Genomic DNA, 52,725 nt, shown 5'->3' with positions numbered 1-52,725 from the left:
CAGACTGGCCTGTCACCCGGGTTCCTGCCAGACCCTGGCGCTTGTGCAACAACGCTTTTGGTGGCCCACTATGGTTCCTGACGTCTCCGCATTCGTCTCCGCTTACACAGTGTATGCTCAGAACAAGACTCCTCGGCAAGCTCCGGCTAGCCTTCTGCAAACTCTGCCTGTCCCTCACCGTCCCTGGTCCCACATATCCCTGGATTTCGTCACGGGACTCCCCCCATCTGAGGGCAACACTGCCATCCTGACGGTGGTTGACCGGTTTTCCAAGGCTGCCCACTTCATTCCTCTCCCCAAACTACCCTCGGCCAAGGAGACATCCCAGCTCATGGTGCAGCACGTCTTCCAGATCCATGGACTGCCCGTGGACGTGGTGTCCGACCGGAGCCCTCAGTTCTTGTCCCGGTTCTGGAAGGCATTTTGCACCCTCCTTGGGTCGTCAGCCAGCCTGTCCTCTGGGTTCTACCTCCAGTCCAATGGCCAGTCGGAGCGAGCCAACCAGGATCTTGAGACAACTCTGCGCTGCCTGGTCTCTGCCAACCCCACCACCTGGAGCCAGCACCTTGTGTGGGTGGAATACGCACGCAACACTCTTCCCTACTTTCATGGGCCTATCACCCTTTGAATGTTCTCTGGGGTATCAGCCCCCGCTCTTCCCCGAGCAGGAGGAAGAGGTCGGCGTACCTTCTGCCCAGATGTTTGTCCGCCGCTGACGTCGTACCCGGAGGAGAGCCGGTCAGCCCTCCTCAAGACCACCTCCAGGTATCGATGACAAGCAGATCGCCATCAGACCCCGGCTCCCCGGTATCGTCTCTGGCAGAAGGTATGGCTATCCACCCGGGATCTGCCGCTCTGGGTGGAATCCCGCAAGCTCTCCCATCTCTAAAATTATTAGTCCCTCTGCTGTTCGTCATCTGTTGCCCCGTACCCTTTGTATACACCACACCTTTCATGTGTCCTGAGTTAAACCCATGTCTCACAGCCCTTTGTTTCCTGTTTTGTCAAGTCAACCAGTGTTTTTTGTATCAGCTCCTGCTTTTCCCCAGTCTCTCTTTTCTCGTCCTCCTGGTTTTGATCCTTGCCTGTCCTGACCCCGAGCCCGCCCACCCGCAGACCACTCTGCCTGCCCCTGACCCTGAGCCTGCCTGCCGTCCTGTACCTTTGCCCCACCTCTGGATTACCAACCTCTGCCTGACCTGACCTTGAGCCTGCCTGCACGTCCTGTACCTTTGCCCCACCTCTGGATTACCAACCTCTGCCTGACCTGACCTTGAGCCTGCCTGCATGTCCTGTACCTTTGCCCCTGTTGCTGTAATAAACATTGTTACTTCGACACGGTCTGCATCTGGGTCTTACCTTGAATCCTGATACAATCATTTGGGATTTTTTGGGCTTGGGTTTATTAAATGTTGTTAACGTAGGACTCATGTAATGTATTTAATATGGGGCTCATCAGGTTTGAATTTTCATGCTATTCAAAGCTCTCAAATCCAGACATTTATATGCATTATAATGCTTTTGAATGACTTGTGATTTATTCTCGGCATGGAACATTTGTAAAATACCGGGGAAATATTCAACCCTAGCCAATGGGGACTTTAAAACAGTTACAGAGTTTAATGGCTGTATTAGGAGAAAACTGAGGATGGATCAGCAACATTGTAGTTACTCCACAATAATAACTGAATTGACACAGTGAAAAAAAAGATATTCTAAAAACATGCATCCCGTTTTCAACAAGGCACTTAAGTAATACTATATTCAGAACATTTTGTCCTGAATATAAAGTATTATGTTTGAGTCAAAATACTAGAGGAAAACCTGTTTTTCTACTTTGCACCAAACACTGGGAGATGAATTCACCTTTGAGCAGGATAATAACCTAAAAAAGGCCATATCTACACTGGAGTTGATTACCAAGAAGACAATGACTGTTCCTGAGTGGCCGAGTTAGTTTTGACTTAAATCTACTTGAAAACATATGACAAGACCTGATTATGGTTGTCTAGCAATGATCAACAACCAATTTGACAGAACTTGAAGAATTTTGAAAATAATAAATGGGGAAATGTTGCACAATCCAGGTGTGGAAAGCTCTTAGAGACTCACAGCTGTAATCACTTCCAAAGGTGCTTCTATAAAATGTTGACTCAGGGGTGTGAATACTTATGTAAATTTGATATTTCTGTATTTTATTTTCATTTTCAATAAACCTGCAAACTTTTCTGAAAACATGTTTTCAAATTGTCATTCCGGGGGATTGTGTGTAGATGGGTGAAAAATAAATATTGAATCAATTTTGAATTCAGCCTGTAACTCTACATGTGGAATAAGTCAAGGGGTATGAAGACTTTCTGATGGCACTGTATACAGTATATACTGTATATAATACTATGGTAGTCTATTGATGCTAAGGAAAATGTCAGGGCTGCAGCTGTCCATAACTTCGGTTGGGAATTCCTGACCTCTACATTCTGACGCAGTTGCTGAATAAACACCTTTAATTCAGCATCCTCAACAGAGGATATATGATAGTGATTACATGGAGCCAACAGTGATTATTTCAGTGCAAAGTCCTAGACCCTGGCAGACAGGCAGTTGCTGCTCTCATTACTCCATATTTATTCTCCTGGAACCCGGTCTGCAGCTCAGTCAGACGATTTAGAATTTTTTGATCATATTTAGATATACATTTTTTTCATTTCAAAAGTTGCTGCCCTTATTAATTAAGAGCTTCTTCACTCTCCTTATGTCCACATAGTGCTATGTCCTGTTTACTTTGGCATGATCACGATTCCTTTCTACAAATGAATAGTCCATGGCCTCGCGGTTAAGTTGATTTAAAAGTTGATTTACTCCTGGTTTGATTGCGATGATTTGCACTGTAGCCTTCAAATTGATCCAGTACAAAGGAGTGGGGTTGGCTAGCCTGGTGCTTGAAGCATGCCTTGCGAAGGTACTTCCAATCCTTATATCTGTCTCAAACAAATTAGCCTTCCATAGTGGCCTCTGGGAAATGTCTACACATTTTACAGAAAACAGCATCCCTTTTCAAACTGCAAATAAAACTGTCCATACCACTTCCATGAGGAACACTGCACTTTCCATCGATCACTGTAGTGGGGAACACTCGCATGTCATGGACTCGTGATGACATGCTCACCGTGACGAGGTGGGGCCAGGTGATGGTGAGCTTGCTTGGCTGTGGAAGTCGAAGTAGTAGCCATGCTAGTCTCCTCATGGGCTGCCATTGACATTAGCAAATAATTGCAGAGGGTCAAAACAAGTTATCCAGCTAGTAGGCATGTTTGATCAACCAATTAGATCCCAGGAACCTATTGCCTTTTCAAAAAAAGTTAATAGTCAGGAGACAATACAACACATCAAATTTGCCTCTGATGCTTACCAGGTATTGAAAAACTTTGGTCTGAAGTCTTGGTTGATCTTTGCCATGCGCAATTCAGTCATCGTGCACGTTTGAAGGCTATTCCATTCCAAATGTTGACTGAAAAGTCTACCTGTCAGAATGATATCATGATGATTTGTATCCACCGTGAGGGCATTTGCTTTGAATTTTTTTAACATTCTTCGACGGACAGGCTGTTTTGATATTTTTTTGGCATAATTAGAGTACTGTATACCCACTTCTCCAGGCACCACTACACCACTGTGCATGCCAGATAATGACAAAACACCTGATGCCACTAATCATACTAATTTGAAAAACCTACTACAAGCTACATGACTAAACAGATTATGTTTGCCTCACACAGTGTCTGTCTCAAACTGTAATTAGGCCGACATTAATCCAAACACAAATTTTACACTGTGCACATGGACATAAAATTACATTTTATTCATCCGTCCTGAGAAGCGATAGTCCGGCGTTCCCTTGTGACATAGTTAAGCGGCTCTGAGAGCACCATCCCCAGGGGACACACAGACGGACGAGCACCTCCCTACAATTCCCAACCAACATGTCTCTGGTACATATCCTCAATTCATTTGAATCTGGTGACAGTTGGAGAAATTGCTTGAGCTGCGCTGAGAATTAGAAAAATATGAAATCTAATGGTCCAATATTCTAGAACGCTGCTGTGTGTACACGCTTGGTACTCTGATAGAAATTTTAGGCTTATCCAGAATCTGTCAATGATCTTTCTGTCTCTGACTTGGGGAATCCCCTTAGGCCTCATAATCACTCTCAAATGTCCATCCAACCAAAATGTATTGTCTTTGTTCCCACTATTATATTAGACATAGAAACATTCCATGCACTATAGCTTAGCCTGTAGGCTTATGCATGAGTTAATTCTCTCTGAGCAGGATACATTTCTGAAGGCAATGAACTGTAGCTTATTCTAGTAATAACCTGGCTGGTTTTTACAGAAGTATCACACAAACTGAGTAATGTATTCACTGGAATAGAGAGCTACTGGTGCATGACATGTCAGTGACACAGAGATGCTGCCAGCACAGGCCCAGGTGTCACTGCGTGTGGGGAGAGAGAGAGTTACAGTTGGTGGTGGTGGGTGATATAAATAGCCTGGCATCTTAAGGTGATTGATGTTTGCTCTCTGTAGCAGCAGTGTCATGGCAGGATTGTAAGGTTCTGGGTGTAGTGGGTGCGAAGTCAGGTGCAGGAAGCAGAGAGTACAGGGTAGTGCTTTATTGCACAAACGGCGAACATAAGCCACCCCACTAATATACAGGGCGCACACAAAACAAAATTCCCCAAACACTGGGGACTGAAACAGTCCGGAGAAAACCCACGACCGAAACACCTGAGACACGAGCGTGCACAGATGCAACACACAAACAATCCCGCACACAGAGCAGGCGGGCCTACTGGCTAAAATAACCCAACTAATCAGCCCAACACAAAACAGGTGACACCAATAAACAGAAAGGGGAAAAAAGGGAATCAGTGGCAGCTAGTAGGCCGGTGACGACGACCGCCGAGCACCACCCGAGCAGGAAGGGAAGCTACCTTCGGTAGGAGTCGTGACAAGGATAGATTAAATTCATTGAGTGCATTGCTTCCATCATCACTGGAGCTATACATTAGGCTACATAGACAGTGGTAAAATTGCGAGGAGTACGAACAGGCAGGAAACATTGCAGTCAGTGATACAAATCTATGTGATATCATTCTTCTTTGTCACAGATATATTTTCTTATTCTGTATCTTGAACTGAAACCAGTCTCTCGAGTGCCATAAGCCAGCCAGCAACTATTAGTTTGGTTCCCAATTTCATGATAGATGGTAAATACCACAAAACATTGTTTCTTCACAGCAGTTTAAATGTGTTTCAATGTATTAGAAAACAAAGATTTGCACACCTTGTCTTGTATTAGACACAATGTTTCTATAATAAATATTGTTACATAATTATTATTTTCAGGTATCCATATTGTCTTTCGCCACAGCCCATCACACATCACTTTTGGAGTTTGCTACTATAACAGCCTCCACTCTTCTGGGAAGGCAGTCCACTTGATGTTGGAACATTGTTGCGGAGACTTGCATCCATTCAGCCACAAGAGCATTAGTGAGGTTGGGCACTGATGTGGGCGATTAGGCTTGGCTTGCAGTCGGCGTACCAATTCATCCCAAAGGTGTTTGATGGGGTAGAGGTCAGGGCTCTGTGCAGGCCAGTCAAGTTCTTCCACACCGACCTCAACAAACCATTTCTGTATGGACTTCACTTTGTGCACAGGGGCATTGTCATGCTGAAACAGGAAAGGGCATTCCCTAAACTGTTGCCACAAAGTTGGAAGAACAGAATCGTCTAAGAATGTAATTGTATGCTGTAGCATTAACATTTCTCTTCACTGGAACTAAGGGGCCTAACCCGAACCATGATAAACAGCCCCAGACCATTATTCCTCCTCCACCAAACTTTACAGTTGGCATTATGCATTGGGGAAGGCAGAGTTCTCCTGGCATCCGCCAAATCCAGATTGGTCCATAGAACTGCCAGATGGTTAAGCATGATTCATCACCCCAGACAAGGCGTTTCTACTGCTCCAGAGTCCAATGGCGGCCAGCTTTACACCACTCGCTTGGCATTGCACATGGTGATCTTAGGCTTGTGTGCGGCTGCTCGGCCATGGAAACCCATTTCATGAAGCTCCCGACGAACAGTTCTTGTGCTGATGTTGCTTCCAGAGGCAGTTTGGAACTCGGTAGTGAGTGTTGCAACCTAGGACAGATGTTTTTTATGCGATACGCGCTTCAGCACTCGGCGGTCCCGTTCTGTGAGCTTGTGTGGCCTACCACTTCAAGGCTGAGCTGTTGTTGCTCATAGACGTTTCCACTTCACAATAATAGCACTTACAGTTGACTGGGGCAGCTCTAGCAGGGCAGAAATGTGACAAACTGACTTGTTGGAAATGTGGCATCCTATGACGGTGCCGCATTGAAAATAACAGAGCACTTCAGTAAGGTCATTCTACTGCCAATGTTTTGTCTATGGAGAGTGCAAGGCTCTCTGCTCAATTTGATATACATGTCAGCAACGGGTGTGGCTGAAATAGCCTAATGCATTCATTTGAAGGAGTGTCCACATACTTTTGTATATATAGTGTATTTATTAACAGCTGCAAGAAATAAGTCATGGATAATCAGGTAGTATATCACGAACTGTAGTTGCTCAATAAATTCATCAACATTTTGTTGATTATCTGAAGTAGCCTAGTGTCAGGGATCCCTCTGGAACTTTCATTGCGCACACCTGGCCCCTATTCCCACTGATTAGTACTTGTATAAGTGTACCCTTTGGTTTCTGTAGTCTGTTGATTATTGTTGCAATGTTCGTTGGTGCGTGTGAGTACCTGTTGTCACGCCCTGACAATAGAGATCCTTATTATTCTCTATGTTTGGTTAGGTCAGGGTGTGACTCGGGTGGGGAAGTCTATGTTTTTTGTTTCTTTGTTTTTGGGCCAGTGTGTTTCCCAATCAAAGGCAGCTGTCTATCGTTGTCTCTGATTGGGGATCATATTTAGGCAGCTTTTTCCCACTGGGTTTTTGTGGGATCTTGTTTTTGTTAGGTACTGTTTAGCCTGCAGAACTTTATGTTTGTTTTATTTGTATTTTGTTGTTTTGACGGTGTTCATTTTTAATAAAGAGAAAATGTTCGCCTACCACGCTGCACCTTGGTCTCCTTCTTACGATGAACGTGACACCTGTGCTGTGTTTTGGGCATTCGTGTCCTTGTGGATTGTGCAGATGATTACAGGTCTCGTCCCGTGTGATAATCATTGTGTGCGTGTGTATTTATTTGAGGTACTCCTCGCTCTTATGTTTGGGTTTCAACCCTGTGTTTTGTGTACGTGTTTGTTTGGTCTTTGTTTGGTTTTTACACGGCACGCCGTAATTTGGGGCTTAATAAAAAAAACTATTACGCATTCCTGCGTCTTTCTCCCGATCCTTCATACCTAGTTAGTAACTGTGGCTCAATAGTTTATATGAAAGCATGTGATCCATATGTGATATACACTTCTTTAGAAGATGCCCCCTACCTGCTTCAAATAATGGACAAAACAATAAGCTATCAACTCTCTCCACATGAACATGCTTTGAAAACCTCAGTCCCCTTTTCCATGTTCGGAAAGATTTCCCCACCCAAACATGGGAGTAGAATTTAAGGAAGCTTGGCGCTCCCAAAAGCCAAACAAAAACATCCAACTAGTGTGTGTTTTCTATGAAGTATAGGTGAAGTTTTAAGTGAAAGCCAAGAAAAATAAATGAGCTTTTCACTGCTGTAGTATGTATAGTTACAACAAAAGGCTGTGTGTATTTTAAACTGGACCAAGAGAGAAAAATACCATGAAACGTTCAAGATAAGCACCTTCTTTGATGGGAAAACACCATCATAATATACAGTAATCTAGTCGCCATGGTGCATGCAATCAGAAAATAAACAGAAAGTGAAATTCACTGAACAAACATGTAAACGCAACACGCAATAATTTCAACGATTTTACTGAGTTACAGTTCAAATAAGAAAACTAAGTAAATGCATTAGGCCCTAACCTAAGTAGGGGTGTGGATCAGAAAACCAGTCAGTATCTGGTGTGACCACCATTTGCCTCATGCAGCGCAACACATCTTCTTTGCATAGAGTTGATCAAGCCATTGTTGATTGTGGCCTGTGAAATGTTGCCCCACTCCTCTTCAATGGCCGTCCGAAGTTGTTGTATATTGTCTGGATTTGGAACATGCTGTCGTACACGTCGATCCAGAGTATCCCAAACATGCTCATTGGGTGACATGTCTGGTGAGAACTCTGACATTTTCAGCTTCCAGTAATTGTGTACAGATTCTTGCAACATGGGGCCGTGCATTATCATGCTGAAACATGAGGTGATGGTGGTGAATGAATGGCAGGACAATGGGCTTCAAGATCTTGTCACGGTATCTCTGTGCAATTAAATTGCCATCGATAAAATGCAATTGTGTTTGTTGTCCGTAGCTTATGGCTGCCCATGCCATAACCCTGCTGTCAGCATGCCAATTGCACACTCCCTCAAAATTGTCCATAAGCTTTTGTGCTTATGGAACATTTCTGGGATCTTTTATTTCAGCTCAAGAAATGTGGTATCAACACTTTTTACGTGTTACGTTTATATTTTTGTTCAGTATATATTCAAAGAGAGTGTGAAAATAGACTAAAGGCTGACTGAGTTGAATTATTTAAATAATCAATATTGGCTAATCTATATAATAGTATGCATCGCCATGGGCACTGTTGCCATGGGCACTGTTCTTTGTATGGCTGACGCCAACTGATCACCACCAGGAGGCAATATTGTCAATGAATATGTGTGTTGCCCAGCACATGACGGGACAGCTTGATGTGTAGTAAATGCTGGAATACAATGTTGTTACTAGTAATAACCATGTAATAACAAATGTATAAGAGTACATTATAGTAAGTTACCAACTTGGGTTCTGTGCTAACTGAAGACCTATTATTAAAGGAGTAGGATTTGTGAGAAGGTCAACATGTAATTTGTGAGTTTTATTGCGTTGGTTGTATTTATATTGGTTTTGGTCCGTAGAATTCATAATATATATCCATATTCATACTCTTCTCTTGTAGTTTTTCTGTCTTGAGGTTTCCAAACCAAGATGTTTTTGTAAGTTGGTCTGTGCTGCTTTTTAGAAAATTGATTGCTGAACCACAGTGCTTTCTGTGCTAAGCACATACCCCTGAAGAAAATTCTTAATGGCTGTGCTTCATGTTGACTGTAGGTAACTTCTCTTTTTACTTACCCAATCCATTCTATCTTTCGATCTACTAATCAGTTCATTCTTCAGTATTTCAGATTGCAGTGTTAGATAATATTGCTCTTGGTTGATTCCATGGTAGCGCACTACTGTCCTAAGGCTTTCAAGTCTCCGTCATGTCAATTCATCTCTAACTTCTGCCCCTAGAGGTCACTAGTCACTAGAAACATCCCATTGGGGCTTCAACTAACCAGGAAGAAAATCAAGATCCCAATGAAATCAAATTTTATTGGTCGCATACACATATTTAGCAGATGTTATTGCGGGTGAAGCAAAATGCTTGTAAAAAATATAACACACACAAAAAAATGTAATACTGCAAAGTTCCCAGGGAGCTAGAAGCAGAGCTGCCATGTCTATCTGCATCATCTTCTGTTCAATTGTTGCTGACAACTTTACTGGGTATTAAAGCAACTGTGCTACTCATGACAAATGTTCTCATCCTGTACCTTCTACTGTATCAACTCGAAATATGCAAGCCTGCTAGAGTACTGCTTAAGTGCACTGTACTTCTAATTCAAGCTTTATTTAGACACCATTTGATTCAGTGACTGATAAAACCACCATAGGAAGCGGTTCTCTCAACACCTTAGTGTTTACTTCTGCTGTCACGTTGTTTCCACAAAGGCAGGCGTACCTGTGTAAAAGACCTTGGGTGTTTTGAGAAGTTGCAGCTGGGGGTAGAATAGTGTTGATATGTGGAATGGAGATATGGAGGGCTTCCCCCTTCCCCCATTCTCACCTTACCGCCTCCCCCTGTAACATGGTGGGGAGAGAGAGGAGACAACCAGCAGCTGTATTCTACCAAGCCCTCTGACCAGGGCCTTTCCATGCTTTCACAGTACACACACAGAAACTGGCAGGCACACACACTTTCATGCACACATACACACACAAACAGTGTATGTCCTTCTACGGACAAACTTCAATATATTTCCCATTTGCTAAAGTTCCTTGTACCTCACACAAAGAGTTGTGCAGTTGCTACTGAGCTATCCCACGCTGCCCCTGAATAAACAACACCAGCCTTGGACGGTCGGCCTGCAAACAAAAGCACAGGATGGAGGGAGGGATAGGGGAGGTAGGACGAGAGGAGGGGGAGGAAGGTGCATAATCAGCACTCCACAGGGAACCATATAGGTGCTGTCGCTGTGGAGTTCACCCCCTCTCCCCTTGCTTTCCAGAGGTGGTAAGGCCTTTGGCTTTTTCCCTGCCACCAATTCACCAAGTTCCCTGCATCTTCTTTGTATTCGACCTACACAGGGAACTGACGCTGTGAAACGAGTTCTCATTGTTATTTATCCCTTTCCATTTAATGATGTATTGTAATTGATAACACATTCCTGATGTGTCACCTTGTGATTCACAGGAAATGCATCAGCTAGGCCTATTGTAGGTCCTCTTGCAAATTAGAAATCAGTTACATGTTATTAACTCTACATTGTTTTCCTTGACATCCCTTAACACTGCTGATCACCCTTAACAATGCTGACCTGAGTGTTAGGGGGTTGCATGCCTGTTTTCAAGTCTTTGAAATGCAAATTCAACTAAAGAGCGAATATCTAACTCATTTTGTCTCGAAAACCTGGAGATAGTATCAAATTTACCAGGGTGATATATTTTGAAAAAACCTTAGAGACCAATTATTTGGAAGAACGTTCTCCAATGGTCCACCGTATAGGCAGACCTGGAATCAGTCTGGACTGAGACAGGGATGTACAGTATGTCAGGATCAACCTCTGTCATGGACTAATATCGACCTTCTCAGCAGTGACAGCTAGCTGGAGATTTGGTAGATCCATCATGGTTGTCAGGTTCCCTGAGGTACTGTACTTTACTTCACAATAAAGACTTTCTAGACCCGATGCCCTCTATAGCAGCACATGAAGAATCACATTTTCTACAGAGGCACACATCCTGTTTTGGCATGTTTGCCACATGTTTGCGCCATTGGACATAAGTGCTCACAATGGAAAATTGGATATGATTCCTCCTAGACCTACGGTATGGAACAATGCATGACTATACAGTTGGGTTAGAGCACTAAAGGGATGACTTCATGTAAATCTTTGTTGTCATGTTAATATAATCTGACTCACACAGATGCAGTTACATTATTTTCTATACTAGGTAGTGGAACAATATTCCAGAAACCTAGCATGATGGGTGGAACAGGGACCCGGATGGATGGGTTATGGCAAATCACTAGATTAGAAAGGTTTCTCAAATATCCTGTTCATTTGAATCCACCATAGCTTGAAGTTTGTGGCAGAAAGTCTTCTCCTGTTTCAGTCACGTTCACGTGGGTCAAGAAAAACACCCTAATGATACAACTCTGCCTCCCACAATGCATGTGATGGCTGCAGGGACTTGCTGTGACTATCAAAAACTGTGTGACCTTCCATCGGTTCTTGTAAAGTTCATGCAGTTGACGTGCGGCTTTTATAACCATAATGCAACGCACATTGAAAATTCACTGATCACTGGGTCATTCCACCAAATGAGTATCCTTTGGGTAGTGTAACTTCGTAAGAAAAGAAAAAAACACTTTCCATTAAGTTTGCCCTATTACTATGTAACTACACAGTAATTACTGTAATGACGACATACTAATTACATAGGTGTTACTATGTAATTACATGGTAATAAGGTTGTAGTGCTATGGGTTGTTAGACAATTGGAACAAGCACTGTGTAATTGCACATCCACTTGGTGAAGGTTATCCCGCATGTGTAATTACTGATGTTATTCCACATGTTCTTTTTCCACTATGTAATTCATGTTTTGTAATTACACATTTGAAAGTCACCTGTAAAATTATCATGTTAATAACTCAAACCAAAATCTGACCTTTGTTACATGTAACTACAAAGTGCAACTTCCTGGCAACAACAATTTTAACAAGGCACACCTTGTCATTAACTTCCAGTCATTTTCAATTAGTTTATTTCTATGTTATGACCTGGCTCAAAGGCTATACCGAGTCAAGGTGTAAAGTAAGAACAATGTAGTTACGTAGGATATAATTGTAATTATAAACTGGGTGGTTCGAGCCCTGAATGCTGATTGGCTGACAGCCATGGTATATCAGACCGTATACCAAGGACATGACAATACGTGTATTTTTACTGCTCTAATTACATTGGTAACCAGTTTATAATAGCAATAAGGCATCTCGGGGGTTTGTGGTATATGGCCAATATACCACGGCTAAAGTTTGTATCCAAGCACTCCCATAAGAACAGCCCTGAGCCGTGGAATATTGGCCATATACAACACCCCCAAGGGCCTTTTTGCTTAATTATCATGTACTTACCCAGGAGCATGTAACTTCATGTAAAGTGAAACCCATAGGGTATAACCTTTATTATTACTATGTGGTTACAATGTAACAACCTTTGCAGACAATAGGCTAACAAGGAGAAATAAGGAGAAAGGAGAACATTTTGGGGTTAAGTGGGTTAAAATAAGAAAATTTTAAAAAGTCACAGAAGGTGTACAAAGGGACATGTCAAAACACTGAATTTTAGCTCTTTAGCAAGTCTTTAGTCATATAAAAAATACATATTTGTTGAATTTTCCATGTGGTCTATATTAAAGGGCACTTAATTTAATACAACAGGCTTTAACATTCATTTAACATATCAAAGGGACGCAAAAAGTACTAATTTGGTGGAACGACCCCACTGCTGATCACTGCTGATGATGACACTGGGAAGTTTGGTAAAGTTTCCACAACAAAGCAAGGACTGACCTATTTTCCAATCAATAACAATTCCCATTTTTTCTTATTTTAGTTTCCTCCTTTCACATCCCTATATAAGAGAGAGATGAACATAATGGACTGCACAGAATCCTTGAAGACATTAAAGGGTTATTAAGTGCCTTGCTCAAGGGCAGATCATTCTCTGTTTCACGGAAACATGGCTCGCTCGGGATACGTTATCAGAGTCGGTACAGCCACCTGGCTTCTTCATGCATCGCGCTGACAGAAACAAACATCTCTCTGGTAAGAAGAAGGGCGGGGGTGTATGCCTTATGAATAACGAGTCGCGGTGTGATCATAACAACATACAGTAACTCAAGTCCTTTTGTTCACCTGACCTAGAATTCCTTACAATCAAATGCCGACCGCATTATCTACCAAGAGAATTCTCTTCGATTATAATCACAGTCGAGTATATCCAGACACCTCGACGGCCCTGAAAGAACTTCACTGGACTCTATGTAAACTGGAAACCACACATCCTGAAGCTGCATTTATTGTAGCTGGGGATTTTAACAAGGCTAATCTGAAAACAAGGCTCCCTAAATTGTATCAGCATATCGAATGTGTGACCCGGGCTGGCAAAATTCTGGATCATTGTTACTCTAACTTCTGCGACGCATACAAAGCCCTCCCTCGCCCTCCTTTCGGAAAATCTGACCACGACTCCATTTTGTTGCTCCCAGCCTATAGACAGAAAGTAAAAGAGGAAACGCCCATGCTCAGGTCTGTTCAATGCTGGTCTGACCAATCTGATTCCACGTTTCAAGATTGCTTCGATCACGTGGACTGGGATATGTTCCGGATAGCGGCGAACAACAACATTGATGTATACGCTGATTCGGTGAGCGAGTTTATTAGCAACTGCATCAGTGATGTTGTACCCACGGCGACTATTAAAACCTTCCCCAACCAGAAACCGTGGATTGATGGCAGCATTCGCGCAAAACTGAAAGCCCAAATGACTGCTTTTAATCAGGGCTAGGCGACCGGAAACATGACCGAATACAAACAGTGTAGCTATTCCCTCCGCAAGGCAATCAAACAAGCTAAGCGTCAGTATAGAGACAAAGTAGAGTCACAATTCAACGACTCAGACACGAGAGGTATGTGGCAGGGTCTACAGTCAATCACGGACTACAAAAACAAAACCAGCCCCGTCGCGGGGCCCCGATGTCTTGCTCCCAGACAAACTAAACAACTTCTTTGCTCGCTTTGAGGACAATACAGTGCCACCGACACGGCCCGCTACCAAAACCTGTGGGCTCTCCTTCACCGCAGCCAACGTGAGTAAAACATTTAAACGTGTTAACCCTCGCAAGGCTGCCAGCCCAGACGGCATCCCTAGCCGAGTCCTCAGAGCATGCGCAGACCAGCTGGCTGGTGTGTTTACGGACATATTCAATCAATCCCTATCCCAGTCTGCTGTCCCCACATGCTTCAAGAGGGCCACCATTGTTCCTGTTCCCAAGAAAGCTAAGGTAACTGAGCTAAATGACTATCGCCCCGTAGCACTCACTTCCGTCATCATGAAGTGCTTTGAGAGACTAGTCAAGGATCATATCACCTCCACCCTACCTGACACCCGAGACCCACTCCAATTTGCTTACCGCCCCAATAGGTCCACAGACGATGCAATCGCAATCACACTGCACACTGCCCTAACCCATCTGGACAAGAGGAATACCTATGTAAGAATGCTGTTCATCGACTACAGCTCAGTATTTAACACCATAGTACCCTCCAAAATCGTCATTAAGCTCGAGACCCTGGGTCTCGGCCCTGCCCTGTGCAACTGGGTCCTGGACTTTCTAACGGGACGCCCCCAGGTGGTGAGGGTAGGGAACAACATCTCCACCCCGCTGATCCTCAACACTGGGGCCCCACAAGGGTGGGTTCTCAGCCCTCTCCTGGGGTATAACAGCGCCTCCTCAACCTCAGGAGGCTGAAGAAATTTGGCTTGTCACCAAAAACACTCACAAACCTTTACAGATGCACAATCGAGAGCATCCTGTCGGGCTGTATCACCCCCTGGTGCGGCAACTGCTCCGCCCACAACCGTAAGGCTCTGAAGAGGGCTGTGAGGTCTGCACAACGCATCACCGGGGGCAAACTACCTGCCCTCCAGGACACCTACACCACCCGATGTCACAGGAAGGCCAAAAAGATCATCAAGGACAACAACCACCCGAGCCACGGCCTGTTCACCCCGCTATCATCCAGAAGGTGAGGTCAGTACAGGTGCATCAAAGCTGGGACCAAGAGACTGAAACACAGCTTCTATCTCAAGGCCATCAGACTGTTAAACAGCCATCATTACTCATCTCATATGTATATACTGTACTCTATACCATCTACTGCATCTTGCCTATGCCGTTCGGCCATCGCTCATCCATATATTTATATGTACATATTCTTATTCATTCCTTTATACTTGTGTGTAAAAGGTAGTTGTTGTGAAATTGTTAGATTACTTGTTAGATATTACTGCATGGTCGGAACTAGAAGCACAAGCATTTTGCTACACTCGCATTAAAATCTGCTAACCATGAGTATGTGACCAATCAAATTTGATTTTGATTTGATTTGATCGACACTGGCCCACACGCTACCGCTAGTCTACCTGCCACCCACTGTAAGATTGAAGGATGTTTTAGTCCTACTAATGCTTTCTCTTTGCCTCACCAGATGCCTGGAACCAGTTTGCCTGTCTGCCAGCCTGACCCCCTGCTCTTTGATCAGAGAGCTGGCTGTGCTGAAGGAGAAACTGGGAACCATGGACCAGAACCTGGGAGCTGTGGAGGAGCTGAGGAGTGTGAACAACGCTCAAAAGGAAGAACTGAAGACTTTGAAGGAGGGTTTAAAGTGTCTGGTTCTGGGCCTTTGGACCGATCTCCGCCGACATCCATTTACAGTACAGGTGAGTATTCTCCAACGTTGGCAGTGGCTACAACTCTGCTAAAGGTGTCTTCTCAGCCATGGTGAAAGGGATATATTTCTTCCGTTACACCAGCGTTTCCCAAACTCCGTCCTGGGGACCGCAAGGGGTGTACGTTTTGTTTTTTGCCCTAGCACTACACAGTTGATTTAAATAATTAACTCATCATCAAGCTTTGATTATTTGAATCAGCTGTGTAGTGCCAGGGCAAAAAACTAAACGTGCACCCCTTCGTGTCCCCAGGACCAAGTTTGGGAAACGCAGCGTTACACCATGTACAACCAAGGAAGTTAACCATCTGTCATGTCAATGATGAAGAGAGGCTACCTGCGTCTACCTGGTACAGCACCAAAGATCGTGACAATGACAGTAACACAGCAGTAGTGAAGCTGGAGGTGGAGACAGTGTTTACGTACAGCTATGGGCTACCAGGGTTGTCTTCGATGATACTGGAATCTACAATGGTAATGCAGGTTTTAATCAAATACCTATTAAACGGTCTAACTATCAAAGTTTATTTGTTTGTTACTCTTCAGCATTTAGCCAGTTGCATTTAGTTTTGGATGTCAGGAGCTTACTACCCTTCACCATATTATTTATTTTCGGTTAATTTTAGATCGTTTTTTCATGTCATACTGTTAATGTTAAAAGCATTCACTTAAATAAATGAACAATAAAATGGATAATTAAATGTGTTTTGCTTAAACAAAAAAGTAACATGAATGGGGGCTGGTGTGTTGTTTCTTAAGTCTGTCCTGAGCTGTTGAGGCTGCATTTTTATTTATTTGATTTATTTGTAAACACAAAAATACTAGCTGTCTATTTGCAATTCAAATCAACCCCCTTTTTTCATCCATGTGTGGCTCAGATCTCCAGTGGGGGTTAATCTGTGCTGTTGGAACAGCTAGTGTTTCTTTATCATTGAGTTTGACTCCACTACTGATTTCTCCTGGTAGGGGAGGGTTCCTCATGTGCGAAGGGCCCAGCAGGAGAGAGATCTTGTCTGACTTGACTGACGCCTCCTGTTTGGCCAAGTGCAGCCGCGACCAACAAACCACCACCATTTCTGGTTTATGGGTAAGCCCCTATATATTGTAAAATGCTCATAATTTCTGTAGCCATTCTTCTGTCTTTATTTGACCAACAAACAAAAAAGGGTTGGACCTTTTCACTTCATATCTGTCAGGAAACATAACAAATTACAGAAGGACAGATTTTATGGATCACCACCATTGAAGACTATTTTCTCATGGTGATGGATACATGTCTACACACTAAAAGTATTAGTCTGAAACATGATAAATGTATAGTCTCCAGCCACTGAGTGTCCCAGAAGCTATTTGTCAGAAAAACAGGCTCATTTCCTGGGACTGAAAATAATGCCTTACCCATTATTCATAAGATGGATGAACTGTCAGTGACCTGAGTCTGTATTAAAATCAATGTGATTCTATGACCCACTGTATTGTACTGGTGAGTGGGAGAGTGAAACAATTATTAACTTGGAGATAAACAACACCAAGGGAATGTAATTTAAGATAAGCTGCAAACAAAATCAGACACTCCTAGGGGGTCTTCATCCATCTAGGCTATCAATGTTCTTGTTTGAGTTGTCAACATGGAAGTTTGCTGCCTCTGGTCTGGATTTATAACAAATAAAAGTCATGACCGTCAAAAATGTTATATCATTTGGTATGTTTTATTGGAGTAATTATAGGTAATTTGAGACAATCCCTATTACTGGGTTCAGTGGTTATAAGAGGTAGGGCTGCCAGAGCATGGAGAGGTCTACAACCTTAGTCTACATGGTACTATGAAAAACAGTACTCTCATATGTGGCAGTAAACAGGACAGATGACCTCTGTGGGACATTTCACACTGACTTGTTGGGGACAGTTGTTGTTTGTGGGGACAGACAAGCCTTATGGGGAAATTCAAATGAGATACGAAACACAGCCACATCCTGCCTGACAACCGTCACACAGCCCTGACTGTCATGGTGAGGGACTCACACACAGATGGTTTTGTGATGAATGGTGCGGATGCCGAGCTCCACTGTAAACCTAGCTCTGCTCTTCCCATCTATCTGAGAAGGCATCGGCGATGTGTCATCGTTTTCCTTCAGATGATGTCGCTAGTCATCTTTTAATAACGCTGGATTCCATTCAGACGTTCAGTGTTAACATCGTTGGCAGAGGTTCAGTCAGGGTCCTTTAGCTCTTTATTCAGCTCAGCAGTTTTTCAAGAGGGAAAACTCAGCATCTGGGGAACTCATGTCTCCACTGTTCTTCTCGTTACCTTTTTGAACAATTAATAAGAACCCCAAGCCCTGTCAACAGAAAGGAATGTTATAATATCTGTACATTATAGGAACACCTGTAATTACAAAAGTAAAATGATTCATGTTTTGCTTTAGCTTGAGATTAAGAATCAGTGGTAGAGACTTTGTAAGTGCATGAAGAGGTCAACTGTACAAAAGTCAGATGTCTGTGTGTTGAAACTATACTTTCAGTTCCTGTTGATACTATATTCCAGTCTTCTGCTAGCACATGATAGCAATAGGAGGAAGAAGGATTGGGAAACTAACTGCAAATAACAATAAGCTGAACTCCGCCTAGCAGAGACATCTTTGTATTAGCAACTATTAATTATGAGCTTATATGGTATTAAAGTTAAGGGACATCACCCTGGGTGGGGTGATCCTCAGTAGGGGATAAAAAGAGAAAACACCATCTTTTGAACTGAGTGTGTTACTTGCAAATTACTGTAAGTGTATACTCCGGGTTGCAATCATTATTAAACAAACTAATCTCTTATCAAAGTTTCCTGGGGTCACTTGTGTGCACATAGGGCAGAATTCCCTTACACAACTCTCACACGTGCACACACACACACACACACACACACACACACACACACACACACACACACACACACACACACACACACACACACACACACACACACACACACAAGTAAGAGTGATTACAATGGGTTAGTTTGGACATTGCCACAGGCATTGAGTGTCGTGACCATCATATTGTGAGATGTTGAAATGTCATTAGATGTTGTCTCCCACAGTGTGAGGTATTGATTGAGGCAGGGATTAGGACAGTCTTTCACCAGCAATACTGTAGTCATAATGTGTACTCGCACCCAGTGTCTGTGATTGCCTTATATACTGCAATCCCAGTGCAGTAGTGACTACATTTGGACAATATCTACTTTTAGTACAGCTGTCCCCCATATCAAACTTCATGACTTGTGTTCACTCACTGCTGTAATAGCACCTGTTTTGGTTGTTATAAATTACTGAAATACTGCTTTAGAGGACAACTAGATAATTACATATCTATAATCAATAGTGACATGAGGCTGTAAACTTTTAGCATTGAACCATAAAACATGAATACAATGTTCCACTAGCGTTCTTTCAATGTACAGACATTAGCCAACTAGGACCCACAATTTAACAGTAGTACACTTCTTTTTAGAGTCCCAAATTGGACAGGGAGAAGGTTGTGGGAATTCTGTCCACTACAAACTTGGATCCCCTCTATGCATGCAGAGAAAGTGGTACTATGGCTTTATGGGTTATAGGGTGAGTGAGGGCTTGTTGACAAATTGCTGGGTGATCGACTGGCGACCACAGTCAATGCCCACGGCTGTCATCTCATTAATTATAAGAGGCATGTATCCCTGACCATGAAATATGCATCCGCACACTGCCCTCTTTATGCCACGTCCCAGTCAGCACAAAGTTTATTTTGTTTAGGGGTCTCCGACCTGTAATTGGCGAAGGCCACACAACTCAGACCCGAACACAGACCACTTTTGCACCCACTCAGCCACCCATCAACAGAAACCTCACACAGTCATGGGGATAGGAGGCTTGTGTGTGTAACCTTGACAGCGGCCACTCTGTTCTGACACTTTCCTGTGGTAGCGAGTCGATGAGTCGAGGAGTCTGGGAAAAGTGATGTTGTTTGTGTGTTTTGGTAGTCAAGACTTTTGAGGTGAGACGAGGTCTCATAAACCTGGTATGTGTCAAGATGTGTGTCTAGATGCTCCACATTCCAATGGCTGGTTTCACTCTCAGAAGCATGATGCATCAGTTTTCAGTTAGAATCTCATTTGCTAAAGATCCATTTTCAATGTGACACAAACATATGCAGTCACATTTTAGTCACACACATTATGAGGTGAAACTGTTACTAAAATGTTTTATTTTCCCATTACTGTTTTTAACTGTGGTTTATTATATTTCCATTGGATGCTATCAACTATTTTCCATGTCCTCCCCAACCCAAATTAAAATTTTATCAAGTGCAACGGTGTCTGACATTTTAGATGGAGTAGACTGCAGGTTTATACAGACACAGTACCTCATTCTGACTCTGGGTAAAGAAACGTGAATAAACAGTGTCTGCCTTCTGTTGCTTGTAAAGAGACCCCTCCCTCCCATGCACACACACAAACACACACACCCGTCAACCCTCCTCAATGTTTTTACTGGCCAACATTGATACCTGGAGCTAGGCATGCTGGGTAGACATGTTTTAATTCTGTTACTATTCTGAGTATAATGACTGGCACCTAGCCACTAGGAGAGAGTTATCGGGTGAAAGCAGTCCACTGCCAACCTCTGTACGTGCTTCTGAGGACTTCACCAGGTCTTCAACGCCTTTATTTTCTTACATTCCAGACACTTGTCTTATTAAACCCCACTTGATGGACCTGTAGTTCTCATGTAAGAGAAAAGTACCTCAAGCTATCCTCTGTGTGGGGTGCGGTGGATGTTCCGTGGCCAGCGAAGCATCCATCATCTAGGCGCCAAACAACTCGGCAGCCAAGAAGAGAAAATATGATTTCACCAAGTAGGGAATGCTTTAGATGGCATATGTTTTAGCTGAACGAGGGTCTGCTTCAGTGCTTCTCCAGACAGCAGAAACATGTGTGTCTTTGTTGAATGTGTCTCGAATGTTTGTTTGGGAATGTGTCACAATAAATGTCACTCGCATTACACACAGTCAGATTACAAACAAAGTTATGTCTTTGTAATGTGCTTTCTCTCTATCACTGGCAGGTGATTTTCATAAAGGTTTGTGGAGACATGCAAAGACATGTATCGGTTCGTGTTCACCCAGTGGTTTTTATGTTAAAGAGTGTGGGTTGGTTGGTTAAACAACTGCTGTTGTTGCTCTCGTCTCCATGCTCTCAGTCTGAGAGTGAGACCACTGCAGAGTGGTGAAGCATGAGGAAGCAATCAACTGATCAGGGATTGGACTTCCTAGGGCCTTTAGGGCATTTCACCCACCATCCAGGCCTGGCTGGCCTACACGCTCCCTCCCCCCCTCTTTCCCCTAATCCAGCAGGGGTCCCCAGGGACCTAATCAATCACGGCGGTCATGCAGATGCAGAGGCATGCCTTTCCACCCCCAAACTCCCCATGCATTCCCACACTGTGATTGTTCCAGGGTGCTATTACTAAGGCAGACGTTCTAGAAAATGTGCGGTTGTCTGTGGATTTAGTCCAATTCAATGTGTTGGAATGAAGTGTTGAAGACTATTTTTGCTGCTGGTAAAATAACAGATAACACATAGACACAGAGCAACAATACGTTTGCTGTCCTTATTTGAGCATTGGCTATAACAGATAAACAACTACTGGTTCTAGGCTACGAAAGACAAAGGACCGTTTTTTCCAGGTTATTTCATAATTGTTCAATACTGATCTCAAAGAAACTTTTACAGATGATTGAAACCTAGTTGAGTCTCTGATTATATGTTAAAGGGGACCATAATTTTACCTAGGTTCTAGTACAATACATTAATTATCATTGAATCATCGTTTTTATGGAACATTTGACTATTGGATTGACTGGTATGATTGGTATGCCAATACTGTCTTAGCTGTGCTTCTCACATTCTAAATTGCCAACACACCATGTTGGTGTTTTAGATGTATATCTTATCTTATTTAAGGTGCATACCTTAATAACTTGCAAAAAGATACTCACTTAAATTGCAGCATTTATTTTGTGTAATTTGACTGCAAAACATTCAGAATATAAGCACCTTACATAATGGCAACCCACACCTCTAATGTGCCTCAGACATAATTATGAATTTGGAGCACAGAGAGCTACACTTATAAAGATAATTAACAGGACAGTCCAATAAGATAGCTCCTAATTTGTTGCTGAAGTTTTAGCACAGAATAAAATAATGAAGTTGCTCTCTGGCTGTACTGGCGGCAATGAGAATTGATTATCTTGTGCCCCAGTTTGCTTGTGGTCTGATTCTAGAGGCCCAATCTCATTTTCAATTGACCAGGTGACACATTTTGAATACAAATGACAAAGCTAATTGGGGCAACTGGGCCGAAGGACAAGTCTCACACCTTGCTGTTTCAATTATTGATGCAATAAAGCAGTCAAGAGACTGCTTAAAGACAACAATAAACATGCCTCAACTAAATGACCTTCATTGTGAGTTGGAGTGGAAAAACTAATACAATGTCTGTCCAAACAAGAGGTACTTTGGGGGAAAAGGACAGATTGAGCTCGTTTGGGATAGCCAGAGGATGTGCAATTTTCAGACGAAATTGGGGTGAGTTTTTTTGTTGTTGTAATTGGACAAAATGGGGGAGGAAATAGAGTCAGTTATGCTGCAAGCAATCAGGACTTATTAGAAGCATGCATTATTCAGGTTGTTTTGCCTGAAGGATCTCACAGAGTGAACTGCAATTTATGGAAATGGTATCAGACCCTGGTCAAAGTACACCTACAGTATGTCCACAGTCACACCTAATAACACGGGAGATTGAATGATAAGACAAAGAGAAACAACAGAAAAGAGAAATAACAGGAAACTGCTCTTTCACACTCTGCCTACGGGAACGCTCGATACATTGCAATGGCCCATGAAGTGTCATGATGTGTATTTCACATGGTAATAAACAATGAGACGGGAGTTTCTTAAATTCTAATAGTAGTTCCTGTTTGGTTTTTATTCTTACTTACATTTTTTATTATATTTTCTGTTATCTATGTTATTGTCATTGTATTGTTGGAAAGAGCTCTCAAGACGAGAATTTCACTGTACTGTTTTACACCTGTTGTATTTCACATGGTAATAAGCAAAGATAGGGGAAAGTAGCCTTTATCTTGCTAATGTGTTCATTTGTCAGCGACTACACATTGTCAAGCTTTCGAGAATTTACAACCAGTAATAAGTCATAAAACAAATGACCTTTGGCCAGGGATTCTCAAAAACCTTGGTTTTATCTGTGTTAAGACTGTGTTTGACACACATTAGCAAATATTTATGTGAAACGTCTACATTAGACTACAATAAGCAGTCTGTTTGTGTCATCAACATTATGGTGTAAACAAAGTTGTGTAACATTTGAATAAAATTAAACTGGAACAGTTGTAAAATAGGCCTACTATTTACACCCCCCCCCCCGGTGCGCATCACTACAACAACCAATAGAGAGGCGCGCTGTTGGGAGCCTTGAAAGTATTAGCTGCTGCGAGTGCAAGGCAAAAACTATGCTAGTACAGGCTAAAACTTTTACGGAGGTATGGAGAAGTTTGGGTCCCGTAAAAATATTTTACATGTTCGTAGTTTCAAAGGAATACGGTCGAGGAATTGGATTTAAGGACTAACCTCTGACTAAACCGTACAACAACTTTTACTATATCGGATTTTCTCGCGCTTTTCTCTAAAACTTGGGGGGAACTTCAGTGTGGCTAAAATGTCCGCATCTATGCAGCCTCTCAACGCTGCGATGTATGCGGTCGTTTTCTTCCTGTTTTCCCGAATAGAATTTATACTTGGATATGATGAAAACACAAGGACGTGTCCGTCTCCATGCACATGTGTTGGAGACCTTTTGGACTGCAGTCGGTTGAAAAGACGTGGAATTCCTGAAAATCTTCCCGAATGGACCGTACAATTGTAAGTCAATTTAGAGAGCGTTTGTTGACTTGCCATTTAATCTTCACTGCCCATAGATACGAACAGGTATCTTAATTCCTTTTCACACCTATGTTTGAAATTAGTCGTTTGATAGATATAGGTTGTTAACATAGTTACAACAAGTGTATAAATGGAATACTTGAATAGATACATTTATGCAGAGAATTAACGTTACGTGATTTGTTACATTGTTGCCAACTTTGTTACGTTGTTGCTTACTGACGATTCGAAGAGCATGAAACCGTTTGGAAACAAAGTTTATTTCACTTCACATCAACAAGAAAGGGAAATTGGTCATAAGTCCATACTTTCTTTTCCCAAGGACTGATTTGCTGTTTGTTTAGAGAGTATTTCGCAATAACGCACGATAGGCCTCTCCATTTTACAAGGGCCAGAACGGAGTTTTTTTTTGTTGAAATTTAGTAGACTCTCTCGTCCAGAGCGACTTGATACATTTTTGCACTTTTTTTCTGTACTGGTCCCCCGTGGGAATCGAACACACAACCCTGGCGTTGCAAGCGCCATGTTCTACCAACTGAGGCATAGAGATATTTACTGAATAGAAGTTGTGTTTGTCACATTTAGAATTATATTATTGGATTTTTATTTGTATTTATTGTGATTTCAAATTCAAATTTCAAATACTCTATTGTTTACCATTCCTTATCAACGTTCGGTGTTATTTAAGATAAAGAAAATTACTCTAAACATCAAGGAAATTGAGATTTTGCACTCGAACAACACTGTAATTTAAATCAAACGTATTTCTTGCAATGTCACACTGCCTACAATTCTTCCATGTGAATACCTATAGGACATGTGAGCCATACTCCTCAGGAACAGCAGAGAAGCTCAGTCTTATGAATAATAAAGCAGGCCGTTTTAGAAGATATAACACGAATAACCTTTGCACATCAATGTCCCATTGTCAGTCTTTCTACACTAGTGAATCATTAGTTGGTCTACGTACTGCATGGAGTTTTTATATTAGGATTATTCCAATCACCCAGTAGGCCCAACAAGACATGCCAACATCAGTAGGCTAGTGAGTTGGTAGTACTGTTTGCTTTTGAGTTTATTGTCACTGCAGTGAGGTACAATCATTTTCCAACGTTATATAGTTCATGGAGACCTTTCATCAGGCTTTTGGGATTTTGGTGCTATTACAATTTCCATGAACGAAGAGCCTAAATTGCCATCATAAACAATTGATTACAATTCATTTTGACAACTTGTTGAACCTTTTTCAGCATGTAAATATCAGGTGACATCATGATAAGGAGCTAATGCAGAATACATTACACTAGGCCCTAGATGAGACCAACTGCTGAATGACAATTGTTTGCCTTTTGTTTATGAGGGGATACCATCATTGGGCCTTTCCATATTATGTGAGCTCAGTAGTTCTTCGGGCCCCAGGGCTTTTAAGACAATAAATACATAATGTCAAATGAAGTCATAGACACTCCAGGCCAATCTCCCATGGTAACGCCTCAAATAGTTGTTTAACATGTATTAATAAGCAGATGTTCATAGGTCTGCCTCCCTGGCTTCCATTCAGACTGCACCATGTTGATGTATCCTCACTACTAGCTTGTGTTTTTTCTAGTTCATATTTCACAACACAGCTAGGCTAGTTAGTCCCCTGTTAGAATGTTTGTTTGGCATTTACAAAATGTGTGCTGCCTGCTCTGGAAATTTCACGTTGCCAGAAAACACAGGCACAGCCTCATAACCAAGGCAAGCCGGCCAAAAAGGGAGAAAAAAAGTTCCACACGGGAAAAATTCTTTGCACTCCGGCATGCTAATTTATGAGTGTCTCTCCAGCACATCTTCAACGGCTCGGCCCTTTGTATTCCAGCACCCCGTTATTTCTGCTGAATTAACATCTCCAGAGCCACCGATGGTACTGATTAAGGAGCAGTTCGTACAAACTCTCTGAAAGAGATAGAAAGCGAGGGAAGGAGGGATGGATGGAGGGAGGGAGTGAATGTGGGAGGGAGGGAAGGAGGGAGAGGCATTTAGTTTGAGCTTCAAATTTCTGAGTGAGTGAGGGGTAAAGATTTTACGATTCAAATGTAGACGAGTTTTTGTTTTTCCGAGTTTTTTCGGGTTTATAGCCTGGAATGTAGCGTAATATGCATTTGAGGAGGTAAGCTCTCTCAGGAGACTCACTCAACATTGCTGTATTACCAGACCATCCCATCCACAGCCAGTTCACCTATAAAATAACTTTACGTTTTCACAGATTTACATGTGCAAGACGGGCTTCAGTGTCTACTGAAAAAAATCCAAGTTAAAGTGTGAGATCAAGCCATTATGTTATGGCACTTCAGAGATAAGGAGAGAAAGCGCTCTGGATTATAACGTGAGAGCTTTAGCTGGTGGGGAAGGGAATGCCTTTTGTCAGCATGGAAGTCAATTACCTATTTTCCCTTGTGATCTACATTAGTCCAAGTGCTTTAAGAACCACATCAAAGAACCAGCAGGTCTATCTTATCTCATTTACTAAGAGGATGGATAGCTTGGTTTCATTCACTCGTCAGACACGGATAAATGTGTGGCGCACCGTCTAATATATACAGGCCAAAGCATATATAGCTGTACTGATTTAATCTGGTCCACTTCTGGACCTGGATTTCTGAAGAAAGTGTAAGTGTCAGAAACCCTCAGGGCTTATCTGGACATTTTTGATACTACACCTCTCCCATATGGCCCGATTAGTGGAACAAATCATACAGCTGCATGTTGGGAAGGGAAAAGAGTTTCAGAGAGAGAAGTAAAACTCTTGTTGAAGAGTTGAAAAAACGATTTGCTGAAGAATAAAACCAGGGCCAGATCTAGAAAAATGCAACAGGAGTGTTTCGGCTTGGAAACTCGCTTCCCCAGCATTGTGAATAGATTACCAGTTGGTAGTTTTTTCCCCTCCCTCCTCTCAGCTCCAGTTGATGGATTCCAGATGGGGGCAAGCCAAAAAAAGGGTCTGGCACCACAATGTTGATCGTGCGCAGCAGCGTCAATAACTCCACAGCTTTATAACACTCTGGGCAAGGCAGGTTCCTCTAGGCCTGTTTTCCACCCCCTCTCAAAAAGGGAAAAAATGGAATCTCTCCCTTCCATAATTTATCTGGTTGTCTGTTTTGGCTCGGTGATTCAAGAGCGGATTGAATGCGTGAGCTTGTCTGGCTGGATTTTCTCTCAATGTTTTAAAAAAGGCTGCTATGCCAAAACTAGGCCTATAGCTGGTTAGCTTACATTTTTTTGCATACATACAGTGGTTTGTTTTGAAAATTACTCCGTTGCTTTCCCACATTACTTCAGTTGGAGCTGTATAGGCTAGGCTCACTCAGACAAGTTATGTCTCCTGTTTAAAAGCAGAAAGGCCAGTATATGATTGGTTGTGAAGTGAACGGCCCTCCATGTTGTGTAACTTTCCTCTAACAAACGTCTTTCTTTACAGGGACCTGAGCCATAATAAATTGCAGTCGCTCGACAGCACTGTGTTTAGGAAACTGCGGCACTTAAGTGAGATGTAAGTATACTCTGTGTTCTGTACTTCCTAGAGTAAACAACATCAGTCACAAACACTCTCCCTCCACCGCCCCTTCACACCACATGTGACAAACAACCTTTATGCCTGTATGTTTACAGAAAGCTAAACAACAATGAATTCGAGACGGTACCTGATTTGGGCCCTCATGCGGCAAACATCACCACCCTCATTCTGTAAGTATAATTTTTGAAACACCGCTCCCCCCTCCCCCCACCAATCCACCCATCAGAGTTGTCAGTGCTAGTTAACAGTGTAGAGCTGCTATGCCCTGATCCTCCCTCCTACCCACCAACCCACCCATCAGAGTTGTCAGTGCTAGTTAACAGTGTAGAGCTGCTATGCCCTGATCCTCCCTCCTACCCACCAACCCACCCATCAGAGTTGTCAGTGCTAGTTAACAGTGTAGAGCTGCTATGCCCTGATCCTCCCTCCTACCCACCAATCCACCCATCAGAGTTGTCAGTGCTAGTTAACAGTGTAGAGCTGCTATGCCCTGATCCTCCCTCCTACCCACCAACCCACCCATCAGAGTTGTCAGTGCTAGTTAACAGTGTAGAGCTGCTATGCCCTGATCCTCCCTCCTACCCACCAACCCACCCATCAGAGTTGTCAGTGCTAGTTAACAGTGTAGAGCTGCTAAGCCCTGATCCTCCCTCCTTGGTGGAACCCCTTTTGGCTGAGCTGGTTCCCAGACTGGGTTGTCCCAGGCATGGCAGCCAGTTTGAGACAAGTCAGTCACATGTCTGAAAATAAATGTCATTGTTAAAAATGGAATCGCCAGAGGTGGTTCCAGTGTTTCCATACGTGTTGATCCAGGATCTGTAAGATTAGAGTTCTCTGTCCGTCCATCTCATTTCCGTTATAGATAGTCTGTATCTACTTAGGTGCTTCTACACCGGCATTGCTTGCTGTTTGGGGTTTTAGGCTGGGTTTCTGTACAGCACTTTGAGATATCAGCTGATGTAAGAAGGGCTTTATAAATACATTTGATTGATTGTATGAGTAGAGTGGTATTTCATCCATCTGGAGGTTGAGTGTTTCTATACACTCCTAGTAGGATGGCCCCAGAACATGATGGAGAAATGTGGGGCTTTCATGTGTTTTCAAAGACAAATAGACCTGTCAATGTCAGAGGTTTCAAAGGCATTGATTTCGAACTTTTCCCCCGGCACAATGTCTCACAAAATCAATGGATAGGATGTTTTTTTCCCAACAAAGAATGCATCCATCTCAAAAACTAGAAGAGGCATATTCCTCATCAAGCCTGAACTTGACAAGCAGTAACACCAGAGAAAGAAGCCTAAGGGGATTCAGACGTCGGCTATTAGTCAATTTGTCTTCAGGTTTTTAGGTGTATGGCCTATAGGCCACAGATGCGGATGGCGGTGTTACCTGGAACTAAAGCAAAATACAGTACACCAGGATATGTTTGATTTCCAATAGCTCTGATGAGTTTTTGAACTTGTAAACATTATCGGTCAGACAACATACAGAGGCTTTAGGAGTTGTACAATAGTATTCCCCTCTACTCTCAATTCTCCACTCAAGATGCATATTTGGTTGATGCTTCTTATTAAAACATATAATGTATGAATAGGAGAACAATTCCAATAGATTTCACCATTGAAAGCAATGTTCCAAAGTATGTCAGCCAGCCTAGTTGTCATCCTCAATGTGCATTTGGGAATGATCAATTCATACTTTCTTACCACATCGTGTGTTCATTTTTGTCTGTGATTGCGTGCATAGTATTCCCAGTTGCATTGCTTAGTGTCTACTCGGCAACTAAAATCTCTGAGGGGGGGGATTTAAATACAAAATCCCTCTCCCCCCGCGCTCTCTTTCTTTTTGTTGCTGGTATTGGCATCATTGATGGAGAATATGTGTGTGGTATTTCCTATTAGAAAAAGAGCAGAGTTTTGAGAAGCCCTCAGATGACTTATTTTTCAGACTGGCGCCTGTAATGAGAAGCAGGGCTGCTGCGTTAGCTGGGGCGGCTCATGCACACATCAGACTCCATATTAAACACTACACCAGCATCTGACCCAAATGGCTAATAGCACAGTTAACACATCATCACGACTTTGTTCCTGTACATTGTCAGGTTGCAGTAGGACCGCACCAACCACAGTGCTCTAACTGATACATAATACACAACGTCTATCTGAAGGGAAACATGGTTGAACGATGAGAGAAAGAGTTATATTGTTGGTTTCGTACAGTGTTTCCAAACTCTGATCCTCCAGTACCCCCAACAGTACACATTTTTGTTATTGCCCTGTACAAACACACCTGATTCTTGCTAATTGAGGGCTTGATGATTAGTTGACCAGTTGAATCAGGTGTGCTTGTCCAGGGTTACAATAAAAATGTGTACTGTTGGGGGTACTTGAAGACCAGGGTTGGGAAACACTGGTTTAGTAGATATTAGGTTATTACAGTATTGAGTTACAAAGTTACAATGTTTGTTGCCAAGAGCTTTGTAAGCAAGGCATCCAAGTATATCTGTCAGCTTAGTTAGCCACAGAGCTAACCCTTTATAAGAAAGAATGAATTGGTAGATAGGCAGAATATGAAGCTCTTTCCAGTTCTAACTCAATTACCTTTTCCATACACAGAGATTCCATCAAACCGTCTTCTCCAAATACCTAATCAGCCCTGGAATCACCAGATAATTTGTAGAGCCCACCAAACTCAATGAGAGGTGGTTTCACAGAAATCTGGTTAAAGCCCCCATCCCCTACCATAAATTCCTGGGAAATTGTTCAATTAATTAAGATGATCACAACTCAATTACTACCAGCTGCAGGGTTATTGCCGTTTGTTTTTATTCTGGGCTGTTGGGTCAAAGAAGTTGACGAGAGCTGCCTCTATGTCTGCCTGGCTGTTTGAATAAGTGGCATTCGATACCCCGGGGCTTTTTTTTCTTTACTCCCCTCCCAGGCCAGAGAAATGGAGGAAGGGGAAGAAATTCTCCAGTATGTGCGAATGGAAGGAAAAAGATCAGACTGTACTAAATGGAGGAAAAAAAGGGGGTTTCAGGATTATCAAGCTTCCGTTGTTGATTCCATCTTATTGCGTTTTTAAAAAGTGAAGTGTTGCTGCCTTTGGGGTAACTTGTTTGCGTATGTGTGTATCTGTTTGACAGCTGCTTCTGCTGTTTAGCTATAATTTATGTGGATTTTTGAAATTCTTTAATTCAAAAAGGAATATTTCTGTTGCAGCGTCAGCTGTCTATAATCGTCTGACACTGTGGTCTTGTTTATATGGGTCATATTTCTTCAGATAAACACATTCGGCGTGTGAAGGCAACACAGTCCAAAAATATGGAGTAGATTAGCTCGAAAACTGACAAATTAGACACAAGTGTAATTCAAACTGAGATGTGCTGCTGTGTGGTCTTGTTTTTTTAATGTTAGCTTTTTTTGACTGATATCAATCAAATTCCTTAGAGTACACTTTAATGAGTCCGGCAGCCCATTTCAGCTGATCTAGGAGCTGATCTAGGATCAGCTCAGCATTAATGTAGGGTACACCGCCTCCTATTCAAATAGTTATTAAGTTGCCTACTATACCCAAAGGCTTGGAGTTTCCTCAAGTTGGGACACATGCATGTGCTACCTGATTCATTTAATGAATAAACAAAGCACAGTTTTATAGATGCTTTAAATTTCCCTGGTCATACGTTTCAATGTGTGTTAAAATGAGAAGCTAAAACCTGAAGAGACCCAAACGAGAATGACAGGCAGGTCTTGAAACTATTAACACAACGGTGCATAGTAACCTTATTTGCGAGAAAATTGGTTAAACAAATTTGAAGTGTGTGCCATCCGAATGGACAATGCCCCCGCTTGTTTGTCCGTGGAGTTGGTCCGTGGAGTTGGCCCGACGGGTGGAGATCGACAGATAAGCACTTGGAACTCTCCTGTACACAGCATTTAGGTTAGCCTTTCAAAAGCTGTCATTAGATCTCTGGGCAGATGTTGGGGAGTAGAGAGAGATGGAGAGAAACTGTTTTGTTGAATGGACCGTAGCCAAGTTCTCCTTCACGTCCTTCCCTGTAGGCCTCAACTGCACAGTCTCAGTGGATATCACAGTTCTCATCTGCCACAATGTTTAAGGTTAGAGTTGGCTGGGTGTTGAGATTCTGTAGTATGTTGTACTTATAGGTTAATACAACAGGATTCAATGAATTGCTCAGTGGTCTCTGAGATTCAAGCAAGTGAAGCCATAACAGTTTCTGTAGGTCCTCACCTTGCCTATCGCTCTGTCTATCTGGAGAGGGCTGGCCTCTGCTGTGTGTAGTCCATGTTTTGCCAGATGGTCTTGACCACTTCCTTCTAAATAGGGGTCCTCATGAGGGTTATAAAAGGCCGTTGACTTGTGTGGTCTTTGTACTTCCCATGACATGACTCTTGTATGGATTCTTATGCTCCGTATGGGTCATGTCAAGTTTTCAAAGCCACGGAGAGGCTCATTTGTAGCAACAATGTTTTGGTTCAAGTGGGAAGTGTGTCAGGGAGTAAGCATTAACAACATCAGCTTGGGACACCATGTTGTATTTGGGGCTTCTCCGATGGAAGGGCTGCTCGTTCTCCACAACTTAGCTGAGGGTTAGCATCACAAGCAGATAAACGAAATCCTTGATGTATCTGGCCCAGTTGTCTGGTTGTGGAGTCTAGGCTTCAGGGTGATGCTCTACAGCTGGCCAGATGTTTACTGTGGGGGGAAGGGAGAGGGTGTTGGGGTACAAAGACCAGGGACTCATCACCATCACCACCACATCACACCTCCCTCCAGCTGACAGGCCCCAGGGTCAGTCCGTCTTTTGTAGAGGAACATGGACTGAGCAGCCAGCGTTGACAGTTGCTTTCCAACTGCCCCCTACCCTCCACAAAACTGGAAATACAGGTTCTTTCTATTTTTCTCGCCAGCCTCTCTTCTCCTCTTCTCTCAGCGACCTGTCAGGGGAACATGAAAACCCAGGCCCAGGTGGTGTGTGCCCCTTTTGTTTGGGACCACAGAGGCCGTGGTGCATGGAAAGCCCTTTGCAAATCTGCACACAAAAGGCTGGCTTGTACCCTTTTTACTGCGGGTGGTGTGGTGTGCTGCACTGCACCTAGCTCAGCCTGTGGCTGTTGCCTAAACTGTGTTAAAAAATGAAATAAAACCATTTTTAGGCGGTGACTGAGTGTTTAAGAAGAAAAAAAGGGGATTTAGTTTCAGCCTCCAAGAACCTACCCTCTACCCCCACCCTCAGCCCCACACTCTACCCCCACCCTCAGCCCCACACTCTACCCCACACTCAGCCCCACACTCTACCCCCACCCTCAGCCCCACACTCTACCCCACACTCAGCCCCACACTCTACCCCCACCCTCAGCCCCACACTCTACCCCCACCCTCAGCCCCACACTCTACCCCCACCCTCAGCGTTGAGTCTTGGCCTTGCCGGAGGCTAGGCAGAGGGACGTGCTGTGGCAGGTTCTACCCCTACGTGCCCCAGACACCCCATCAGCCTCTCCTCCCTGGGCCTCTATCCATATATCCTCCTGGTACTGCCTTTGTTCCAGGTTGGACTGACTGACAGACACACTCGTCTGTTTTCCTCTGTATGTTTTGGTGGTAAGGCTGCCAAGGGGTGTCACTGTCTCAACGTGGGGAGCCTAGTCATAAGAGAGGTATGGATGGCAGATTTAAGGAAATGTGTGGAAAATGACTGCTCTGTCCAAGTCAAAGATCCCACTTTCTGAGGCTTTATGATGGACTGAGAAGCTACGTTGCCGCTGTGCTCAATTTCTCGCTTGATTGTATCTTCAGTGCTGTTTTAGTCTCGCTTTGGCCAGGCGTACAGAGGAGCTGAGCCAGTTTGAGACTTTGAGTCTGGCTCTCGACTACTGCTGGTTCAGTGTGTCCATTTCATTGTTGTTTTCTTATTGGCAGCTTCTTGAAGGGTAGTAGTGTGCACATAAACCAGTACTTCTCAGCCATGTCAATGTTCATCCATTTCTCCAGAGGGTTGGATGTTGACGTGTGCATTGCATGCATGCACAGTATAGGGAAAACGCTAACATTCACTTAGGTCAGTATAAGGAAAATGCACAAAAAAAACGTATCATAAAGAAGATAAAACTAAGAACTGATGCATTAATACAAGTTATATTTTTTGGGAGGAGGAGGGTTGTTGTTATGTTAGCCTTGCAATTAATACTGAAACGGGGCCTGCAGTCTGGTGTATTAGAGGGAATTCCTACTCTTTTCCCTCACTCTCCCTTTCCCTCGCTCTCTCTTTCTCTACCCGTCGAGGCCCATACACAAAGACGGCTCTGTACAGACACTGTTTATAACTAAGCAGTCCCTGCACTGCAATTTAGGAGGCGTGCAGCTCAGGAAATTGCCAGCCTCTGCTGAGGCATGCTTTAACTGAGGGAATGGTATTCATCAGCCAAGTAATTGGCAGGTTATTTTTTTAAATACCTTGTTAGTAATTACCTTATAAACAAAATAACACAGCACTAAACCAAACGGCTGTTTTGACCTGTTGAGATGAGTAGTGACATTGGTTAGCCTTAGTATTGCCCCGTCCTCCCCCCTTTCCTAGACAACCAGGGAACGGTGTTCTTTTTCATGGTTCAGGGAGAGACTCAATGTTCTAGGGAAAATGTCTAATAACATAATAATAATGGGAAAACGGGTAGTGAGGGTCGAAGGGAATAGTCGGGCGAGGTTGGTCATTTATTTAATACCACCCGCTAATTGACTGCTCGGAGTGTTTGTATGTCTGGAAACGTTAGACTGGTGACCCTCGTTGTTAAAATACACTGTATTTTCTATCGTTCATTGGAGCCGTTCTATTTGTGTTTTCAGAGCAAACAACAGAATCACGAAGATCTCTCTGGAGCAGCTGAGGCCCCTGCAACGCCTGGAGACCCTGGACCTCAGCAATAACAGCATAGTGGATATCAAGGCTGACTCCTTCCCTGCGCTGCCTCTCAAGAACCTGTGAGTCCGTCCGTTTGGACTTTTTAACTAAAATGCATGGTTAAACTCCGTCCAAGATACTATATAAGTGTTTGGATCAAATAGTAACATTTTGGTGGAAGTACAACATTCTTTGGTCATTTTTCCTCTTTGGAATGAATTATATGATCAATATCTCATTCTGTATTTTCTTCTCCTCTAGTATCATGAACAACAACCGCGTTTCCACCCTGGAGACGGGCTGTTTTGTCAACCTGTCCAGCACTCTGCAGATCCTCAGGCTGAACCGCAACCGCCTCTCCACCATCCCTGCCAAGATCTTCCAGCTCCCCAACCTCCAGCACCTGTAAGTCACAATTGCACTTTGAGCACTGTTAGGGTTGACCACAAACTATACTATGACCGCTCTTTGAACGTTTGTGTAACGGTCCACGACTTTTCACCACTCTTTGATGTTTCTCTGACTGCTCTGTGAACTTCCTGAAAATGCATTGTGACTGCACTCATTGACAGTGTGTTGACATCTCCAACCACTCTTTGACCACTCTTCCAACAGTCATTGACATCTTCTTGGCTTGTCTTGGATGAATTAGATTCCTTTTCAGCCTCACTTCTTGAGTTGAGTGAACTCTTATTCTTTCCCTGCATATATGATGCTGCGGTTCTCTTACGGTCTGGTTGTGGTCCAACCTTGCAGGGAGCTGAACAGGAATCGGGTGCGCAGGGTGGAGGGCCTGACGTTCCACGGTCTGCACGCGCTGCGCTCGCTGAAGATCCAGAGGAACGGTATCAGCCGCCTGATGGACGGAGCCTTCTGGGGCCTCAGTAACATGGAGGTCCTGTAAGTAACTGTCCTCTGTGACAAGAAAATGTGTCTTCCTTTACTAGTGTACATTGGTGGATTTAACAGCATATGTCTGGTTGCAAGTGTCTGCATACTATCTTTGGATACATATTTGCAGCCATATGTCTAGACAACAATAGTTGACCCGAGCCTATACAGTGTGGTATCAGTCCAGGCTAGCATACGTCTTCATCTCTGTCTGTCTGTGTGTGTCTATATGTCTATATGTTGATGACTGACCTCTGTTTGTATGTCTCTGTGTGTCCCTGCAGGCAGCTGGACTACAACAACCTGACGGAGGTGAGTAAGGGCTGGCTGTACGGCCTGCTGACTCTGCAGCAGCTCCACCTGGGCCACAATGCCATCAGCCGGATCCGGCCCGACGCCTGGGAGTTCTGCCAGAAACTCAGCGAGCTGTGAGTGACCCTTTTTTTCTTCTTCTTCTTCTCCCTCTCTTTTTCCCTCTCACTTTCTCTCCTACTCACACTGTGAACTCCAAACACCTCTCTCTTTCGCTCTTTCCTTTGCTCTCCCCCACCTTCCTCGCAGTCTCCAACTCTCCACCCCCCCACACACACACACCCTCTCTTCCTCCACCCCTAGTGCCCAGTGCCAACACCAATGCAGGGCTCCTGACAAAATATTACTCCCCCACTTCACCCCCGCCACTATAGCCCCCCTCCTTTAATGCCTCGCCACGTCTATAGGGGAGAAAGGGGGGATAAGGAGGGAGGGATTTCACAACCAGAGTGTCTGCTGCGACAAGTGGCGGCAGCAACATATTGTTTCCTTTGTTGTTAACTTTGTTTATGGCACTGGCCAATTACTAAGTCCGCCATGTTTTTTTTTTACTGGCGACTAGGTTGTTTCTGAAAGGGGAGTTGTTGTTTTTTCCTTTTCTCTCATCAAGTGAGCCTGAGCGTTAAACAAATTGGCAGTTGACTGATCTTTTTTCGCCGCTCTTTGGTAAATAGCCTTCTTTCTGGTTTGTTCGTTTTTTTTCGTCTGATGTTTGCATTTGAGGATTTCTAGTACAAAGTTAATACTTTTTATACTATCTGCATACGGTTAAACAAAGTAGACCAGCTGTGCAAGGTACAATCTAACTTTCAAAACTTAACTTAAAATAGTCTATACCGAAAGGTTTTTACCTTATTGGTAATTCATAGACTAATCTGGCTATATTTGGTGCACGTTCCTAGTGATCTGAGGCCAGTTTATCCTCTACATCAACTGTTTCTTTCTACCCCCCCTTTCCATTTGCCCTGGGGGTATGAACTGTGTGATGCTGATGCTCCTTCTCTCTCCACCCGACAGGGACATCTCGTCCAACCACTTGACAAGACTGGAGGAGTCCAGCTTTGTAGGCCTCAGCCTGCTTGACGAACTCCACATCGGGAACAACCGTGTGAGCTTCATCGCAGACGGAGCCTTCCGAGGACTCTCCCACCTACAGATGCTGTAAGTTTGAATAAGGATGACTAAACTCAATTTCAGTGAATTACTTGTCAGAGATGACAGCTCTATTGTATAATGGTGCCGAAGCATTAAATTATTATTTTCAACATCCCACTGGCAGTGAGTGCATTAGCCATGGTTAATATCACTAATCCTGGTTAGAGTTTTCCCTGATGTTGTTTGAGAAGCCTCAAGTCTCATGAGAGTTTAGGGATGAACTCGATTTAAACTCCTCAGTGACATGGTTATAACAGTCATCAGCCTACACTTAAAAATATATATATATTTTACCCTATTTTCATGATATCCAATTGGTAGTTACAGTCTTGTCCCATTGCTGCAACTCCCGTACGGACTCAGCTGCACCAATGTGTCGGAGGAAACACCGTATAGCTGGAAACCGAACTCAGCATGCATGTGCCATGCCTGCCACAAGGAGTCGCTAGAGCGCAATGGGACAAGGACATCCCGGCCGGTCAAACCCTCATGACGCTGGGCCAATTGTGCACTGCCTCATGGGCCTCCCGGTCGCGGCCAGCTGCAACACAGCCTGGGATCAAACCCAGGTCTGTAGTGATGTCTCTGGCGCTGCGATGCAGTGCCTTAGACTACTGCGCCACTCTGGAGGCCCCATCAGCCTACACGTTATCATTGCTTTGTGTTCTATAAGAGAAGCCCTATCTCACATCTATGAGAGTACATTAGCAGCTAGCTAACTTCTCAGATGCTGCCTGCTTGCGGCATTTCGCTCCCTGTCCCTCTCCATACTCGTCGAGGCGTGAGTGGAAATATTCCGCCTTGTTTGTTTTCCGTATGTGGAATAGATGAACGTACTACCTGTGGTTTCTCCACAGACATAACCTCAACAAGTCAGCAGAGTGAGACTGAGTCCACCGCTCCATCCCCCCCATCTCCACACCGGCTCCATAACATTGCCCTGGTCCCTCTCTTAAATGGAACCAAATGTTAACTGTGCGTGAAAGGTCAGCAGAGGGCAGGTATGTAGGTAGGTGGACGGGGAGTTGGGTGGCTTAGAGGGCTTTACCCCCCAGCCTCTCTCCACAACCTGCTCCTCTACCCCCTCCACCCCTCCTCAACTCCAATAATTTGTAACCAGGCATGCAGAGGAGGAAACTAGCTGTTTGAAAGTATTTAGAGACTTGAGAGAGAAGGAGCGGGGGAAGGGCGAAGACGTCCAGCAAATCTCTTTAGCAGACATGATGTACTGCTGTGTGCACATGACATTCAGTTAGGTTAAAAGATATTTAGGATTTTTCAAAACCCTTTGATATATAGTTAAAATGTTATTTACCCCAGCCATAAAACCCATGACTAAAAACGTATAATTTTTCACTAAATTAAGAAGAACCAACGTGTGGGTTTGAGTTCCTCCCTGCTAAACACGCTGCATTGCATGTGAAGCAGTGTTACGCTGCGAGACACGGAGAAACCATCGCAAACATTTAAAAAGCCCCAAAGTTAGCGAGAAACATCCTCCAGTGATGGGACCACTTTGAATACAAATGTAAAGCCTTTGACTTCTTTCTCGTCCTTCAAACGTAACGCAAAGCCGCACCAAGGTTTGTTAAGACTATAATAAGTGCAGTTGTTTTCTGGGTGTGGATTTTTACAATGTGGTTTGTTTTTGTTTCTCTGGAAATAGAGATCTGCAGAACAACGAAATCTCCTGGACCATTGAAGACATGAACGGACCATTTTCTGCTCTGGACAAACTGAGGAAACTGTGAGTAGGTTTGACTTTACCATGGCGTTGTCTTCTAACCTGTTGGTTTCCAGAAGTTAGATTAGAAATGATAAAATGGACCATGAGAACGGATTGTAACTGGAATTATTTTCTCGTTATCATAATTTAAATTGCTGCATTTGAATGAAAACTCAGATATCCTTTTCTCAGGTTCCTTCAAGGAAATCAAATCCGCTCGGTGACCAAGAAGTCATTCTCTGGCCTGGACACGCTGGAGCACCTGTGAGTTGACCTTCAAATCAATATCCTCATACGTCTGTCTCAACTGTGCTAAAGCTGTAAACTAAATATGGGAGAATCCATAGCCATGAGAAACAAAGCCTGTTAGTGAGAACCACATGACCTTATTGTTTCTGCTTCTTGTCCACACTTTGATGAAAAACAGAGCTGTCTGGTTTTCACCATCTCCATTTGTGGGGAGACTATTGATCACTAACTGCTTAGGCATGGCGAGAGGAGTGTGTGTGTGCGCCTGTGTGTTCGTGCTTGCATGTGTGCAGGTTTCTGTGTGTACAAGTGTGTGTGTGTATGTGGACATCTGTGTGTGTATTTCTATCTGTGAAACAGCTGCATTTGATTGTAATTAACTTTTTTCCCCCAGTCGTGTCTGAGCTCAAAGGAGCCGAAGTCAGTCAGGCCCCTCTTGATTAACAAAGCACAGTGCTGCCCAGATTTCTATTGTTCTCAAGATCTTTTCTTCCCTCCCTCTCTCTGATGATTGAAGTATTAGCAGTCTTCCTCCAGATAGGCCTAGATGGAGGGGAATGTTTGCCATCTTTCTGTTTAAAGATCCATCCGTTCCCCCCTCCCCCCCCCTTAGAGATTTGAGTAACAATGCGATCATGTCGGTCCAAGGGAACGCCTTTGTGCAGATGAAGAAGCTTGAGGAACTGTAAGTATCTCTAGGTTCAGTTACACTGTATTCATATTCTGCAATGCCAATAGACCAGAGTCACTGTTCTGGACTAACTGAGGAAAGGAAGAATCTTTCATAGACAATTACTTCAAAAGCACCTATACTGATAAAAGTGATTATCTTAAAATGTAACGACTATAAATCTGCTCAAGTATTATGGATCATCTTTGTGCTGGGTCTCTCTTGTGATTCCTGGCTCTAATTCAGTACCTTCTCCCCCCCAGGCACCTGAACACATCCAGCCTGCTGTGTGACTGCCAGCTCAAGTGGTTTCCTCTGTGGGTGGCGGAGCAGGCCTTCCTGCCCTACGTGAACGCCAGCTGTGCCCATCCCCTGATGCTGAAGGGCAAGAGCGTGTTCACCGTCAAACAGGAGGACTTTGTGTGTGGTGAGTGTGACTGACACACACACACACACACACACACACACACACACACACACACACACACACACACACACACACACAAGCCTCTTAATGTAGCCCTTGTTAAAAACAGCCATTTAGCCGTGACAGGTTTTCCATTTTATGAACTGACCCAGATTGTTCCATATTTTCCTTCAACTCATGGACACTCTGATGGAGCCAGCGTAGTAATGGGACCATGTGGAAACTCAGTGAGTTAACAGCTTGGCCAGGTGGAGTCAGAGAGAGCAGGGAGAAAATAAATCATTGTTGAGGAATTTCTGGGATCAGTTTCTTTAAGTAATGACTACTATTAGAGCTGAGGTGCTTTGCCTTCAGAGCTTTCAACATTTCCCCAGTCAGGTAGTTTGAATCTTGGCGCATAAAATAGTATCATTTCCATATTTAAGCTGTTTGTGGACCATCACGGTTTAAACAAAAACTGGTTAGTCCCAAAATGAATGTCAATTTGAGTTAGCCCCATTCACATCAAATGGAAACTAATGTTTTTCCCCTCTTGTCTTCCAACCAGACGACTTCCCCAAACCTCAGATCACGGTGCAACCTGAGACCCAGTCGGCCATCAAAAGCACCAACGTCACCTTCGTGTGCTCGGCGGCCAGCTCCAGCGACTCACCCATGACCTTTGCCTGGAAGAAGGACAATGAGGTCCTGAATGACGCTGAAATCCACAACCAGGCACACCTCAGAGCCCAGGGGGGAGGCCAAGGCCGTGAAACAGAGGTTACAGAGTACACCACCACACTGCAGCTACGCAGTGTAGAGTTCACCAGCGAGGGGAAGTACCAGTGTGTCATCTCAAACCACTTTGGTTCCTCCTACTCCACCAAGGCCAAGCTCACTGTCAACAGTAAGTTAAATAACCTACTGGTATTGATTTGACTAGTGAAAGGAATTTTATAATCTCTGTACATTGTAGGAACACCTGTAGTTACAAAAGTACAATGATTCATGTTTTGCTTTAGCTTGAGATTAAGAATCAGTGGTAGAGACTTTGTAAGTGCATGAAGAGGTCAACTGTACAAAAGTCGGATGTCTGTGTGTTGAAACTATACTTTCAGTTCGTGTTGATACTATGTTCCAGTCTTACTTCTGCTAGCACATGGTAGCAATAGGAGGAAGAAGGATTGGGAAACTAACTGCAAATAACAATAAGCTGAACTCCGCCTAGCAGAGACATCTTTGTATTAGCAACTATTTATTATGAGCTTATATGGTATTGAAGTTAAGGGACATCACCCTGGGCGGGGTGATCCTCAGTAGGGGGGTGAATACTCCGGGTTGCAATCATGATTAAACAAACTAACCTCTGATCAAAGAAGTTTCCTGGGGTCACTTGTGTGCACATAGGGCGGAATTCCCTTACACTGGTTATTTCAAGAGTTTTGTCTTTCTTAGTATAACTCTCGGCATGATAAACTATGACGAACCAGTGCACAAGTACACTGCAAGTATCATCTTGGAGTTCCCTAAGAACATATAAGGAATCTCATTATGACTGGCATTGCAAAACCTTGTAACTATCATGTTGCTGTGCAGTTAGATGTAAAATAAAATGTCCATCCCTTTTGTCCCTCCAGTGCTTCCGTCCTTCACCAAGATGCCCATGGACCTGAGTATCCGGGCCGGTGCCACGGCCAGATTGGAGTGTGCCGCCGTGGGTCACCCGTCTCCACAGATCGCCTGGCAGAAAGACGGGGGCACAGACTTCCCCGCCGCCCGGGAGCGTCGTATGCACGTGATGCCTGAAGACGATGTGTTCTTCATCGTGGATGTGAAGACAGAGGACATCGGGTTGTACAGCTGCACCGCCCAGAACACCGCCGGAGCCATATCAGCTAACGCTACGCTAATTGTGCTAGGTGAGAATTGTTCTTTCTATTTTCACCAGCTGTCAAAGATCTTTGCATTTGTCTGTGTGTGCCTCTTTATTTTGTCACAGATCAATTTACTTTCATGGTATTCCATAGGTTTTTCCCCCCACAAATTGACATATAAATCAGGCGTTTTGAGACTGTAAGGCAACTAACACTCCCCCTTACCCCATTCTCCTCCAGAAACGCCCTCCTTCCTGCGCCCTCTCATGGACCGCACCGTGGCCAAAGGGGAGACTGCAGTCCTCCAGTGTATCGCCGGCGGCAGCCCTTCCCCCAGGCTCAACTGGACCAAAGACGACAGCCCCCTTGTGGTCACAGAGCGCCACTTTTTTGCCGCCGGCAACCAGCTGCTCATAATCGTGGACGCAGCGGAGGGCGACGCCGGGAAGTACACGTGCGAGATGTCCAACACACTGGGCACCCAGCGGGGCAACGTGCGCCTAGCCGTACTGCCCAACCCCAACTGTGACGTGGGCGTGGGCGCCTCGGGAGGCGTAGGCTCGGACGAGGACGGCTGGACCACGGTGGGCATCGTCATCATAGCGGTGGTGTGCTGCGTGGTGGGCACCTCGCTGGTCTGGGTGGTCATCATCTACCATACGCGTCGGCGCAATGAGGACTGCAGCGTCACCAACACAGGTGAGGAGAGGGTGACACTTTATTTTGTCAGCACGGAACTGGTTTTGAGGAGTTCAGTACTTGCATGCCCATGTTGCCTCCTCCTTCAAACAGAAAATTACATTTTTGGGGGAGCTTGAGTTTTGGGCTCCAGCTCCACATATTTTGGTTGGCATGTTGTTAAAACCATACCTTTTACGAATGCTTTGAAATGAATCAGTGACAGACCATTGCCTTGAACAGATTATTATTATTGTATTTCTCTATGAAAACATTTCTGAGAATTTTCCCTCCCTGGTGTTTTCCCTGCAGACGAGACGAACCTGCCTGCAGACATCCCCAGCTACCTGTCCTCTCAGGGTACGCTGGCCGACAGACAAGATGGCTATGTCCCCTCAGAGAGTGGCAGTGGCAACCACCAGTTCATGGCTTCCTCCATGAGTGGATTCTACATGCAGTCTAAAGACATGAATGGTAGGAGAGCAGCTCTTTCATTGGAAATGCATGGGGACTTTTATGTCATGAATATGTGCATTATATCAGCCAACTGTACTCTGAGCATTTTTCTATATGTATTGTTTCACCTGAATACATATTGGAATAGTGTAAGTAATTTGAGGCAAGTACCAATCCATTACTAATATGTCATGTGACTCGAACAGGTCTGTGTCAGCTGGACACAGGAAGTGAAGCGGACATGGAGGCGGCCATAGATCCCCTGCTCTGCCATTACCAAGGACCCATCAGCTCTCTCCTCAGGAGAGGCAACATGTACACCGGAGAACCCTCAGAGGCTTTCACAGGTTGGTGCAACAGATATATATATTTTTAAATTGTAGCATTATAAGTATTTTTCCCTAAATTAAACAATAACAATAATGTGTTGCTGTCATACTGATCTCATTTCCCATGGCTCACTGTAACTTCTCCTCCCCCCCCCTCCGTTCAGGCTGTGCTATGGACCAGCGGCCCATCTGCATAGATTCCTACAGTGGCAGCCTGACCAGCTCCAAGAGGAGGAACTACTATCCATGCGGCGGGGCCCTACAGGACCCCTTTGACCACGGGAGCCCCAGTGTGCTGATGCAGATGCCCAACGGCAGCAGCTTCCATGGGCCACACCACCTACAGGGCGAGGGCCCCCCCTCCATGGATGAGGGAGATGGAAGCGAGTACGGCCGACCTCGGGAGACGAGGCTCTCCTCCAACACATTCATGGGTACGTCTTGAGGAAATTTCTCAGTATGGATTTGGGTCAAAGTCAAGCACATTTTAAATCCACTCCAAATAAATTCACTCAATTACTAAGTGATTTATTGAATATTCATTTTCTTGACAACTAGCACAACATGTGAATGTCTCAGGCCTTACCCTGTATCTCCCTCCATCCTTCCCTCTCGCAGGAACGTTTGGGAAAGCCCCCTGGAGGCCTCAACAGGAGTTCTACCCCGAATTTGGACCACCGCCACTGGCCCTGCACAACAGCATGATGCTACACGAGAATCCCTACGCAGCCCTGGACACAGATTCGGACCGCGAGGAAGACAAGAACAGCGTCCAGTCAAAGAATTCTAAATCGGAATTGGAAAAGAGTGGCAATAATATCTATGAAAAACCATATAATCTCAACAGGACTGCTATTTGTCAGCAAGGTCGAGTGAGCACATAGCTGAATATGTGCATTCAAACAATCTGACATTCCTTTTAGTTTTTCTTCACAATGAGGATTACCAAAAAAAATACTACCTCAGTGAATGGACACTTTCTCAATGATGGACACTGCAAATGTGCAACGCTTGAATGTAAAGGGATAATGCATTGTGCCTACAAAATGCTGAAAAATTATATGAGGAGATATTAACAGTGAGGACTGTTCTTTTTTTTAAGAAAGAAAAATGGGAAACATCTTCAATTGAAGATAGATATTGAATATATATACGTTTTTATACAAAGTTTATTATATTTTGTAAATTAATTGTAAAATAGAATCCATTATTTTTGCTGTCCTTTTTCCTGTAAATGAGTATTTTGTGTTGTGTGAACGACCACGCCTGTTCAGTTATTCTCGCTTTTTTTTGCTTTGAGTTAAGCACCCCTTTGCACGTACCTATACATAATAAAACACCATAACATGTGCTGCTACGTACATTAAAAGTACTGTGACTCTTTCCAATCTTTAAATGGCTGGACCATGCACAGACACCACTGTTCTGTAATGGAGGACGAAGAGAATCGAGGTATAAGAGAGTATTGCTGAAGCCGGGGATGAGAAGGGGGGGGTTGACATAGAGCGTGGCTTTTCCGAGCAGAACCACAGACCGCCAAGGACGGCTTGCGCCTGCCATGAGGCCCCCCACCATGCTGTCCAAATAGAATCCAACAAGTGTATGCTGGGAAAGTGTGTGTGTGTGCGTATACGTTTGGCATTTGTCTGTGTGTGTGGGAAGTTCATGGCTAGCTTCTTCAGTCTTTGGCTCAGTGTAGACTCAGTACCCTGGAGACAATCGATGGAAGGCTAAATTAGTGAAGACATGTCAAGGAAAGGAACAGTCACATGAGGTCTCTGGAACTGTTGGAGCTGGCCTTCTGGTCTGGTCCTGCTCTCTCCAAACCAGCCAGTCACAGGGCTCCCCTCTCCCCCTCTTTGGGCCTTCGTCTCTGGGAAGGAGGGTGGGGGTTGCTGCTCTTGCTGTATCCAGCACATGGAAGCTTTTCACCAGATGAGTCACTCCCCAAGCCTGTCCCCTTCTGGCTTTTTCACATCTTGGGTTTGTTTTTTCAGGCTTCTCCTTTTCAACATGGAGGAAAAAGGTGTGCTTGTCCGCTAGCTGTCGAAACTTGCCCTTGGAAAGTGTCTTGCGGGCTCTCTCACTGCCACATTGGAGATGTGTGTATAAAATGTCTGATTCACTGAGAGGGGATGGTGGTGCCAGTATTTTGAGGTGGGCTTATAGAAAGATGCCTTACTAAGGGGATTCAATTCAGCCGTCCACTTCATCTGCCAATCTTCCAATGTGGAATATATTACAAGAGCTTATAAAGACCTCATTGAGTTATAACACATTTTCAAGATCTATTCAAATGTTTTGTTTAAACCTTTTGTTTTATGGAATCATATTCAGAGTGGTTTGTTTGAAAACCAATCCATGTCCTTGAGCCTCAGCGACACACCTTGTTATTCACTGAGTGCTTATTGGGGAGTATGCATTCACCCCAGTGTGAAGGAATGAAACAATCTGTTGGAAGTCTTGCCAGCTCTTTGAGGAACTTGGGATAAGCACAAGATGGTGGAACCAGAACCACACACATTTAAACACCTGGAAGACAGCTGCTGAAGCTAGTTTTCAAACCCAAGGCTTCCCGTTGGTTTAGAGAAGCTTGTGGGGTCTAACAAACATGACCCGATACAGATTAGGTGGTGCAGAAAGATGTGATGTTTGATCAACTTGGAGAATTACTAAAGCCTGCAAGCATTCACATCAAACCTTCCTGAATTTAAACAGTGTAGTGAATTTATGGCTAGATAATTGATGTTTGATGAACACAAAGAATGCTGAAGTTCATGTTATTAGTCACTAAAACCAAACTTCAGCTCGTGTCTTTTTCATTGATCTAGGATTGTATATGTTGTTCCCATTACTGAGTTAGTTAGCTGCTCGTGTAAATAAAAAAATCATAGTTCATGAACTATCACCAAGGGTTTCTTTAGGTTAAGATTATACCTTGCTGATTTCCCCACAATGTTGTTCAGATGAGACTTCTCACTAGCAAACATAGTTTTGCACTTAACTATTACTATGTATTACTATAACTACACACCAAACTACGATGCATGTAGCAATTACCTGTGTGGATGTAATTTACCTCCACACATTTGGGTGAGGCCAAAATGGTTTATTTATTCCTCTGGGAAAGTTTTGAAAACAACAGCAATCGAGAAACAATTTGTGCCATAACAAGGGGCTGAGGGGGGTTTAAAAGGTTTACTTGAGAGAAAAAAAGAAATTATTTAGAGCCAGTAAACTCCTGCAGAGACTGCAGCCAGCGAGAACCTTCACGTTTCCAGCCGGGGGAAAAAAAGAAAACACTGGCCAGATTGCAGAATAATTTCCCCTCTTTGATTTCGGATCCAGAGAAACGAGACAGGAAGTCGACTATTCCTCAGACCACAAATGACTGACAGTAGAGGTTAGTGAGTCCCCCCCAACCCCTGGTCCTGGATCAGCTTTTGAGCCCCACACATTGACCCATACCAGTTTACTGGGAGCAATCGAACACTGGTCTTAGATCAGTTCCTTAGGCCAGCATTGGACTCCCCAACCCTGTGAATAAGCCCAGAAAATGAATTTAGCACGCCAGAGCCTTATCTCATTGCCAGACACTCTGAAATTCGTAACTAATTTGTCTTCATTGTTGCCAGATGTGGCGACATGGATACAGATGTTTATGATATTAAATGGCCACGGGCGGCTCGCTGAAATTGTATTATTTTGTTGTGAAGCTCAGAAAATCTGCTGGGGGAATGGTGTCTAACTCTTACTACCTACCTCCACATCCCTATGTTCTGTTTTCAAACTCTGTCGGTGAGAAGTTTTCAGACCGTGCATAGAGAAAATCATGTTTATTCACCGACATGAATAATAAGAATTATTCATAATGATTCTCTTAAAAAACATGTTTTCCTTTATCTGCTTCTGAACATGGTGAGACTTACATTCACTGGTCAGTGGAGATTCTTTCTTGTGGATATTCTTCCAAGCCCTTCCAGACGACTAGTTCACAACTTTTTGGTTGATACAACTTCTGGGGGAAAACAAAATGGTGAGCGCTTGCTTCTTCCACGCATCATGTCATTTCTAAACAACAGTACCACCCCCAAACCAATGCAAATTTGACTTTGTTTGCAAGTTTGTTCATGCAGTCACAGTTTACCCTTCTCAAGTAACTCAAACCCACTGCTGGTTTTGCCTGAAGGACGTTCTTGGTTTTGGCTGATTGTCATTAACCGCATGATAAAACGTTTAGATCTTCCACAAGCGGGGAGCTAGCTGTAGCATCTTGAGAGTTGGCTGGTAACACTGGAGTAGTGGCCAGTGAAAGATACCTCCTGATCAAAGACTTTGACTGTTCTCTCTGCTACCGCACGGCAAGCGGTACCGGAGCACCAAGTCTAGGTCCAAAACACCCCTTTGTTTTTATACTGCTGCTACTCGCTGTTTATCATCTATGCATAGTCCCTTTACTCCTACCTACATGAACAAATTACCTCGACTTACCTGAAAGCCGCACATTAACTCGGTACCCCCTGTATATAGCCTCATTATTGTTATTTTATTGTGTAACTTTTTTAATTGCATTTATTTACTTTAGTTTATTTAGTAAATATTTTCTTAACTATATTTTCCTAAAACTGCAATGTTGGTTAAGGGCTTGTAAGTAAGCATTTCACGGTAAGGTACACCTGTTGTATTCGGCGCATATGACAAATACAATTTCATTTGATCAATTATGCAGCAGCATACAATACATTTTTGCACTCACCTTGTGCTGTGCTCACTTGAACAGGAAGGTAGCACGATGGTCCTTCTTGTGGGCTCTAGAAAGAGGCCTGAAATCCTGACTTAGAATTCAGAGTTGGATGACCGTTCAACATTATTTTCCGTATTGAAATCTGAGATTTCCTAGATCTGAGTTTCCAGTTGTTTGATGTTGACATGCTCAGTCCAATCAAAGCTAAGGTAGATATAACGTGATTTGACGTCATTTTATCTGTGGCCAATGACCTTGAGGCTTCTTGGATGGGCACTTCTAATGTAAGTCTATGGCAGCGCCCAAAGGGCTTGAATTTCGAGCTCTACCCGTAGATTTTGCGGTGATGTAGTGTCCCCATGAGTGACAGAATACTGAGCCAATCACGGTGCAACCAAAGAACATTACCAACCCCTATGCTCCGTATTTTCCGCTGGCACAGAAAGTTGCTGAGACCATGTTTGTATGCGGTTTTATTAACTCAATTATAATTTTTGGTTTTTGCCCCACCTGCCCTGAATGACGCGCCACTGTAAGACAGTAATGATGCTCATAGATTATGCATGTATGAACAAAAAATGTACAAATCCAGCCCAAATTGGGAGGTTTAAAAAATACTTACATAGTCGCCAAAGTTCCGGAACGTCTCTTTAAGTTAACCATCAGTGAATCCCACCCTCTCCGCCACTAAAAAGCTCTCCTTTGGCTCTCCCATCGAACCATAGGGGATTAAAAGCAGATAGAAGCATTTTTCATCTTGCAGATGTTGTAATAAATCACTAGTTGGCCCTGCCTAGGCAACTGGCTGTCTGACAAATGTTCCACAATGACTAAGCCCCCCACCCCACCCTTCCCGTAAAAACTATTTGAAGAAAAAAGTCTGGAATTTCTGCCAGGTTGCTTGTAACTCTTTCGGGACAATTGTAAACTCCCAGCCATGTCAGCACAGGTGAAAACCTGAAGGAACCATAAAGGAAGGAAACAACGCCCACAGCCGGCTTTCTCTTTCTCTCACACTGGTTTATTTTCACCATGGAGGCTACGGTCTTAAACTCCCTTGTCTCCAATGCAGTCTCCACTGTGACTAATTCCACACAAAATGATGGCGGCTGAACCAGCCAGGCTGCCTAAGCCTCCATGGATGGTGTTAGCTAATACCCCAACCCCATAAAAAAAAAGCATTAATGGCTGAGGCGACGGCCAAGGCCATGAATCAGTCCCTTGACAGCTTTGAAAAAGATGCTGTCTCACCATAGCCTCAAAGCCACACTACTGACTACTCCCATCCCATTGCATTTCACACTGATAATGGTGGATTAGGACAGGGTCCCAGAGGATTTTATGTTTATAACCCAGAGGAGAAGACATCTTGCTATGCAGACACAAATACAAGAATAGTGACTACCACAGTACTGTCTACACAACTAATCTACTGTTAATTAGACTAAGATACAGGAAAAAAATATTGTCTTCAGACCTTCAATCTCTAGATGGATTTGAATTCCAGTTCTCCCGATCAATTAAAGCAAGATGTGTCTTATTCATCATTGTTTAACCTTTCTGTGCTTTAGTATACAGTTACATGCCCCCATTATAGTTGACACAAACCCTGCAGGTGAAATATAGTCTAACTAACTCATAGTGGTGTGCCCCCTTTCATTCTTCATTTCCTGACCTTGTAATAGGGGTTTGTGACATTTTGCTCTGAGTGTAGTGGACTGGGGGTGTAATGTAGCGAGGGATAGGGGTGAGAGAAGAATGAGGGAGTACAGCGACGAGAGGCTAAGTGTCAGGATTTATGGAGGTGATGGTGACAGCAACCCACTAGAGTCTCGCCTGCAACGGGGTTACCTCAGACCCTATTAAGGTTTTTGTTTTGGTTTAAAGCTGCTTTGAAGACTGACTGTGAGGCGTCCTTTCTTGTTTCATAAGTAGTACGTTTCAGTCAATTTATTTGTGTTGTCAGAGTGAACAGTTATATTAATTCCATGGCGTATTCCCCTTGATTAACAAAAGAAGGATTCATTACTTTGTTTTGTTGGAAAGGGATAGTCATTATCATAGTAAAAACAAGAATGGAACAGTTAGTGTATCAATAAAATAACTGTAGCTAATGGATATCCAAATCTGAACATAGTGTTAGAATATTGATAGTGTCAAACAGTCCAGAAATAATCCCTTAACAAATGGCCAATAAAGAGCTAAATGTTGTGTGTGTTTAGCCTGACTGAAATTATAGCCCTGGATAAACCCAGACTGGTTAAGTGTATGTCTTCGGGGCATCTTTTGTGAGCGGAGAGATATATTATTATTAATATTTTTTTGAAGAATGGTGACCTTGCCTGTTTAATTTAACTACAGGTGGTTTCTGTCAACACAATCGACGTTCCAGCCTCTTTGCATTCTTTCACTGAATGCAAAGAGCCACTGCAGGGAGCAAACAATGCTCTTTGTGCCCAGTGGGCACTGTAATTGGCAGGCTATCATTATCATATTCATTTGTTTGGGCTCGTCTGATCCCTCTTGAAACTCTGTTTCAAAAGCCTTAAAATTAATGGTGTGAAAAATAGAAATTCTGTGTTAAAATTCTTGTTAAAAGTAATTTTGTTGTGAAGAAACTCATATCGTAAGATGGAGAGGGGGACAGGTGTTTGTAGATTTAAAGGAAGAATAAGGCAAACTTACAAACTTTATTACAACAACAAAAAATGTATTTACCTTTTTGTATTTACAGGTTTAATTTCAGCATAATCAACAGATTTCAGTGTGGCAATACCTGAACAGAAACTGAACCATTATTCAAATCAAATCAAAGTTTATTTGTCACGTGCGCTGAATACAACAGGTGTAGACCTTACAATGAAATGCTTACTTACAGGCTTTAACCAACAGTGCAAAAAAGGTATTAGGTGAACAATAGATAAGTAGGGAAATAAAACAACAGTAAAAGGACAGCGAAAAAAACAGTAGCGAGGCTATATACAGTAGCGAGGCTATAACAGTAGCGAGGCTACATACAGGCACCGGTTAGTCGGGCTGATTAAGGTAGTATGTACATGTAGATATGGTTAAAGTGATTATGCATATACGATAAACAGTGACTAGCAGTAGCGTAAAAGAGGGGTTGGCGGGTAGTGTGTGGCGGGACACAATGCAGATAGCCTGGTTAGCCAATGTGCGGGGGCACTGGTTGGTCGGGCCAATTGAGGTAGTATGTACATGAATGTATAGTTAAAGTGACTATGCATATATTATAAATAGAGAGTAGCAGCAGCGTAAAAGAGGGGTTGGGGTGGGGGCACACAATGCAAATAGTCCGGGTAACCATTTGATTACCTGTTCAGGAATCTTATGGCTTGCGGGTAAAAACTGCTGAGAAGCCTTTTTGTCCTAGACTTGGCACTCCGGTACCGCTTGCCAGGTGGTAGTAGAGAGAACAGTTTATGACTGGGGTGGCTGGGGTCTGACAATTTTTAGGGCCTTCCTCTGACACCACCTGGTGTAGAGGTCCTGGATGGCAGGCAGCTTAGCCCCATGTACTGGGCCGTACGCACTACCCTCTGTAGTGCCTTGCGATCGGAGGCCGAGCAATTGCCGTACCATGCAGTGATGCAGTCAGTCAGGATGCTCTCGACGTTGCAGCTGTAGAACCTTTTGAGGATCTGAGGACCCATGCCAAATCTTTTAGTTTCCTGAGGAGGAATAGGCTTTGTCATGCCCTCTTCACGATTGTCTTGGTGTGTTTGGACCATTCTAGTTTGTTGGTGATGTGGACACCAAGGAACTTGAAGCTCTCAACCTGCTCCACTACAGCCTCATCGATGAGAATGGGGGCATGCTCGGTCCTCCTTTTCCTGTAGTCCACAATCATCTCCTTAATCTTCGTTACTTTGAGGGATAGGTTGTTATTCTGGCACCACCCGGCCAGGTCTCTGACCTCCTCCCTGTAGGCTGTCTCGTTGTTGTCGGTGATCAGGCCTACCACTGTTGTGTCGTCTGCAAACTTAATGAAGGTGTTGGAGTCGTGCCTGACCATGCAGTCGTGGGTGAACAGGGAGTACAGGAGGGGACTGAGCACACACCCCTGGGGGGCTCCAGTGTTGAGGATCAGCGGGGCAGATGTGTTGCTACCTACCCTCACCACCTGGGGGCGGCCCGTCAGGAAGTCCAGGATCCAGTTGCAGAGGGAGCTGTTTAGCCCCAGGATCCTTAGCTTAGTGATGAGCTTTGAGGGCACTATGGTGTTGAATGCTGAGCTGTAGTCAATGAATAGCATTCTCACACAGGTGTTCCTTTTGTCCAGGTGGGAAAGGGCAGTGTGGAGTGCAATAGAGATTGCATCATCTGTGGATCTGTTTGGGCGGTATGCAAATTGGAGTGGTTCTAGGGTTTCTGAGATAATGGTGTTAATGTGAGCCCTTACCAGCCTTTCAAAACACTTCATGGCTACAGATGTGAGTGCTACGGGTCTGTAGTCATTTAGGCAGGTTGCCTTTGTGTTCTGGGCACAGGGACTATGGTGGTCTGCTTGAAACATGTTGGTATTACAGACTCAATCAGGGACATGTATAAAATTTCAGTGAAGACACCTGCCAGTTGGTCAGCACATGCCCGGAGCACATGTCCTGGTAATCCGTCTGGCCCCGCAGCCTTGTGAATGTTGACCTCTTTAAAGGTCTTACTCACGTCGGCTATGGAGAGCGTGATCACGCAGTCGTCCGGAACAGCTGATGCTCTCATACATGCCTCAGTGTTGCTTGCCTCGAAGCGAG

General features: G+C 43.8%; 1 protein-coding gene across 2 annotated transcripts; it reads left to right on the top strand.

Annotated features, from left to right (window-relative positions):
- The first annotated feature begins 23,531 nt into the window (after nt 1-23,531).
- LOC106576247 (leucine-rich repeats and immunoglobulin-like domains protein 3) lies at nt 23,532-44,581 on the top strand. Of its 2 annotated transcripts, XM_014153315.2 has the most exons (19): nt 23,532-23,967; nt 27,449-27,520; nt 27,640-27,714; nt 34,409-34,543; nt 34,725-34,868; nt 35,220-35,363; nt 35,639-35,782; nt 36,684-36,827; nt 38,488-38,568; nt 38,740-38,811; nt 39,410-39,481; nt 39,730-39,893; nt 40,441-40,779; nt 41,510-41,791; nt 41,987-42,445; nt 42,737-42,898; nt 43,087-43,227; nt 43,374-43,643; nt 43,828-44,581. In XM_014153315.2, exons 1-19 carry the CDS (start codon nt 23,765-23,767, stop codon nt 44,091-44,093), a joined length of 3,369 nt encoding a protein of 1,122 aa, XP_014008790.1. In that variant the 5' UTR covers nt 23,532-23,764; the 3' UTR covers nt 44,094-44,581. The 2 variants fall into 2 exon arrangements, with proteins under 2 accessions (XP_014008790.1, XP_014008791.1); XM_014153316.2 differs by lacking the exon at nt 39,410-39,481.
- Nucleotides 44,582-52,725: the final 8,144 nt, after the last annotated feature.

The sequence above is a fragment of the Salmo salar genome, chromosome ssa17 (assembly GCF_905237065.1).
Source record: "Salmo salar chromosome ssa17, Ssal_v3.1, whole genome shotgun sequence".
Classification (NCBI taxonomy): domain Eukaryota; kingdom Metazoa; phylum Chordata; class Actinopteri; order Salmoniformes; family Salmonidae; genus Salmo; species Salmo salar.
This window is presented reverse-complemented; position numbering and strand designations above follow the sequence as displayed.

What these genes read in the sequence shown, in the direction of transcription:
- LOC106576247 (XM_014153315.2), top strand. Translation starts at nt 23,765, where the DNA reads ATGTCCGCATCTATGCAGCCTCTCAACGCTGCGATGTATGCGGTCGTT. An exon ending in CCCGAATGGACCGTACAATT is followed by an intron (nt 23,968 to 27,448) that starts GTAAGTCAATTT and finishes CTTTCTTTACAG; the next exon opens with GGACCTGAGCCATAATAAAT. An exon ending in GCAGTCTAAAGACATGAATG is followed by an intron (nt 42,899 to 43,086) that starts GTAGGAGAGCAG and finishes TGACTCGAACAG; the next exon opens with GTCTGTGTCAGCTGGACACA.